Source organism: Oryctolagus cuniculus, chromosome 6, assembly GCF_051225735.1.
Source record: "Oryctolagus cuniculus isolate XC-2025 breed Fujian yellow rabbit chromosome 6, ASM5122573v1, whole genome shotgun sequence".
In the NCBI taxonomy this organism is placed as follows: domain Eukaryota; kingdom Metazoa; phylum Chordata; class Mammalia; order Lagomorpha; family Leporidae; genus Oryctolagus; species Oryctolagus cuniculus.
In genome coordinates this window covers 45,217,764-45,289,852 of record NC_142872.1, presented here as the reverse complement: position 1 = coordinate 45,289,852, position 72,089 = coordinate 45,217,764, and the positions used below count along the sequence as shown (strand labels likewise).

General features: G+C 42.3%; 1 protein-coding gene across 5 annotated transcripts; it reads left to right on the top strand.

Moving 5' to 3' along the window:
• Nucleotides 1-19,003: 19,003 nt before the first annotated feature.
• Nucleotides 19,004-62,891, top strand: TIMD4 (T cell immunoglobulin and mucin domain containing 4). 5 transcript variants are annotated; one of them, XR_007918514.3, is made up of 10 exons: nucleotides 19,004-19,089; nucleotides 25,939-26,280; nucleotides 28,838-29,167; nucleotides 30,797-30,880; nucleotides 31,698-31,781; nucleotides 49,725-49,786; nucleotides 57,053-57,090; nucleotides 59,594-59,687; nucleotides 61,031-61,070; nucleotides 62,639-62,891. XR_007918514.3 is itself a non-coding variant. In XM_008255313.5 (9 exons), exons 1-9 carry the CDS (start codon nucleotides 19,029-19,031, stop codon nucleotides 62,721-62,723), a joined length of 1,158 nt encoding a protein of 385 aa, XP_008253535.2. In that variant the 5' UTR covers nucleotides 19,004-19,028; the 3' UTR covers nucleotides 62,724-62,891. The 5 variants fall into 5 exon arrangements, 3 of the variants coding, with proteins under 3 accessions (XP_008253535.2, XP_089192282.1, XP_017196705.2); XR_016236443.1 differs by having other exon boundaries at nucleotides 25,558-26,280; XM_008255313.5 differs by lacking the exon at nucleotides 49,725-49,786.
• The last annotated feature ends 9,198 nt before the right edge of the window (nucleotides 62,892-72,089 follow it).

The window sequence follows — 72,089 nt, the reverse complement described above, 5'->3', positions numbered from 1 at the left end:
GTGTTTCCTGGTTTTAAACTTGCTTCATTTTCCCTCTTCCTGAATTTCCAAAGTATCCATTAAAAGTCACCCAAGTGCTCTAAAGACCTATTAAAGATCTATTGAATTTATTTTTAAAATACCTGAATGTATGAGAAAATCAGTTTCACAGTGCATCTCGTCTACTCCTTCAAACCTTAACCTCTGCCCTTCTGTTCTAGCCTGGCTTTGTTGTCACAGTGACCAGTCTCAAAAGTTGCCTCCCCTACCATCTCAAGTAACCCTATTCCTGATTTTCATAACCTTTTGTTTCTCCCTCTACTTGACTCTGGGATGGCCTTATAACTTGATTTTTTGACCAATATAATACTGTGGAAATATCCTGTATGATGTCTGAAATTAAGTAAAAAAAAAACCTTTGCAGATTATTCCATATCCTGTCAGAATGGTAATTTTTGAGAAAATCAAAAATTATGTAAAAAAAATCATCTACTCTGAGACTGTCATACTGTAAGGAAGCACAAGATGCCAACTGGAAAGGCCATGTGGGGAGGCACGTTTCCAAGATGGAAGAGTAGGGAGGGAGCTTACTGCTCTAGCCTAGGAGGAGATAGTTTAAAAAAATGGAGTGGGAGCAGTCTCAGAGAAGTGTTAGGGAGAAAATGGCAGGGGAAACTCTACACAAATTAGAGAAACACGGTGGAAACATATTGGGGGTGTGGAGGACCACGACTCCAGACCCCAGCAGCTGAGAGCCTATGCACCAGTGTTGGAGAGTGAGGTGAGACCAGACTGCAGAAGCCCAAGCTACTGGCAAAAAAGCTGCAGGGAGAACCTAGAGGGAACCTAACTTTGAGCCCTCTGGGGGATAGTGTATCTGCCAAACTATAGGAGAAAAAAAAAAAAAACACCAGAAAAGGGTGGGACATGTTTCTCTCTCCCTGATCACCTTACAGCAGTGTCCTGTAGCAAGCAGATAGGTTGGGTGCCATTTTGGGCATACTTAATAGTGGTGCCATCTCGTGTACACACTAGCCAAATGGAGTCTCCTGACTCTAATGGGGAGAACTCATGGGGGCTAGGTGCTTGTGACTGTATGAGGATTGTATGCCTTACTGGAAAAGAAAATCTGAGGCTGTGTGGGAGAACTCATGGTGTGGCTGGGACTTCAAGCAGTCACTGTGGGAAACTCCACACACTCAGGGCTTCCTGGTTACTTGGTGAGAGACATTGCTGGGGAATCTGAGGTTACACTGAGGACTGCACAGACCCTTTGTGTGACTCTTGGGGCAGAGTGGAGAAACATTTTATCCACTGGGGCTAGCGCTCAGGCACTGGACTCCTCTGAGGAGTGGAGATCACCTGAGAAGAATAAACCTCCCTTCTGGTAAAAAAAAAAAAAAGTTGAGATTTACCACACCAAACTTGAATGTGTCTCCTTAAATGTACCTTTCATCCTGGAAACTTAACAGAGCTCCCTGGCCACACCCACCACAAACATCTAGATATTCACGGAAAGACATTCCACTTTTGGATAGGGGAATAGTAAGAGATAAAAGCTGCCACAGTGGGAAAAACAAAGAAGAAACCAATGAGTATCTACACAAATGCTGAATAACAAACATACCAACACAAGAAACAAGAATAAGGAAGATAACAAGATGTCCCCAAAAGAACACAACACTTCAGTACTAAATTGTGAAGATGAATGATGATATTGAAGAAATTCCAGAAACCGGATTCAAAACATTGATTATAAGATTGCATAGAAGTAGTCAGAAGCAAATGCATGAACTACTGGAATCAATACATGACATGAAAGAAAATTTCTCCTATGACATTGAGATTTTAAAGAGAAATAAAAATGAAATGGAGAATTCAATAGAACAAATAAAAAATGTGTGGAAAGCTTTAACAACAGAATGGGTGAAGAAAGAAAACAAAGCGCAAGAAATTATATAGTCAAACTAAAAAATAAGAGGAAATTAGAAAAAAAACCACATCGGAAATCTACAAGATGCTATAAAACAACCCAAAATATGGGTTTTAGGAGTTCCTGAAGGCATAGAAAGAGGGAAAGTATTAGAAGGCCTTTTTAGAGAAACAATAAAGAAAATTTCCCTAATTTAGAGAAAGAAAGGGACATCCAAGTACAGGAAGCACATGGAACTCCTAAAGGACATGACCAGAAAAGATTTTCACCACAACACATTGTAAGCAAACTCACCACAGTAAAACATAAAATATTCTAAAATGTGCATGAGAGAATTGCCAGATTACTTGCAAAGGATTTCCAGTTAGACTCGCAGGGGAGTGTAACTGGCTAGGAGAGAATGGCGGGTTACAGTCCATTAATATTTCATTTTCATGAAAAAGATTTTCTATCTTGTCCATTAAGGATTTCTGTGGTTCAAGAATTTGTTTTTGAGAACTTCTTAATGTTCTTAACAATTTCTAGTGCAAAACAATCAACATGATACACCACATTAACAGACTGCAGAAGAAAAACATATGATTATCTCAATAGATGCAGAGAAAGCATTTGATAAAATACAACACCATTTCATGATGAAAACTCTAAGAAAATTTATTATTAAAGGAACATTCCTCAATACAATCAAAGCAATTTATGAAAAACACACAGCCAGCATCCTATTGAATGGGGAAAAGTTGGAAGCATTTCCACTGAGATCTGGTACCAGACAGGGATGCCCACTCTCACCACTGCTATTCAATATAGTTCTGGAAGTTTTAGCCAGAGCTATTAGGCAAGAAAAAGAAATTTAAGGGATACAAATTGGGAAGGAAGAACTCAAACTATCCCTCTTTGCAGATGATATGATTCTTTATTTAGGGGACCCAAAGAACTCTACTAAGAGACTCTTGGAACTCATAGAAGAGTTTGGCAAAGTAGCAGGATATAAAATCAATGCACAGAAATCAACAGCCTTTGTATACACAGGCAATGCCACGGCTGAGGAAGAACTTCTAAGATCAATCCCATTCACAATAGCTACAAAAACAATCAAATACCTTGGAATAAATTTAACCAAGGATGTTAAGGATCTCTACGATGAAAATTACAAAATCTTAAAGAAAGAAATAGAAGAGGATACCAAAAAATGAAAAATCTTACATGTTCATGGATTGGAAGAATCAATATCATCAAAATGTCCATTCTCCCAAAAGCAATTTACAGATTCCATGCAATACCAATCAAAATACCAAAGACATTCTTCTCAGATCTGAAAAAAATGACGCTGAAATTAATATGAAGACTCAGGAGACCTCGAATAGCTAAAGCAATCTTGTACAACAAAAACAAAGCTGGAGGCATCACAATACCAGATTTCAGGACATACTACAGGGCAGTTGTTATTAGAACAGCATGGTACTGGTACAGAAACAGATGGATAGACCAATGGAACAGAATAGAAACAGCAGAAATCAATCCAAACATGTAAAGCTGACTTATATTTGATCAAGGATCTAAAACCAATTCCTGGAGCAAGGACAGTCTATTCAATAAATGGTGCTGGGAAAACTGGATTTCCACGTGCAGAAGCATGAAGCAAGACCCCTACCTTTCACCTTGCACAAAAATCCACTCAACATGGATTAAAGACTTAAATCTATGACCTGACACCATCAAATTATTAGAGAGCATTGGAGAAACCCTGCAAGATATAGGTACCGGCAAAGACTTCCTAGAAAAGACCCTGGAGGCACAGGCAGTCAAAGCCAAAATTAACTATTGGGATTGCATCAAATTGAGAAGTTTCTGTACTGCAGAAGAAACAATCAGGAAAGTGAAGAGGCAACCGACAGAATGGGAAAAAATATTTGCAAACTACGCAACAGATAATAAAGGGTTCATAACCAGAATCTACAAAGAAATCAAGAAACTCCACAACATCAAAATAAACAACCCACTTAAGAGATGGGCCAAGGAACTCAATAGACATTTTTCAAAAGAGGAAATCCAAATTGCCAATAGGCACATGAAAAAATGTTGAAGATCACTAGCAATCAGGGAAAGGCAAATCAAAACCACAATGAGGTTTCACCTCACCCCGGTTAGAATGGCTCACATTCAGAAATCTACCAACAACAGATGCTGGCGAGGATGCGGGGAAAAAGGGACACTAACCCACTGTTGGTGGGAATGCAAACTGGTCAAGCCACTATGGAAGTCAGTCTGGAGATTCCTCAGAAACCTGAATATAACCCTACCATTCAACCCAGCCATCCCACTCCTTGGAATTTACCCAAAGGAAATTAAATTGGCAAGCAAAAAAGCTGTCTGCACTTTAATGTTTATTGTGGCTCAATTCACAATAGCCAAGACCTGGAACCAACCCAAATACCCATCAACAGTAGATTGGATAAAGAAATTATGGGACATGTACTCTATGGAATACTATACAGCAGTCAAAAACAACGAAATCCAGTCATTTCCAACAAGATGCAGGAACCGGAAAACATTATGCTGAGTGAATTAAGCCAGTCCCAAAGGGACAAATATCATATGTTCTGCCTGATCGGTGACAACTAACTGAGCACCAAAGGGGAAACCTGTTGAAGTGAAATGAACACTATGAGAAACAGTGACTTGATCAGCTCTTGTCCTGACTGTTGATGTACAATGTAATACTTTATCCATTTTAGTATTTTTTTCTTTGTTTTGTTCTAGTACTATTGGTTGGACTCTGTAATTAACACACTATTATTCTTAGGTGTTTAAATTTTAACTGAAAAGTGATCTCTGTTAAATATAACAGTGGGAATAAAAGAGGGAGGAGATATACAATTTGGGACATGCTCAATCGGACTTGCCCCAAATGGTGGAGTTAGAATCGTGCCAGGGGATCCCAATACAATCCCATCAAGGTGGCATGTACCAATGCCATCTCACTAGTCCAAGTTATCAATTTCAGTTCACAATTGATCACACTGATAGGTCTAAGAGTCAAAGGGATCACACAAACAAGACTAGTGTCTGCTAATACTTACTGATAGAATCAAAAAGGGAGAGAACGATCCATCATGGGCAGCGGGATACATAGCAGACTCATAGAATGGCAGATGTCCTAAAGAGCACTCTGGCCTCAGAATCAGCCCTTAAGGCATTCGGATATGGGTGAAGAGCCCATGAGAGTATTTTAGGCATGGAAAGCTAAGACACCTGGAAAAAAAAAAGACCTAAATGAAAGATCTCTGCGAATGAAATCCCAATGGAAAGAATGGGGCCATCAAAGAAGGAGGTACCTTTCTCTGAAGGGAGGAGAGAACTTCCACTTTGACTATGACCCTGTCGGAATAAGATTGAGTTGGCGAACTCAAAAGGCTTCCATAGCCTTGGCAACTCATGACTAGAGCCTGGGGAGATTAGTGATGCCATGAACAAGAGTGTCAAATTGTTAAGTCAACAACAGGAGTCACTGTGTACTTACTTCTCATGTGGGTTCTGTCCTTAGTGTGTTGTCCAATGTGAAGTAATGCTATAACTAGTACTGAAACAGTATTTTACACTTTGTGTTTCTGTGTGGGTGCAAACTGATGAAATCTTTACTTAATACATACTAAATCGATCTTCTGTATATAAAGATAATTGAAAATGAATCTTGATGTGAATGGAATGGGAGAGAGAGTGGGAGATGGGAGGGGTGTGAGTGGGAGGGAAGTTATGGGGGGGGAGGAAAGCCATTGTAATCCATAAACTATACTTTGGAAATTTATATTTACTAAATAAAAAATAAAAAAGGAAAATAAATTAGAGAAGAAATCAACAAAATTAATGCAAAAAATACAATAGATCAGCAAAACAAAGAGCTGGTTTTTGAAAAAATAAACAAAATTGACATAGCATTGGCTCAACTAACCAAAAAAAGGAGAGAAGACCCAAATCAATAATATTAGAGATGAAAAAGGAAATGTGACAACAGACAACACAGAAATAAAAAGAATCATCAGAAGTTACTACAAAGAATTGTATGCCAACAAATTGGGAAGCCTAGAAGATATGGATAGAGTCCTGGAAACACACAACCTACCTAAATGGAACCATGAAGACATAGAAAACCTAAACAGATCCATTACCAAGATAGAAATTGAATCAGTAATAAAGACCCTCCAAACAAAGAAAATTGCAGAACCAGATGGCTTCACTGCTGAATTCCAACAGAAAATAAAAGAACTACTTCTTTATATTATTCAAAACAATTGAAAGGGAAGAAATCTTCCCAAATTCTTTCTATGAAGTCAGCATCACTTTAATTCCTAAAGATGAAAAAGTCTCAACAGTGTACAAGAACTACAGACCAATTTCCCTGATGAACATAGACAAAAAATCCTCAACAAAATTCTAGCCATTCTAATCCAACAAGACATCAGAAAGGTCATCCACCCAGACCAAGTGGAATTTATACCTGGTATGCAGGTTTGGTTCAACATTTGCAAATCAATCAATGTGATACATCACATTAACAAACTGAAGAACAAAAAAATTTATTATCTCAATAGATGGAGAGAAAGCATTTGATAAAATACAACACTTTCATGATGAAAACTCTAAGCAAATTGGGTATAGAAGGAATATTCCACAAAACACAATAAATGCAATTTATGACCAACCCACAGCCAGTGTCCTATTGAATGGGGAAAAGTTGGAAGCATTCCCACTGCGATACAGAACTAGACAAGGGTGCCCCAATCTCACCATTGCTATTCAATATAGTACTGAAAGGTTTGTTTTTTTTTTTTTTTTTTTTTTTTTTTTTTTTTTGTACTGAAAGTTTTTACCAGAGCCATTAGGCAAGGAAAAGAAATGCAAGGAATACCAGTTGGGAAGGAGGAAGTCAAACTATCCCTGTTTGCCAGTGATATGATTCTATGTACAGGGGATCAAAATACTCCACCAAGAAACTATTAGAACTCATGGAAGAGTTTGGTAAAGTAGCAGGATATAAAATCAGTACACAGAAATCAATAGCCTTTGTATACACCGAGAATGCCAAGGCTGAGAATGAGCATCTAAGTTCAATCCCTTTCACAATAGATACAAAAACAATGAAATACCTTGGAATAAATTTAATGAAGGATGTCAAAGATCTCTATGATGAGAATTACAAAACATTAAAGAAAGAAATAGAAGGTACAAAAAATGGAAAAATCTTTCATGTTCATGTATTAGAAGAATCAATATCATCAAAATGCCCATTCTTCCAAAAGCCATTACAAATTCAATGTGATACCAATCAAAATACAAACGACATTCTTCTCAGATCTAGAAAAAGTGATACTGAAATTCATATGGAAGCACAGAAGACCTCAAATAGCCAAAGCAATCTTATACAACAAAAAGCCAGAGGCATCACAATACCAGATTTCAAGACATACTGCAAAGCAGTTAAAATGAAAACAGCATGGTGCTGGTAAAAAATAGATGGATAGACCAATAGAACAGAATAGAAACACCAGAAATCAATCCAAACATCTACAACCAACTTATATTTGACCAAGGAGCTAAAGCCAATCCATGGAGCAAGGACAGTCTCTTCAACAAATGGTACTGGGTACGTTACACCTTATACTTCACACACAAATCCACTCAGCATGGATTAAAGATCTAAATCTTTGACCCAACACCATCAAATTATTAAAGAGCATTGGAGAAACCCTGCAAGATATTGGCACAGGAAAGAGTTCTTGGAAAAGACCCCAGAGGTGCAGGTAGTCAAAGCCAAAATTAACAAATGGGATTACTTCACATTAAGAAGTTTCTGTACAGCAAAAGAAACAGGAAAGTGAATAGGCAACTGACAGAATGGGAGAAATGATTTGCAAACTATGCAACTGATAAAGGATTAATAATCAGAATCTACAAAGAGATCAAGAAACTCCACAACAACAAAACAAACAACCCAGTTATAAAATGAGCAATGGACTTAAACAGACATTTTTCAAAAGAGGAAATCCAAATGGCCAACAGATACATGAAAGAATGTTCAGGATTACAAGCTGTCAGGGAAATGCTAATCAAAACCACAATGAGGTTTCATCTCACCCAAGTTAGAATGGCTATCATACAGAAATCAACAGATGCTGGCGAGGATGTGGGGAAAATGGTACCCTAATCCACTTTTGGTGGGAGTATAGTAAACTGGGTAAAACCACTATGGTAGACAGTATGGAGACACCTCAAAAATTTGAAGATAGACTTACCATATGAACCAGTCAACCCATTCTTGGGAATATTCCCAAAGAAATGACATCAACAAATAAAAAGTTATCTGCACCTTATTGAAGCTTAATGCACAATAGCTAAGACATGGAATCAACAGCTAAGACATGGAGTCAACCTAAATGACCAACAACTGAGGAGTAGAAAAAGAAATTACAGGATATATACTCTATGGAATACTGCACAACAGTAAATAAAAATGAAGTCCTGTCATTTGCAACAAAATGGATGATTCTGGAAGACATCATTCTTAGTGAAATAAACCAGTCCCAAATGAACAAATACTATATGTTCTCCCAGATCTGTGAGAACTAATAGAGCACCTAAAATGAAATCTGTAGTAGTGAAATTGACACTTCAAGAAGTGATGACTTGAGCTGCGCTTGTTTTGACTGTTGAGGAAGTTTCATTTTGTTTTTGTTTTTTTCATATTATTTGTTGAACTCTTCACTTAACATAGAGTTAATCATATGTGTATAAAGTCAATTGAGGATAGATCTCAGTGAAAAATAAGAGTGGGAATAAGAGAGGGAAGAAGAAGTTTATAACTGTAAATCTTTATAGTTCTACATAACATTCCTCTGGACTTATTTCTAAGGGTAGAGTTTAAAAACTTGTCATGGGACTCCAAATCCCATTAAGATGGGTGGTAACAATGTCATCTTAAATATTAAAGTGATCATATTAAGTGTTAAAGTGAACATAAAGATAGGATTAAGTGTTAAAGTGGTCATATAAATAGGATCAAGTGTCTGGTAATAATAATAGATAGAATTATAAAGGGGAGAATGTTCCAACATGGGAAACAGTCCACACAGCAGATTCATAGAATGAGAATTGTTTTAAGTAACACTTTGACCTCAGAAATAGCCCTTATGGTCCTGTTCTGGCTGAAAAGCCTGTGAGAGTATTTCAGGCATGGAAAGCCAAGACAGTGTGGCAAAAAATGTTCTACATGAAGGATCTCTGTGAGTAAGACCCCAGCACAAAGAAGTGGCCACCAAAGAAGGATGTACTTTTCTATAAAGGGAGGAGAGAGCTTCCACTTTACTTATGGCCTTGTTTAAGTACTGACAGAGTTTGTGAACTCAAAAAGCTTCCATAGCCTGGGAAGCACATGTCAAGAGCTTCAGGTGTTCAGTGACATCATACATGAGAGTGTTAAGTGTTAAATTAAAAATAGGAGTCACTGTACACTAACTCTCCTTGCAGGACATCTGTCCTCAGTGGGTGGTATTATGAGAGTTAACTGTAAAACTAGTTCTCAGTTTTTTTTATGTGTGCATGTCTGCAAATTATTGAAATCTTTACTTAATATAGAGTTGGTCTTCTGTGCACAAAGTTAACTGAAAATGAATCTTAATGGAGAATGGGACTGGGAATGTGAGAGGGAGGAGGAGTAGGAGGACTGGGAGTGTGGATGGGAGGGCAGGTATGGCTGGAAGAATAACTATATTCCTAAAATTGTTCTTAGGAAATTTTTATTCCTTAAAAATAAATAAATAAGCAAATAGAAAAGCAGAAAAAAAGAACAGCCATATTTAGAGAAAGAGAAAGAGAGAGAGATCCTAGTCTAGCTGTAGCTCTTCTAGTAGTTCTTGCAATTTACTAGATTCATGTGTAAAAAGTTATCTTGGGTTATCATTCATGTGGGTGAAAAGGTTTTCCTTGAAAAACAGTCTACTCTTGTGAATGCTCCAGTTCTAGCTGCTGCAACTGAATGAAAACTGCCCTGATGAACACAGTCAACAGCAGGAATCATGAAAAATATTCAGGCAGTAAGTTTGGGATGGCTTCGGGTATAGTGGAAGACACCTGTAATAGCTGCTTTCCAGTCTGCTCTGCAGTTGTCTTTCTAGAATTTTATTTCCTGACTTCAATATCCTATTTTCTGGATTTTCTCACTTTATGTTTTCTGATTAACTCTCTTGTTTGGCTATACATTTCCTTTTCATAGCTTCCCCATAGTGAAGGTATGAAATGTACAGTTTGAATCCATCCGTGTCTGGAAGGTCTTTATTATACTCTTACATTTGAGATTACTTAGGAATAAGATACTGGATGGAAAATAATTTTCTCCTCTGAATTTTGGAAGCATTCTTGCATTGTTTTCTAGTTCTACTGTTTCAAAAAGTGATGGCATTCTGATTCTAAATCCTTTTCATACAACATGTTTTGGCTTTGTTTTCTCTCTGGAGTCCTTTGATATCTTTTGCTCATGTCTGATTTTCTCATATTACATAGTGATGTACTAATTTTCTTGGGATCTTCTCATTCATGGAGATTAGCACTTGGTGGGTACTCCAAATCTAGAGACTTAGGTCTTTTAGTTATGGGAATTTTAAATTATTATTTCCTTAAAATTCATCACCTCTATTTTCCTTTTCAATGTTCTGTAACAGTCCTAGTTACTTGGCATTGCACATGACTATACTTTCTAGCAAATACCATTACTTTTGTTTCTCAAATCTTGGGTAGGTATAATATTTTTATTTGCAAGAGTTCTCTTAGATTTATTTGCTTATTTGAAAAGCTTAGTGACATAGAGAGAGGGAGACACATACACACATGTGCATGCACACACACACAAACACCCATAGGGTTGGGGGAGGAGAAAAAGAGAAATAAAGATCTTCTGATTCACTCCCCCAATTGGCAGCAATAGCTAGGTCTGGACCAGGTTGAAGCCAGGAGCCAAGAATTCCATCCAGGTCTCCCACATGTGTTGCAGGAACCCAAATACTTGGACCATATTATTTTGCTTTTCCAGATGATTAGCAAGAAGATGAATCAGAATTGGAGTAGTCAGGTCTCAGACAGGGACTTTGTTATGGGATGCCAGTGTCACACACAGTGGTATAATCTGTTGCACCACAACACCTGTCCTCAAAAGGTCTTTTTTTTTTAATCTTATGAGTTTTTTCTTTTATAACTTCTCTGTTCTTTGTTATGGGTGTAAAATCCTTCTTTCTGTTAAGATACTAGTTTTAATTTTTTAAAAAAGTTTTCTCTGTTCTTATCTCTTTTTCATGTTTAAGACATCCGTCAAATGTCTGGTGATCCTTAGCTGTCTATTCATATGAGGCTTCTATATCAGGACTATGAAAAAACACTGAGGGTTGTGGGAGGACTCATGGCATGGCTGGGACTATGAGCAGTCACAATGGGAAACTCCACATGCTCAGGGTTTCTTATTACCTGGTGAGAAACATTGCTGGGGAAACAGAACTTACACTGAGGACTGCACAGATCTTTTGTGTGGTCCTTGGGAAAGAGCAGACAAATTTTATATCCACAGGGGCTAGCACTCAGGCACTGGTCTCCTTGAGGAGAGGAGCTCATCTGAGCAGAATAAATTTCCCTTTTGATTAAAAAAAAGAGAGAAGATTTACTGTGCCAAAACTGGGTGTGTCAGCTTAGACACACCCATCACTACAAGCCTCTAAATATTCACTGAAAGCAGACATTCAGCTTATCTACAGAGTCATAGTACAAAGATAAAAGTCACCAGAGCAAAAAAAAAAAAAAAAAAAAAAAGATGAAACCAAAGGCCAAACAACAAATGCACCAATTCAAGAAACAAGAGTAAGGAAGACAACACAATACCCCTAAAAGAATATAACACTTCAGTACTAGATTGTGAAGATGATGAGATGGAAGGAATGTAAGAAATTGGATTAAAAATTTTATCATAAGATTACATGGAAGTAGTCAGAAGCAAATGCATGAATTACTGAAATCCATACAGGACATGAAAGAAAATTTCTCCCATGAAATTGAGATCTTAAAGAGAAATCAAAATGAAATGGAGAATTCAATAGAACAAATAAAAAATGCAGTGGAAAGCCTTAACAACAGAATTGGTGAAGCAGAAGAAAGAATATCAGACTTAGAAGACAAAGCACAGGAAATTATGTAGTCAAACCAAAAAATAAGAGGAAATTAGAAAAACCAAAAAACACTATTGGGAATCTACAGGATACTATAAAAAATATGGAGTTCTAGGAGTTGCTGAAGGCGTAGAAAGAGACAAAGGATTAAAAGGCCTTTTGAGTGAAATAATAACAGAAAATTTCCCTTATTTAGAGAAAGAAAGGGACATCCAAGTACAGGAAGCACATAGAACTCCTAAAGGACATGACCAGAAAAGATTTTCACCACAACACATTGTAAGCAAACTCACCACAGTAAAACATAAAGAAAATATTCTAAAATGTGCATGAGAGAAATGCCAGATTACTTTCAGAGGATCTCCAGTTAGACTCACAGTGGACTTTTCATCAGAAACCCTATAGGCTAGGAGAAAATGGCGGCTTATAGTCCAAGTCTTAGGAGAAAAAAAATTTTTAATCCCAGAATATTATACCCTGCAAAGCTCTCATTTATGAATGAAGATGGGATAAAGATCTTCCATAACAAACAGAAATGAAAAGAATTTGTCACCACCCATCCAGTTTAAGGATTTGCTGGATGCAGGCACATAGAAACATGGTATCACTATGAAAGGAGGTAAAGGAAGATATCAAGGGGATACCAATCGGGAAGGAGGAAGTCAAACTATCCCTCTTTGCCGATGACATGATTCTCTATATAAGGGATCCGAAAGGCTCCACCAAGAGACTATTAGAACTCCTAGAAGAGTTTGGTAGGGTGTCGCTCCCCATCTTTGTGGAGGAACGACACAGGACCCTGCGCTGTTCTTTCGTCTGCTCGGCCCTCCCCGGGTTTGCTGCTGATTCTTCCCGGGTTGGCTACTATCCCTTCCACCTCCGTGGAAGGGCGGTTCCCCCTGGCCGCTTTCCCCACTTCCGCAGGGGAGCGGCACACCGCCGGCCGGCTCTCTCGGGGGCTGCACAGGTGTTCCCCTTAGGTGTTCCCCTTAGATGTTCCTGGTGCATGCCGTCTCTCTCCTCCTTTATAGTCCTCCTCCGCCAATCCTAACTCGGCTGCCCACACACCGAGTACGCTGCTCTCCAATCAGAAGCAAGTCCTACAGTTTATTGGTTGAACTGGAGGCAGCTGTGTAAAAGCTGTTTTCTTCTCTCCCAGCGCCATATTGTGGGAGAGCAGATGCATAGAATAAGTCTTAATTCCAGTAACTTAGTCTAGTCCGGGTTGCTCCCCACAGATCCCCCTTTCTTTTTATTTTTTGGCGTTGATACGCGCCTGTCTTCGGTGTCCCGCGGCACACACTCTGCTCTACTTGCTAGAGTTGCCACAGGTTCTTACAAGTCCTATCAATCAGGCAAACCGAATCCGGGTCCTCTCTTCGCCATGTTGTGAGGAGGTTTTTAGGCGCTGATGCGTGCCTGTGTTCGGTGACCTGCGGCTCATACTCTGGTCGAGCCGCCTGCTGGTGCTTGCCGCCTTAATCAGGCAGACCGAATCCAAGCTCTCTCATTGCCATGTTGTGGGGTGACTTATTGGTGTTGATTCGTGCCTATCTTCGGTGACCTGCAGCTCACACTCTGGTCTAGCTGCCTGCTGGTGCTTATCGCCCTAATCAGGAAGACCGAATCCAAGCCTTCTCATTGCCATGTTGTGGGGTGACTTATTGGTGTTGATAACGTGCCTGTTTTCGGTGACCTGCGGCGCATAAGCTGCTAGCCGCCCGCAGGTGCTCATCGCCTCACTAATCAGGCAGACCGAATCCAAGCCTTCTAATTGCAGTATTGTGGGGAGGCCTTTCTATTTCTCTATTTCTCTATCTCCGGGCATTCCTATTTCTCCCATTTTACTTCTATCTTCCAGCATTCCTATTTCTCTCATTTTACTTCTAAACTTCTATTTCTCTTATCCCCGCGGCTTCCCGGCGCCCGCCCCGAGGCTGCTTCTCGGCATCTCGCCCCACGGAAGCTTCACGGCTCTGCGCGGCTTCCCGGTGCCTCGCCCCCACCGGCGCCCGCCCCGAGGCTGCTTCTCGGCGCCTCGCCGCCCTGCAGTGGCTTCCCGGCTTTGAGCCGCTTCAGCCCGCGCCTCTCTCATCTGCGCGGCTCGGCTTTGCGCACACACTCCGCGGTCTCGCACTTAGCCCAGCGTTCCCTATCTACTTGTGCCCCGCATGCTCTCTCTGCGCGTGGCAGCCTCCACGAGTCACACAGCGTAGCTCACGTCTCCGCCACTAGCATTCAATCCAAGTTCCCCGGGCTAGCCTGGCGAATTCAACCCAGCTCACGTCTCCGCCCCACGATTTGGCTTCCCGTCCTTTGCTCCCCGGGCTAATCAGATGGATCCCAATCTGGCTTACGTTTCTGCTTCTGGTTTCAACTTTTCGCCCCCTATTCCCGGGCTAACTTGAGAATCCCAAAGTGGCTTTCGTCTCCGCCTCGGCCTGCCCCCCGCGGCTTCAATTTCCCTAACATTTTTCTCTACCCGGTATGTTTCCCCAAGCTTTCCTCCAACAATACTCCTCCCTCATTTCTCCTGGCCTCTCCCCACAGTCTGTATCCAAGTCTGTTTGTTCTAGCTTTCACTTTCGCTTTCGACCTTAGAGATTTCTCCCAGCTTCCCCCCGTAGTCCGTAGTCCGTATCTGAGTCTATGCATAGGCTTTCAATAGCTTCTTCCGGCACCTTTTTCGTCCGGCTTTTCCCTAGGCTGTTTGCTAGTTTCTCTCTCCGATATTTTCCCATTTCTTCCCGTTTCTTCCCTCCTAAGTTTCCTATCCGTCCTAGGTTTCCTAATCCGAGTCACGGCACCATTATGTCGCTCCCCCTCTTCGTGGAGGAACGACACCAAACCCCGCCTAGGCTTCATATCTGAGTCATGGCACCATTATGTCGCTCCCCCTCTTCGTGGAGGAATGACACAGGACCCTGCGCTGTTCTTTCGTCTGCTCGGCCCTCCCCGGGTTTGCTGCTGATTCTTCCCGGGTTGGCTACTATCCCTTCCACCTCCGTGGAAGGGCGGTTCCCCCTGGCCGCTTTCCCCACTTCCGCAGGGGAGCGGCACACCGCCGGCCGGCTCTCTCGGGGGCTGCACAGGTGTTCCCCTTAGGTGTTCCCCTTAGATGTTCCTGGTGCATGCCGTCTCTCTCCTCCTTTATAGTCCTCCTCCGCCAATCCTAACTCGGCTGCCCACACGCCGAGTACGCTGCTCTCCAATCAGGAGCAAGTCCTACAGTTTATTGGTTGAACTGGAGGCAGCTGTGTAAAAGCTGTTTTCTTCTCTCCCAGCGCCATATTGTGGGAGAGCAGATGCATAGAATAAGTCTTAATTCCAGTAACTTAGTCTAGTCCGAATTGCTCCCCACAGTAGGGTAGCAGGATATAAAATCAATACACAGAAATCAATAGCCTTTGTATACACAGAGAATGCCAAGGCTGAGAATGAGCCTCTAAGTTCAATCCCTTTCACAACAGATACAAAAACAATGAAATACCTTGGAATAAATTTAACCAAGGATGTCAAAGGTCTCTATGATGAGAATTACAAAACATTAAAGAAGAAATAGGAGAAAATACAAAAAATGGAAAAATCTTCCATGGTCATGGATTAGAAGAATCAATATCATCAAAATGTCCATTCTTCCAAAAGCAATTTACAAATTCAATGTGATACCAATCAAACTACCAAAGACATTCTTCTCAGAATTGAAAAAATGATGCTGAACTTTATATGGAGGCACATGAGAACTTGAATAGCTAAAGCAATCTTGTACAACAAAAACAAAGCCAGAGGTATCACAATACCAGATTTTAAGACATACTACAAGGCAGTTAAAATGAAAACAGCCTGGTACTGGTACAAAAACAGATGGATAGACCAAGGTACAGAATAGAAATGCCAGTAATCAATCCAAACATCTACAATCAACTTATATTTGCCCAAGGAGCTAAAGTCAATCCATGGAGCAAAGACAGTTTCTTCAAAAAATGGTGCTGGGAGAACTGGATTTCCTCATGCAGAAGTATGATGCAAGACCCCATTTAGACCTTACACACAAATCCACTCAGCTTGGATTAAAGATCTAAATCTTTGACCCAACCCCATCAAATTATTAGAGCACACTGGGAAAACCCTGGAAGACATTGGCACAGGAAAGAGTTCTTGACAATGACCCCGGAAATACAGGCAGTCAAAGCCAAAATTAACAAATGGGATTACTTCAAACTGAGAAGCTTCCATACGGCAATAGAAACAGGAAAGCAAAGAAGCAACTGACAGAATGGGAGAAATGATTTGCAAACTATGCAACTGATAAAGGATTAATAATCAGAATCTACAAAGAGATTAAGAAAATCCACAAGAACAAAACAAATAACCCAGTTACAAAATGGGAAATGGACTTAAACAGACATTTTTCAAAAGAGGAAATCCAAATGGCCAACAGATACATGAAAAAAAAATGTTCAGGATCACGACCCATTTGGGAAATGCAAATCAAAAGCACAATGAAGCTTCACCTCACCCTGGTTAGATTGGCTTTCATACAGAAATCAACAAACAACAAATGGTGGCGATGGTGTGGGTAAAAATTTATCCTAATCCACTCTTGGTGGGAATGTAAACTTGTGAAACCACTATCAAAGCCAGTATAGAGATATCTCAGAAATCTGAATATAGACCTACTACATGACCCAGCCATCTCACTCCTGGGAATTTACCCAAAGGAAATGAAATCATTAAATGAGAGAGTCCTCTTCACCTTCATGTTTATTGCAGTTCAATTCACAATTTCTAAGCCATGGTATCAACCTAAATACCTGTCAACGGAAGACTGCATACAGAAATTATAGGTTATGTATTCTAGGGAATACTACACAGCTGTAAAATACAAAAAATGAAATCTTGTCATTTGCAACAAAATGGATGAATCTGGAAAACACCACACTTAGTGAAATAAGCCAGTCCCAAAGGGACAAATACCCTATGTTCTCTCTGATCTGTGACAACTAACAGAGCACCTAAAAGGAAACCTATAAAACTGAAATTGACACCATGAGAATCAATGTTTTGTACAGCCTTTGTCTTCACTGCTGAGGAGCAGTTTATTATTTTATTTTTTATTATTTTCTTTTTCTACTTAATATCATTGGTCAAACTCTTTAGTTAACATAGAATTATTCATAGGTGTATAAATACCATTGAAATAGATCCTAATAAGTGTTGGGATAAGAGAAGCAAGAGCATAGGGTTTGGAATCAGGAAGTCCTAGGCACGAGTCCTAGTTTTTGATAAATATGTTTTTAAAGATTTACTTATTTATTTGAAATGCAGAGTTAGAGAGAGAGAGAGAGAGAGAGAGAGAGAGATCAAAAGAGACAGGGAGAGAAAGACAGAGAGATAGAGATCTTCTACCTGCTGATTCACTCCCTAAATGGCCACAATGGCCAGGGCTGGGCCAGGCTGAAGCCAGGGGCCTGTAAATTCTTCTATGTTTCCCACCTGGGTGCAGGGGCCCAAGTACTTGAGCCATCTTCTGCTGTTTTCCCAGGCTGTTAGCAGGCAGCTGGATTGAAAGTGGAGCAGTGGGGTCTCAAACCAGCACCCCTAATGGGATGCCAGTGTCACAGGTGGTGGCTTTATCAGCTATACCTCAACACCTGCCCCATGAGTCTTATTTCTACAACTTTTTAGAATAAATGAATGAATGAATGAATGAATAGTTTATTTATCCACCTTAAGCCTCAGTTTTCTTATTTGTTAAATAAGAAAACAACATCTATGCCTTAGGGTAGTGAGAATTAAATACTCTATCACTTAACAGTGCCTGGCATAAAATCAAGTATTCAGTAAATACTTATGATGATACAATCCTGTTTTTGAAAACATCTTGTTGGTGAGCAGTGGTTGACTCATTCTCTAATTTCTGTTGAGTTGGATGTATCACTGAATTGATGGGGCCCACAGGGGCCTTTATTATTATTATTATTTGACAGGTAGAGTTACAGACAGTGAGAGAGACAGAGAGAAAGGTCTTCCTTCCATTGGTTCACTCCCCAAATGGCCGCCACGGCTGGCGCTGCACTGATCCAAAGCCAGGAGCCAGGTGCTTCTTCCTGGTCTCCCGTGCAGGTGCAGGGGCTCAGGCTCAAGCACTTAGGCCAGACTCCACTGCCCTCCTGGGCCACATTAGAGCTGGACTGGAAGAAGAGCAACTGGGACTAGAACCTGGTGCCCATATGGGATGCCAGCGCTGCAGGCGGAGGGTTAACCAAGTGAGCCATGACGCCGGCCCTACAAGGGCCTTAATATCATCTATCTGTGGCCGGTCCTCTGGGCTCTGCCAGTTAACACTAATGGTCGTTGTTGGCTTAGGGGATGCTTGACTGCAGCTCTGTTTTCTTTTCGTCTTTCATGAGGACAAGGGGGCCAGGTATCAGGGAGAGGGCAAGCCAGAATAGGAGTGCAGTCAAGTTTCCATCTAGTGTTTTCGACCTACGTGAGAAATCCATGTGTAAAGAAACGATTGCCAGTGCAGACGTCAATTGCATTTTATCCCAATCTGCACAGCACTCAGGAGGAATGTGGCCCATATACAGACTGTGCACACACACATGTGCGTTAGCATGCGTGAGATGTTTATGCATGTACAGGAAACGGTCAGGTAAGCATGGACACAGGCTCATGCCAGTCACGCCATTACTTTGCCTGTTTTTCTGCTCGCACTAGTCGCCAGGAGCAAAGTGTTCAGCACATTTTATCCGGTGTCCCACATTGGTGGTGGCCATTCAGGACAGGAAAACAGGAAGATTACGAGGTTAAAACTGAAATGAAACTGTAACATCCTGCGTTGTCAGCAGTCACTGTAGTATAAGAAATGGATTTTCGACCAATAGACGGATTCCGAGGGTCCATCAACGGTAATGATGGCCAAAGGACTTCTCCTTCTCTGGTTGCTGATTGGGATTGAGCAGCTTTATCTGAGTAAGTGTTCTGGAGCCTTTCACAGAGGGGTCCCTGGAAGGCCTATTACACCGTATGGGTTTCTTTTTTTTTTTTTTTTTTTATTTTTTGACAGGCAGAGTGGACAGAGAGAGAGACAGAAAGAAAGGTCTTCCTTTTGCTGTTGGTTCACCCTCCAATGGCCGCCACGGCCGGTGTACTGCGGCCGGTGCACCACGCTGATCCGAAGCCAGGAGCCAGGTGCTTCTCCTGGTCTCCCATGTGGGTGCAGGGCCCAAGCAGTTGGGCCATCCTCCACTGGCTGGCCTGAAAGAGGGGCAACCAGGACAGAATCTGGTGCCCCGACCGGGACTAGAACCCTGGGTACTGGCGCCGCAGGTAGAGGATTAGTCTGTTGAGCCGCGGCGCCGGCCCTGTACAGGTTTCTCTGCACTGCTTTGGGCCTTGGTAAAGTAAAAGCCCATACTGTTCTGGCATCTCTCCCTCTCTGCCCCCAGTTTTACTCTGTGCTTGTTAAACAGGGGTTCATCTTCAGTCTAAACCTCCCTGATTTGGGGGTTTTAGTATGGAATGATTTGTTCTTAAAATGGAAATGGCAATTTAAGATGAGACACCAAAAGGGGTGGTCAGGACAATAGGGAAGAGATGTTTCCTCTGCTGAGGTCCCAGGTGTCAGAGTCAGGGGTATTTGTTTTGGGACAAGTCCTTGTTAGGATTCCCATTCTCCACTTTCTTTACAGGACTATTTTTTAGTTTTTGTTGTTTGTTTTACTAGGGTAGGGCTGCGAGGTGAGCTTTTTTTCTACATGTTGTTCCAGGGTTGGACCATGCAAGTGGGTTTCACAGGAGAGGACCTTTGCAGCCCACTGCTCTAGGGCAGTGTGCCCTGGCCCAGGGTGCGGCCACCTCCTACTCGGTAACTATTGACTGAGAGTGAGTCTAAATGGCCCTGGCTCTTCCAAACGTGACATGAGGGCCCTGCATGGGGTCAGTTTTAACATTCTATGATTAGAGGATTAGACAATATTTAATGACCCTTGCAGTTTTAAAAGTTCATGGTCGGCCGGCGCCGCGGCTCACTAGGCTAATCCTCCGCCTAGCGGCACCGGCACACCGGGTTCTAGTCCCGGTCGGGGCGCCGGATTCTGTCCCGGTTGCCCCTCTTCCAGGGCCAGCCCTCTGCTGTGGCCAGGGAGTGCAGTGGAGGATGGCCCAGGTGCTTGGGCCCTGCACCCCATGGGAGACCAGGAAAAGCACCTGGATCCTGGCTCCTGCCATCGGATCAGCGCGGTGCGCCGGCCGCAGCGCGCCGGCCGCGGCGGCCATTGGAGGGTGAACCATCGGCAAAAGGAAGACCTTTCTCTCTCTCTCTCTCCCACTCTCACTGTCCACTCTGCCTGTCAAAAAAAAAAAAAAAAAAAAAAAAAAAAGTTCATGGTCAGTGTCTCATGAATCTTTCAAATACCCTACATGAGAAAACATCTACATTTTAAGGAAAACAAATGGGTTCCCTTCCCCTCGCAAGCCTGTATCAGGCTGTTCCTTCTGCCTTTCCTTCCTCTGTAGCTAACTGTGCATTCTCAGGTCTCCACTAAATGCTGCCTCTCCTGGCTCCTTGTAGCCTCTGGACTGCTTTAGGTGTTTCTGCTGAGCTCTCCTCCTCCCTGATGTACCAAGATGAGAGTACTCATCACCTCCCCCTCACTCTCACATAGCTGCCTCTCTGCCCAGACACCCAGCATGGCCCCGTGAGGGCAGACACTGTTTCTTGCTGTCTCCCAGCACCCAGTTCCATGCTGGGTATGTAATAAATAACTCAGGAGATAGTCATCCTGGGGTGAGTGTTCTCTGTGTCATCTGCACTTTGGGTTTGGCACGAGCGCATTATATGTTGCATATAAGAAGACCACCATCTTCCTCTGCGTTAGTAACTGGCCTTTGTCTTGTCCCAGGACCTTGAGCTTTGGAGCGTTTTGTGGTGGTGGAAGTTGCCGGTGTCTGCCCACCTGTCCTGCTTTGCCAGGACACTGACTGAGTGGACTTCTCCAATCTGCTGGAAAGGGGGCAGCACCTGGTGAACCGATTTGTGCTTTTATTTTCATGTACTGTTGTCTAAAATGACCAAACTAGATGAGAGTGACTGCTTAGAATTACTGAGTCTCAGAACTGGATGTGCTCCATACAGGTGCCTAGTCAAACACCTCATCCTGCAGAGAGTGCAAGTGAGATCTTGCCTTGGGAAGGCTTTTGCTTAAGGTCATCATCTACAGGAGCAGCAGAGCTGGTGCCAGACCTAGGTCATACTGACTCCGGGTCCTTCCAGAGGAGGGAAACTGACCTGATCGCAATTATTCCCTATCTCCAGGATACTTTTGCAGCTGAATGAAATGGCTTCTCATCCTATTTCTAAATTCTGATGTGCTTGATTTCCCTTACTAATACACTACTAATTTCATGTGGCTTCCATACTTCATCTGATGTGAACCTTGGGGCCATTTCTGGGGTGAGTACTATCCTCTTTGTCTTATGCTAATGATAATTGTGGCTTTCCTCCAAGAACAAAAGAACAGTAACTGGAAGAATGAGATTTACAACGTGAGCTTAATGGGTGTTTTTCTGCCTCACGAAGATGCCTGCTTCCTTTTCCTAATATTAATTTTTAATCAGATGAGTAATACAGAAGCACTCTCAGTGAAAAAAAAATCAAATGTTATAAAATGCAAATCTCTGGAGCTTGGTGCTAACTACTCCGACTCTCAATTTCTTTCCTCTGGTTGGTGAGGTAGCTGACAGTGAGTGTGCGGTCCATCAGCAGGACACTTTTCTTTGCATTTACTCACATACACCCGACTCCAAGGAAACATGCAAGATGTTTTTATTTACTTAGGAAAAATGGGTTTATATTTTATGTGTTGTTCTAGAATTTTCCCTGTTCATTCATTAGTATGGTTTGTAGTTTTCAAGTCAATTCATATAGGTCTGATACTACTTATCTGTGTAGAATGCTGTGGAATAAACACATCACAGTTCAGCCATGTGTGTGGTATTATCTTTTCCACTCACATGCAAAGGCTGTAGTAAACATTTGCAAGAGGTGTCCTTGTGTGTGTGTGTGTGTGTTTCCAGGATAGACAACTGATATGAAACTGCTAGGACACATGCATGTTGAATATTAATAGAAAATGCCAAATTGCTCTAGAATATGGCTGGGCCAGGTCATATCCCCACTTCACTCCAGTTTACTTCAGAAGTTAAAAGTTCTTTCCTAGGTCTTTTTTTGGCAGTGACGGGTAGCCTTGTTTACTCACAAGCTGGCCAATACTAGTAGTATCAGAGTTCTATATTTTTGTCAGTCAAATGGGGGAATATATTACCTGCTTTCATTATCTATGAGTTACCTATTATATCCTCTGCCGGTCTTTTTCTATTGGATCTTGCTGAATAATACGATGGCTCCTTTAAAATACTCTGGAAAACAAACTGCTGAATCTTTAGTAGAAATCATTCTTGTGTGTATCTTTTAAATTTGCCCAATATTCATTGAAACAGGTTCATACTTTAGTAGTTATTAGTTTTAGATGCATATGTGCTATGTTAACAACACAGCTCAGGGTGATTGCAGCACGTTTCTGGTAACTTGCTGGGGTTCCTGTGGGGACAAAATGGACTTCTCACAGCATTTGTTATCAGTGAGACATTTCTACTGGGACAAAGTAGAGACTTAATTCGGGAAAGGCTGCAGGATGGGCCAAATGTGCAATGACTTTTGCCCTTAAGAACCATCTTGGGGGGCTGGTGCTGTGGCATAGCGGATAAAGCCGCGGCCTGCAGTGCCGGCATCCCATTTGTGTGCTGGTTCAAGTCCTGGCTGCTCCACTTCCAATCCAGCTCTCTGCTATGGCCTGGGAAAGCAGTAGATGATGGCCCAAGTCCTTGGGCCCCTGCACCCACGTGGGAGACCTGTAAGAAGCGCCTGGCTCCTGAGTTTGGATTGGCTCAGCTCCGGCTGTTGCGTCCAGCTGGGGAATGAACCAGCAGATCTCTCCGATTTTCAAATAAACAGATGCATCTTTTTTAAAAAAAAAAAGCCATCTGGGTAAAGCCCAAGAAGCGTGGCTTTGCTTGGCATCTAGCTGACTTTTAGGCCTCATGCCTGTCTTCTGCCAGGGAGGAAAGGTTGCATGTTTCTGACAGCAGAGTTAAGGAGGAGCATGGGCCAGCTGGTCATGTCCTACAACTCAGCCAAGTGGGTCACGCATGTTAGGGAATGGAGAGTCTCATGGGAAGGCACCTTGAAAACAATGAGCAGGAACCCAAGTACCCAGGCAGAAGTTCGATGTGGCCCTCACCCTCTGAGAACTACAGCTTGCCTGGATCTCCCTTCCATGGCATATGGAGTAGGGATTAGAGCATTTAATGATGCACAGTTGAACAAATGGGCTTGAGATTGCAATAACAAATATGTTTCACAGATTTTCAGAAGTGGAAGTACACTTAGAAGAGCTTGTCTAATGGTTTTCACGTGCTGGGTGAGTGTTCAGCTGTAGTAGAATAAGCAGGAACGTGATTAACGTGCATATCCATGGGTCTGGCCATCAGAGATTGTGACTTAGGATTGGACAAGAACATAGGTTATTCATAAGCTCCCCAGGCCATGCTGATGAGTGGTCAAGGTGGGAAACACTGCTGCCTCATCTAAGTGCTTACGCGTTCCAGCTCATACAGCTAGCATGGTAAACCTAAGCCTCTAGCATTTTTTATGTTTACAGATGCCATTCTAGGTAATTCCCATGACCCCTATAGCTCTGACAGTTCCAAACATACATTACAATAAGTGAAATAAGCCAGGAATAGAAAGCTAAATACTGTCACTTATGTGCAGAATCTAGGCAAGCCAATCTTAGAGAAGCAGAAAGTAGAAATGTGATTAGCCGAGGTTTGCAGGAGGAGGGTGATGGGAAAGGGAGGAATGTTGATCAGAGGGCATGCACTGTCGGGCAAGAATAACTTCTAGGGATCTATTTCTTCGAATGGTGACCAAAGTTAGTAATGTTTTATATAGTCTTAAACTTGCCAAATAGGAGCAAGTATTGTGCTGCAGTAAGTTAAACCTTCACCTGTGACAACAGCTTCCCAAATCACAGCACCGGTTCTACTGGCTACTCTGCTTCTGATCCAGTTCCCTGCTAATGAGCCTGGGAAAGGACTAAATGTTGGTCCACGTACTCAGGCCCCTGCCAGCCTCTTAGAAGACCTGGATGGAGTGCCGGGCACCTGGCTTCAGCCTGGCCCCTCCTTGGCTGTTGCATTTGGAGAGTAAATCAGCAGATGAGAAATTTCTTTCTGTCAGTCAGTCTGCCTTTCAAATAAAATGTCTTTTTAAAAATACTGCTAAAAGATCAGGTTTTTAATGTTCTCTCCATAAATGAAAAAATCAAGTTGGTAAGGTTATGGATATGTTAATTAACTTGATTGAATCTTTCTATAATATATATATAGATCATAACATCACATTGTCTGGCCAGATTTGTTGCATGGTAGGTAAAGCCACCACCTGCGACATCCTATATGGTGCTGGTTCGTGACCTGCATGCTCCACTTCAGATCCAGCTCCCTGCTAATATGCCTGGGAAAGCAGTGTAATATGGCTCAAGTGCTTGGGCCCCTGTGCTCACATGGCAGAACTGGAAGACACTCCTGGCTCCTGGCTTGTGCCTTGCCCAGCCCTGGCTTTTATGGCCATTTGTGGAGTGAACCAGTAGATGGAAAATCTTTCTGTCTCTCTCTCTCCCTCTATAACTCTGTCTTTCAAATAAGTAAGTAAATATTTTAAAAATTACATTGTATTCTATAAATTATGTAGTTACTATTTTCTCAGTGTAAAATAAATAGATAAATAATTCATTAACTCCACCTAAATTCATGTTATCTAACAGCAAACCGATGGTCCAGAGCATCTTGTTTGAAGCATTTAAGTCAGGAGCACGTGATCCCTGCTTATTGATATACAATGGGTAGAATGCTATTTTTGGACCTGGTTATACGATTCAGTAGAATTGGGTTTTAGGGTCAGGATTTTTTCATTTGAGAGTTTCTTGAATGGTCCTCAAAATGAGAGTATTTATTTATTTATTTATTTTTTAAACTTTTATTTAATGCATATAAATTTCCAAAGTACGACTTATGGATTACAATGGCTTCCCCCCCATACCGTCCCTCCCACCCACAACCCTCCCCTTTCCCACTCCCTCTCCCCTTCCATTCACATCAAGATTCATTTTCGATTATCTTAATATACAGAAGATCAGCTTAGTATACATCAAGTATGGATTTCAACAGTTTGCTCCCACACAGAAACATAAAGTGAAAAATAATAGATGATTTTTTTTAAATGATGATGAAATCAGAGCAGACCTATTGTCATGTTTAATCCCAGTGAGAGTCAAGTTGGGAATTGATAATTTCTTTTTCTTTTTTTTTTTTTTACAGAGGATCAGTTTAGTATGCATTAAGTAAGGATTTCAACAGTTTGCACCCCCATAGAAACACAAAGTGAAATATATTGTTTGAGTACTCATTATAGCATTAAATCTCAATGTACAGCACAAATGAGAGTATTTATATCAGCAAAAAGACATTGCTGTGGAATTGAATTTAGACACTCAAGTGGCCAACTGTCTCCACTCAGGACAGACCTTAGAGGAGTTAGGAGCTTGGCAGAGCCAAAGGACACACCCAGATATAAGCTCAAGAGTAGTATACACTCTACCCTCTGCCTCTTCCTGGAAGTATCTGATTGCACACCAACTGCACATCATGTCTGAGAGATTTTAGGACCGTGTGAACTGCTTTTCTCCTTGTCCTTCACAGCATCAGCTGCCTCAGAGATGGTCTGGACAGCAGTTTTGGGTAGGTCGGTGACTCTGCCCTGTCTACACTTGTCTTGGTCTCAGAGCAGGAATAGCATGTGCTGGGGCAGAGGCCCATGCCCTAATTCCAAATGCAACCAGGAGATTCTCCATACCGATGGAACAAAGGTCATCTCAGGTAAATCAGCCAAATACAGGCTTCAGGGGAATATCCAGAGAGGCGACGTCTCCTTGACCATCTTCAATACCCATGAAGGTGACAGTGGTGTGTACTGCTGCCGCATAGAGGTGCCCGGCTGGTTCAATGACGTGAAGAAGAACATTCGCCTGGAGCTGAGGAGAGGTGAGCATATGAAGGGCTTTGTGTGCTGGAGGAGAAATGCAGATGTTAACAGGTGAAGGATTTGGTGGGTGGTGGGGATGAGTTTGTACGTATGTAAGCAGTGACTGGAAGATTCCATTTGAAGTGAGGAGCTACAATACAGGGCTGACAGCTAATCTCCAGTACTGCTGAAGCCAAGGCAGGTTCAGTTTGAGTAGAGCATCTCATACTTATCTAGGGGAGGTCACCTGGCAGATTTGAGCACAATATTTTCATATCTCCCAATTTTTATTTGAACTATCTGGTGTCTTTCATGTTGAAACACTTTCAAAATAACATGTAAAGAAAATAAAATATGTCCCCGGGTCAGCTTTAGTTTGTAAGCCAATAGTTTGCTACTTGTCACCAAGGGAAAGGGCAAAGGATTTGGAGACAGACACGGTAGTTTTCAGGTGTTCTTTGCTTCTGTTACTGTCAGTTTATTTTGACAATATTTAGAGTGTGGTGGGACTTCTGAAGATTTGAGCTGCATGGAGTGAATGGCAATAAGTCTAGGAAGAGTTGTATTGACAATACACCTTTACTGCTTGTCTGCAATGGAGCTTCTGTAGGTGAGGTCTGTATCACACCTGCATTCAGCCTCACCTGGGGGCTCTGTTCCTAACTGGATCCCTAACTCTATTCCTAACTGGATCAGCACCTTTGAAGGCAGGGTATGAATATATCTTTCCTTGAGTGTCTCAGGACACTCTGTACTCTAAAATTTGAGTATTTTTATGGGTACTACCAATTAGAGGATTTTCATACACTAGTATATTTTTCTCTTGAAGCAACTTTCTGAGAGAGTATTATTCCAGTTTTTCAGAGGAGGAGCGTAAAGTTTTTTGGGGCTAAATTACTCCAACTGAAGTCTCCCCTTTTCAAGCCTGGTATATCCATGAATTATTTTATAAAACACTTGTTGACATAAAGTAGTCTATGAGGTCATTTCCAATGGAATGAATGGTATCTTCCAGTCCATTAGAGTTCAGGAAATTTGGCATTTTACAGAGAGGGTAAGATCTGTAGAATAAACTGTGGTTAATGAGCCCAAATTCAGGAGCTTAGAAGTGAGAGATGAGGTCATGAACCAATGTTTAATACCTGAAAGAATCTATATTCTCACCCCACAATGCATCCTCTGAGCCCACTTTTGATGAATTCATTCATTTACTCATTCATTGTATATCAGTGCCATGTTTGGGGAGCACTTACTATGTTCCAGACACTGTGATAGGGATTGAATTTGTAGTAGAGAACAGAATAACTACCAGATTTTCCCTTATGGTGCTTACATTCTAATGGGAGAAGCAGCCACTGAACAATAATAATCACATGTGCAGTTAGGCAGTGCATAAATGCTGAGAATGTAAAGTAGGATAGCACATAACAGAGAAGCTTTACAGTTATTGCAGAATCTGGGTGCCTCCTTGAACAAATGACCTTTTGGTTGAGACCTGATGGTTAATGAGGAGTCAGTCAGCCTTGGGATGAGTGAGTAGGAGAGAGCAAGTACAAGTTTCTGTGACTGGAAGATCCATGATGTGTTCAAAGAACCGAAGGAAGGCTGGTTGATTGGAACAATGTGAAAAGAGGGAAGTGGATACAGGAGATTGGAAAGAAAGGCAATGCCAACACAGATAGAGTCTCACAGACCAAGTACAGGACTGGGTTCTTTATCTCAATGGCAAGGAGGACCCTGTGCAAGTTTTAAGCAGGAAGTAGAAATAAATCAATTTTTCATTTTAAATGATTATTTTAGTCCAAGTGTGAAGTATGGATTGGAAGGAACAGGAATGGAAGATAGAAACCAAATTTTATTATATTTTAATTTTAAATGGTTACTGATTTTCATTTACTTGAAAGGGAGGGAAGGAGGGAGGGAGGGAGAGAGAGAGAGAAAGAAAGAGAGAGAGAGAAATCTTCATCTATTGCAACAGCTAGGCCTGGGCCAGGCTGAAACCAGAAGCCCAGAACTCCAGCTGGGTCTCGCATGTGGGTGGCAGAGCCCAAGCACTTGACCCATCATCTGCTGCCTCCTAGGGTATGTGTTAGCATGAAGCTGGATCAGAAACTGAGGAGCTTAGACTTGAACCCACATTCTGATAGGCGATATGGGTATCCTAAGTGGCAGCTTAACTCACTGTGCCACGATGCCCATGCCGAAGAACCCAATTTCAGTGGGCATTACAATGGTCCAGGTCTATGGACTAAGTGAGAGCAACAGAAATGCAGAGAAATGGTCAGATTGCAGATCAAAATTTGTAAAAAATGATAGTAAAAATGGGCTTTTTTTGGTGCACAAATTTTTGAAATTCATTAACCTAATAATGAAAATGCATATTTCCATATTCATGGAAATTGCATATTATGAAAAAGCTATACATGTTATCAAACTATTTTTGACATCAAAATAAGTGTATCTTTTAACTCCATTTTTTCCACAAGGTTTTTGAGGTACCCTGGTATTTGTGTTGTTTTCCTTCTCCTTGCTTTGTTCTTGATGTCACGCTTATCTTCTTACCTTCTGTTGCTACAGCCCCTACAACCACTCGCCGAACAACAACCACTCGCCAAACAACCACCACTCGCCAAACAACCACCACTCACCAAACAACAACCACTTGCCAAACAACAACCACTCATCCAACTACCACCCCTCGTATGACAACAACCACCACTGTACTTCCAACAACAGCCATGAGTATACCTGACTTCGCAACTGATACAATGCTGCAGACAACAACCACCTCTGTCCTTCCAGCAACAGCAACCACGCCCCCTCCTACAGCACTGAGCTCCTTTCCAGAAGAATACACAGAATTTCTCATCACTGAACCTTCTACGGAAGAGCTTATCCTCACGGCAGGTACATGGAGAATCCTGCTGGTCAAATGTGTCTTGGTTTCCTCAGAGCAAGGTTCTCTCCTTGAAGCAATCAGCCTAGTGAGTTGTTCTCCTGCGTGTGTGTGTTTGTGTGTGTGTTTTGGTTTGCTAGGCCCATTGTAACAAACACCACAGACTGAATGACTTAAAAAACATAAATCTATTATCTCACATTTCTGGGCACTAGAAGTCCAAGGTCAATATGTCAATCGTATTTGTTTCTTTTTTTTTTTAAGTTTTGTGATTTTTAAAAAGGATTTATTTATTTATTTGAAAGAGTGACAGAGAGAGAAGAAAAGATGCAGAGAGAGAGAGAGAGAGAGAGAGAGAGAGAGACAGACATCTTCCATACATTGGTTCACTCCCCACCTGGCTGCAATGGCCAGGGCTAGACCAGACCGAAGCTCGGAGCCAGGAGCTTCATCTGGGTCTCTGTCATGGGTGACAGGGGACCGAATACTTGGGCCATCATCTGCTGCTTTCAGAAGCATATTAACAGGGAGCTGGGGGATGCCAGTACAGCAGGCGGTGGCCTAATCCATTATGCCACAGTGCCAGTCCCAGGATTGGTTTCTTTTTATTCTTTCTCAGCTTGTGGATGGCAGTCCCCTCCTTTTGTCTTTATATGGCCTTTCTCTGTCTTTCCTTGTCCTGAACTCCTACAAGGATACCACTCAGACTAGACTGTATCCAAATCACCACCTTTTGTCTTATTACCTATTTGAAGGCCATCTCTCAAAATCCGGTCATAATCTGAGTGTTACCATTACAACATGAATTTCAAGGGGACACCATTCAGTGCATAATAGTGTGTGTGTGTGTGTGTGGGTGGATGGGTGTGGATGTGGTTTCACTAAATTGTTCCTTTTCTTTGCTTTATGTTTTTCTTCCTCTTTTTTGTATTTGTTTTTCAATAATCAGCATTTTGGGGTTTCCAGTTGACCTCCCAGTATTCTTGCAGGAGTTGCTTCTTGAAAAACTGGGAAAGGTCATTCTGGGTCAGACTCTAACCTTTAGGGTTAAGTCTCTGCCTAGGCATTAGAGATTTAACATTGAGGAGGGGCCTCCCAATTCCTTATCATATTCCTCGACATTTTGCATTGGTTCTGTCCTTGTTTCTTTCTTCATTTCTTGACTGTGCACTTTGTACATGTCATGGAATGATTAGCTCCATTGGTTGGTGGACTTGTCAAAGCTCCCACCATATTCCAACCTCTGGTTCTGAGGTAAGAACCCTGGAAAGCAGTCATAAGGTGGCTCAAAGGCTTTCACAGAGGTTTTACCTGTCTCAATAAGGTCTGGATCTTTCTAACAGCTTTATAATTTGGCCAATTCTCTCACACTCTGAGTAGTCCCAAATCCATGAACCCAGAACCAAACCATTTCTGAGTGTATCTTTTGTTCCTTTGTGCTTTAAAATGATCATCTTAAAAAATAACATTTTTATTTTTTTCTTTCATTCTAAAATTTCTCACAATCCTTGAGGAAAACCTAAAACCCACTGAGAAGCACAAAGATGACCTAAAGTACCGCCTAATCCCCCCATCCACCAGCAACACTGTTAGTACTATTATTTTTCAGCTTCCTTTTGTCAAACATTTTTTTCCTTCAGAATCTGAAACTTTTCTTGTCTCCAGTGAGTCTTGGCAAGGCACTGAGGCAACCTCTGCAGACACTGACTTACTCACTTCAGAAGGTATGTGGATACTCGCTCCCTCTCCCTTGGACTGAGGGTGGGGAAACACATTGAATGGACACGTAGTTGAACCAAATGAGGAGACATGACCTTGATCCTTTGCACCATGAAGACTCCCTGGAGTAAAGTGGTATCAGGGCAGTATTTGTGGCTTGTTCATTCCTGTGGCTTAAAGCGAGGGAGAGAGAAGAGAGAAGAGAGAAGAGAAAGAAATAGAAAGGGGTGTGTTTGGTGTGTGTGTGTGTGTGTGTGTGTGGCTTCTTTAAAGTTCTGTTTGTTTGTTTGTTTATTTATTTATTTATTTATTTATATTTTTTTGAAAAACAGAGCAACAGAGTGAAAGATATATAGAAACAGAGGGGGAAGGAAAGAGAGAGAAGAGAGATTTTGAGATCTTTCATATACTAGTTCACTCCCTTAATGCTTGTAATGCTCACCCAAGCCAAAGCCAGGAGCCTGGAACTCTATAAGTTCTCCCACATGGGTGGCAGGGGCCCAAGTACTTAAACCATCCCAGGTGCACATGAGCTGGATTGAAAGCAGAGCAAAGACTGGAACCCAGGTACTCTGATATAGGATGTATGCATCCCAAGTGATATCTTAACCAGTGAGCCACAACGTTTGCTCTGAGAGACCTTGACATGTGCGGTTCTCTGACAATATGTGTGTATATCTCAAGCATGTTTGCCTTTACATACTGGACTAGATAGCATTTAGCCATCTCATTCCAGTTCTAAGCATGGGAATCTTTTTTGTTGAAACTCAAAGTTGAAATTTAACAGTTTTTTTTTTCCTTCTATTTTTTGCTTTTTCAAAGAGTCTGAATCTCGGGTTCTCCCATCAACGTCCCAGGCATCGACAAGGAAAGTGAACGATTCAGTGATTTTCCCTATGACTGGAGGTAAGGAACCTGTGTTTCATGAATGATTTGTCTTTGGCTGTGGGAGCAATCTGTTGCCCACCTGCATGTCTAGGGATTCAGCTATTTTTGTTCCACTCTGGTCGTGTTGCACATCCTTCTTTGAACTGGGGTAAAAGTGAAAAATACTCAAGCATTGCTGCTGGCTTCTCTTCTCCACTTTTCAGCTCTTTCCTGGAACCTTCTGCTTAGGTCTCTCTTCTTCCTCAGCAACTTCTGGCTTAAAGCCAGGAATGGTGGTAGGGAAATTATCTGTTCATTTTTCAGGCTATTATTTACTTATTTAAAATTATGTAAGCATTATACTAAAGCATTTTTTAGGGCACAGATAGACATATATTCAGATAGAAACAGACAGGAAGAAAATCTTCTTTGGTGCCTCTCCTTTATTTTGACCACTTCTCCTGAGATAATCACTATTATGAATTGAAGATGGTCATTCCAGATCTTTGTGTCATCCCCTTACGTGTGCATACAGATGCAGAAATACATAGTTCTGCGCATTTAAAAATGCTATTAAATTATATGCATTCTTCTATGTTTGGCTTTATTCATTTAACATTATCTGCTAGACCATTTTCTCTTTTAGTCCAGGGAGATCTGCATGATTATGTTAAATTGCTGTGCAATCTTCCCTGCTCTGTTGATTCTTAGTCTCTATTGCCCATTGAGGGGCATTCTGGTTCTTCCAGTTCCTCCTTATTATAAATTGTGCTGTAGTAGACATTTTGGCACATGCATGCCTCCTCAAGCACTTATGCCAGTGTCTCATTACTTAGGGTGGGGACCAAGAAGAAACCCAAGCCTGAAAGAAATGTGCCCTTTTAAATTGTATAGCCATTGCAAAATTGTCTTCTAGAAAGGCTGTGCCAATCTATTTTCTCATCCACTGATTATCTGCTTTTTCATATCCACCCTACACTTGAAATGACCATTTGTCTAACGTTTTCCCATCTCCTGAGGAAAAGAGTGTCATCTTGTTCTTTTCATGCCCTGATTTACAAAGAGTTTGAGTGTCTCCCTATATGGTTATTAGCCAGAAAAGAGCCATCCTTTAACTCTGTGAAGGAGGCAACGTGTCATCACTCACAAAGGCTCAGAAGATAGACTTAGAGAAGACGGACAAGAATGAGTGGATGGGGGATAGGTTTTGAAACAAGACGATAAATCAGGATGAAATGCAAGGGTGATCTGATGCTGAAAAGCTCTGTCATGCACCAACTCACACCTCGGAAAGCTAGAAAATCTGCACCAGGACTTAATAACTTAAGGGAAACTGGGTGTCAAAGCTCTAAACCCTCTGCGTCTATCAGATGCACTAAGGATGGGAGGCTGTTTTCTGGCAGAAGAGAAGGTGGTGACTAGCAAGGTAACAGAGGATGGGCAGAGTGTTTGTAAAATGTTAACCTTCATTCAATTTAAATCTTGGAGTTTTTACATTGAAATGCAAGGGAGCAAAAGGTCATCAGATGTCTTGAATATCTCTGATAATTTCCATTTCACTCATTCTTGACTAAAGGAGAGAGAATATTTGTGCAGTATCCGTAGCTTGCATTACTGAAGAGAAACTTGTTTTAAGGTCAGTCAGCCTCCATGTAGCACTCGGTCTTTATCCAAGAAAGAAGGTTTCCTAAGTGCATGTTATGTGCTGTGTCAGTGTCAGATGTTTTCACAGACCATTTCAGTTAATCCCTCCTTAGCCAATGCTCTCATCCCTATTACACTTACCTTTCCTAAGACTGCACAGCTCTGAGCTGCCAGTCCAGCAGTCTAGCTCTGATCGCATGTTCTTAGATATTACTTTCTTTTACCTGTCATTCTAACCTGAAATGAAGGGTCGTGCTCTTTTCATTTACCAGCCTATCTTCTATGTTTGTTTTTTTTTTTCAATTAAACTTGCAATGTCATAACTGAATTTACCACTCACTGAGGAATCAACTACATGTTAGGCATTGTATTAAAGGTCTTCACATCCAACTTTTTATTAAATCTTACAGAAAAATGACCGTCTAGGTGGGCATAGAAATTATCCCCACTTTACAGGTAAAGAAATGGAGCAGCAGACAATCTATAGGGCAAACTACTGCCTTCTTAGGTCTTCCCTTTTTTAACACTGTGCATGTTATTTCTTGAGTTTTCACAAATTCCTATGACTTAGGTACCATTTTTCTCCTTCATTTTAGAATCCTTCATTTATTTGCTGAGTCAAAGGGAGTAGTACGATGTGGATTTAACCCTTATTTCTGTTCTGATAGCACATAGCACTTTAAGTCCCGCCATGCTGCTTCCTGCTAACCCCCACTCTGGAGTGTCTTTAAGAATAAGATGAGTTGTTTCTTCACCTAAAAGTGCTTCCAGCCCACTTCAGAGCCCTGTGTGTTTCCGTGGATTTTGCTTTCTCTGTATAATGGGTCTCAATTCTCTCGTCATTTCTTCATGTGATTTTTGGATGAGGATACCTCCATGGTTGATAACTGTTCTAAATCAACATTAGTTAGGGCAGCAGTTCCTCCCCTCACTGGGTGGCTGCCTAGAAACGGAACTCAGAGAAGTGGAGCAACTTTCCCAAGATCTCGCTGCCTGGAGAACTGAGTCATACCACAGTTTCAGGTACTCGTAAACTGTGGCCATGGACTCCTCCATGGGGGTTGGCTATGGATAAACCATCATGGGGACAGGAACCCCCTAAAGTTGTCTGTTTGTGTGCATACAGTCTAGGGCTTTCATTATAACCTCTTGCAAATCCTGCAAAACCCCAAAGGGTAGAAACCATATTCAATCACAAAGAAACCAAAAAACAAGAAATATAGTCACGAGGACACTGTGTAAGGTCTTCTCTTTCTCTGTGGAGACTGCCAGAGGAATACAGAATCTCACTCCTTCAGAAGGATTGCCTGTATTTCCTGACTGGTAGCAGGAATGTGTGGAATAGTCCCAAATTGCTCCTTAAATCCTCAGTTTCTGTTGTATAAGGAGTCTACAGCCAGGGCAAATGATGCCATATGAGCATGCCATTCTTAAATAGAACAAAGTGGCTTGGGATTCAGGCCCCTGTGGATTATGTCTTAGGCTGTGTGTTACTGCCTCAATAACATGCCAAGTCCTTTCCTTCTAGTCCTTTCTTCTCGTGTCCTTCTTGGTAGTATGTGGGTGGGGAGGCGGGGCCATTACAGAGTTCAGATGAGCAGCCGGAAGGCTTGGCATTCTGTTGCCAATTCGTGGTGATGATGTTCCTTCCTTTGGAATCTCAGATGACTTCCTCATTCTATCCTTTCCTGGTGTCAGTTTGCTCAGAATGCAAACCAGGGACAGTAGTGGTACCCATTGATAAAGGCTGTGAAGAGACGAAGTACATGAGAAAATGCCTCCCGCATAATTACTGGCTCCTAAACGAGAGCCATCCGGAGGTCTTCCTGTTTCCTCATTTACATCCCCACTACTTTTCTCACTCACATACCTGCCTTTTTTGGCCAGTCTGACAGTGTAACAAGAAGCCACTTCCCCAGGTCACAGCTGACTTGCTTGTCCTAATGACAGTATAGTCACTTTCATTTTTTTTTAACTTTTATTTAATAAACATAAATTTCAAAGTACAACTTTTGGATTATAGTGGCTTCCCCTCCCCCATAACCTCCCTCCCACCCACAACCATCCCATCTCTGACTCCCTCTCCCATCACATTCACATCATAGATTGATGTGAATGGAAGGGGAGAGGGAGTGGGAAAGGGGAGGATTGCGGGTGGGAGGGACATTATGGGGGGGGAAGCCATTGTAATCCATAAGCTGTACTTTGGAAATTTATATTCATTAAATAAAAGTTAAAAAAGATACATTTTCAATTATCTTCATATACAGAAGATCAGTTTAGGATATACTAAGTAAAGATTTCAACAGTTTGCACCCACACAGAAACACAAAGTATAAAGTACTGTTTGATTACTACTTATACCATTAATTCACATAGTACAATACATGTAAGACAGAGATCCTACATGGGGAGTAAGTGCACAATGATTCCTGTTATTAATTTAACAATGGACACTCTTATTTATGACGTCAGTAATCATCCAACGCTCTTGTCATGAGCTGCTGAGGCTTATGGAAGCCTCTTGAGTTCGCCAACTCCAATTTTATTTAGACAAGGCCATAGACAAAGTGGAAGTTCTCTCCTCCCTTCAGAGAAAGGTACCTCCTTCTTTGATGGCCCGTTCTTTCCACTAGGATCTCACTCGCAGATGTGGGGAGCAACTCGGACTAGACTAAGTTACTCGAATTAAGACTTATTCTATGCATCTGCTCTCCCACAATATGGCGCTGGGAGAGGAGTAAACAGCTTCTATGCAGCTGCCTCTCGCCAACTTGAGTGATGACCTGCAGGAGCTGATCCTGCTCCTGATTGGAGGAGAGCAGTGTACTCGGCGTGTGGGTAGCAGAGTTGGGATTGGTGGAAGAGGACTATAAAGGAGGAGAGAGACAACATGCACCAGGAACATCTACCTGAGGAACATCTGAGCAGCCCCCGAGAGAGCTGGCCGGCGGTGTGCCGCTCCCCCGCGGAAGTGGGGAAAGTGGCAGGGAGGCCTGCCCCTCCACGAGGTGGAGGGACGGCAGCCAACCCGGGAAGAACCAGCAGCAAACCTGGGAAGGGCCGAGCAGACAAAAGAACAGCACAGGGTCTAGTGTCGTTCCTCCGTGAAGAGGGGGAGTGACAGCAGAGATCTTTCATTTAGGGTTTTTTTTTTTTTTTTTTTTTTGCCAGAGTGTCTTGGCTTTCCATGCCTAAAATACTCTCATTGGCTCTTCAGCCAGATCCGAATGCCTTAAGGGCTAATTCTGAGGCCAGAGTGCTCTTTAGGGCTTCTGCCAGTCTATGATTCTGATGTGTATCCTGCTTTCCATGTTGGATCATTCTCTCCTTCTTAATCCTATCCTTAATTCTATCTATCTATCTTAATTCTATTAGCAGACACTATTCTTGTTTATGTGATCCCTTTGACTCTTAGTCCATTCATTATGATCAATTGTGACCTGATATTGATCACTTGGACTAGTGAGATGGCACTAGTACATGCCACCTTGATGGGATTGAATTGGAATCCCCTGGCACGTTTCTAACTCTACCATTTGGGGTAAGTCCGATTGAGCATGTCCCAAATTGTACATCTCCTCCCTCTTTTATTCCCACTCTTATATTTAACAGAGATCACTTTTCAGTTAAATTTAAACACCTAAGAATAATTGTGTGTTAATTACAGAGTTCAACCAATAATATTAAGTAGAACAAAAAAATACTGAAAGTGATAAAGTATAAGTTGTTCATCAACAGTCAGGACAAAGGCTGATCAAGACACTGTTTCTCATAGTGTGCATTTCACTTCCAAAGGTTTCCTTTTAGGTGCTCAGTTAGTTGTTGCAGATCAGGGAGAGCATATGATATTTGTCCCTCTGGCACTGGCTTATTTTACTCAGCATGATGTTTTCCAGATTCCTCCATCTTGTTGCAAATGACTGGATTTCATAATTTTCTACTGCTGTGTAGTGTTCCATAAAGTACATATCCTATAATTTCTTTATCCAGTCTCTGGTGATGGGCATTCAGGTTGATTCTAAGTCCTAGCTATTGTGAATTGAGCTGCAATAAACATTAGGGTGCAGACCGCTTTTTTGCTTGCCAATTTAATTTCCTTTGGGTAAATTCTAAGGAGTGGGATGGCTGGGTTGTAAGGTAGGGCTATATTCAGGTTTCTGAGGAATCTCCAAACTGACTTCCATAGTGGCTTAACCAGTTTGCATTCCCACCAACAGTGGGTTAGTGTCCCCTTTTCCCCACATCCTTGCCAGCATCTGTTGTTGGTAGATTTCTGAATGTGAACCATTCTAACCGGGGTGAGGTGAAACCTCATTGTGGTTTTGATTTGCATTTTCCTGATTGCTAGTGATCTTGAATATTTTTTCATGTGTCTGTTGGCCATTTGGGCTTCCTCTTTTGAAAAATGTCTATTGAGGTCCTTGGCCCATCTCTTTAGCAGGTTTTTTGATTTGTTGTTTTGGAGTTTCTTGATCTCTTGTAGATTCTGGTTATTAATCCTTTATCTGTAGCATAGTTTGCAAATATTTTTTCCCATTCTGTTGGTTGCCTCTTCACTTTCCTGACTGTTTCTTTTGCAGTACAGAAACTTCTCAATTTGATGCAATCCCAATAGTTGATTTTGGCTTGGACTGCCTGTGCCTCCAGGGTCTTTTCCAAGAAGTCTTTGCCTGTTGTTATATCTTGCAGGGTTTCTGCGATGTTTTCTAATAATTTGATGGTGTTGGGTCATAGATTTAGATCTTTAATCCATGTTGAGTGGATTTTTGTGTAAGGTGAAAGGTAGGGGTCTTGCTTCATGCTTCTGCACGTGGAAATCCAGTTTTCCCAGCACCATTTATTGAATAGACTGTCCTTGCTCCAGGAATTGGTTTTAGATCCTTGATCAAATATAAGTTGGCTGTAGATGTTTCGATTGATTTCTGGTGTTTCTATTCTGTTCCATTGGTCTATCCATCTGTTTCTGTACCAGTACCATGCTTTTTTCATTATAACTGCCCTGTAGTATGTCCTGAAATCTGGTATTGTGATGCCTCCAGCTTTGTTTTTGTTGTACAAGATTGCTTTAGCCATTTGATGTCTCTTGTTCCTCCATATGACTGAATTTCAGCATTATTTTTTATAGATCTGAGAAGACTGTCTTTGGTATTTTGATTGGTATCACATTGAATCTGTAAATTGCTTTTGGGAGAATGGACATTTGATGATATTGATTCTCCAATCCATGAGCATGGAAGATTTTTCCATTTTTTGGTATCCTCTTCTATTTCTTTCTTTAAGATTTTGTAATTCTCGTCGTAGAGATCTTTGGCATCCTTGGTTATGTATATTCCATGGATTGGATTCTTTTTGTAGCTATTGTGAATGGGATGAACTTAGAAGTTCTTCCTCAGCCATGACATTGCCTGTGTATACAAAGGCTGTTGATTTCTGTGCATTGATTTTATATCCTGCTACTTTGCCAAACTCTTCTATGAGTTCCAAGAGTCTCTTAGTAGAGTTCTTTGGGTCCCCTAAATAAAGAATCATATTATCTTCAAAGAGGGATAGTTTGAGTTCTTCCTTTCCAATTTGTATCTCTTTAATTTCTTTTTCTTGCCTAATGGCTCTGGCCAAAATTTAGAGAACTATATTGAATAGCAGTGGTGAGAGTGGGCATCCCTGTTTGGTACCAGATCTCAGTGGAAATGCTTCCAACATTTCCCCATTCAATAGGATGCTGGCTGTGTGTTTTTCATAAATTGCTTTGATTGTATTGAGGAATGTTCCTTTAATAATCAATTTTCTTAGAGTTTTCATCATGAAATGGTGTTGTATTTTGTTGAATGCTTTCTCGGCATCTATTGAGATAATCATATGGTTTTTCTTCTGCAGTTTGTTAATGTGGTATATCACATTGATTGATTTGTGAATGTTGAACGATCCCTGTATACCAGGGCTAAATCCCATGTGGTATGGGTGGATTATCTTTCTGATGCATTGTTGCATTCTATTGGCCAGAATTTTTCTTTTTTTGACAGGCAGAGTGGACAGTGAGAGAGGGAGACAGAGAGAAAGGTCTTCCTTTGCTGTTGGTTCACCCTCCAATGGCCGCCGCGGCTGGCGCACTGAGGCTGGTGCACTGCACTGATCCGAAAGCAGGAGCCAGGGGCTTATCCTGGTCTCCCATGGGGTGCAGGGCCCAAGCACTTGGGCCATCCTCCACTGCACTCCCTGGCCACAGCAGAGAGCTAGCTATTGGCCAGAATTTTATTCAGGATTTTTTGCGTCTATGTTCATCAGGGAAATTGGTCTGTAATTTTCTTTCTCTGCTGCATCTTTTTCAGGTTTAGGAATTAAGGTGATGTTGGCTTTATAGAAAGAATTTGGGAGAATTCCCTCTTTTTGGATTGTTCTGAATAGTTTGAGAAGAATTGGAGTTAGTTCTTCTTTAAATGTCTGGTAGAATTCAGCAGTGAAATCATCTGGTCCTGGGATTTTCTTTGTTGGGAGGGCCTTTATTTCTGATTCAATTTCTGTCTCAGTTATGGATCTGTTTAGGTTTTCTGTGTCTTCATTGTTCATTTTATTTTATTTTTTTTAACTTTAATTTAATGAATATAAATTTCCAAAGTACAGCTTATGGATTACAGTGGCTCCCCCCACCATAACTTCCCTCCCACCCGCAACCCTCCCCTTTCCCTCTCCCTCCCCCCTTCCATTCACATCAAGATTCATTTTTTAATTCTCTTTATATACAGAAGATCAGTTTAGCATATATTAAGTAAAGATTTCAATTTTAGGTAGATTGCATGTGTCTAGGAATCTATCCATTTCTGATAGATTTCCCTATTTGGTGGCATACAAATCTTTGTAGTAATTTCTGATGACTCTTTTTATTTCTGTGGTGTCTGTTGTTACATTCCCCTTTTCATCTCTGATTTTATTGATTTGGGTCTTTTCTCTTCTTTTTTTTTTAGTTAGTTGGGCCAATGGGTGTCAATTTTGTTTATTTTTTCAAAAAACCAGCTCTTCATTTGGCTGATTTTTTGTAATTTTTTTTGATTCAATTCTGTTGATTTTTTCTCTATTTTAATTATTTATCTTCTCCTACTTGTTTTGGGTCTGCTTTGCTGCAGTTTTTCTAAGTCCTTGAGATGCATTGATAGCTCATTTATTTGGTGCCTTTCCAATTTCTTGATGTAGGCACCTATTGCAATGAACTTTCCTCTCAACACTGCTTTTGCTATTTCCTATAGTTTTGATATGTTGTGTTGTTATCTTCATTTACTACCAGCAAGTTTTTGATTTCTTTTTTGATTTCATCTATGACCGAGTGTTCATTCAGGAGCATGTTGTTCAGCCTCCATGTGTTTGCATATGCTGTTAGGATTCCTCAGTTGCTATTTCCAGCTTCATTCCATGGTGGTCTGAAAAGGTGCATGATATGATTTAGATTCTTTTGAATTTGCTGAGAAGCATAGTCACTTTCTAGTCTTCTGTTTTTCTCTGAAACTGCTAATCAAACTAGGGATACAGCCAACAAGTGACAAAATTATAAAGCTGGGGACATTACAAAACCTTTTAAAATCTCATAGTAGTAGTTCTCTATGAACATTAAAATAAATCTGAGCTTCTGAAAGCTTTCTCCTGGCTCTCTTAGACAGCCCTGTAGACCCCTCAATTACTGGTTTTATTTCTGTGGGTTGACACTTTTAATCCCCCATTCCTTCTCCATTGCTTTGTTCTTTTCATGTGCCTCTGTCTACTCAGGTTGCACTCTATAATTCATGCTTGAAAATAAACTTATGCCTGAGTAATAGTTGTGGTGTAGTTTACCATCCAAGGGCTTCCAGATTTGTGGTAGGCATTTGATAAGGCAACTCCATGTACATATTATTTGAGTTCAAAGTCCTACAATGATTTTAAACTGTTTGATTTGTAGATCTCATCATAAAAAGCCATACCTTGGGTAACAAATCCTCACCTATACTCTCTAGCTGCCTAGAAATAGGTCTCAGAGATGTGGAGTGACTTGTCCAAGCTTACAGAGCTAGACAGAGAGAGAACTGGATCTCATACTAGGTTTTAGAGATCTTAAATTTATGTCTATGAACTCCTAGGTGAGACAGGGGACAGGAAAATATGCTGTGTGAAATATTGAGATACAAAAAATGTAGAAACTTAGGCTTGGGGAAGGCCAGAGAGTTGAGAGAGGCTCAGGAAGAAAGCTGAGGCCAGAAGCCGTTTTTCCCGATTCTGTGCATACTTGGCCTTTGTTCCAAGCCTGGCAGTCAATATCTCTCAGCAGTTTCTTGAGGGCTTCTTAAGTATTAGGGTACCTTTTCCTCCATCCCCGAAGAGAATCATGGTACCTATCACCAGCATGGAGTCAAATTCAAATTCAGTGCTCCCAAAGCCACACAAGCACTTTTATGGCAATCTAGTAAAACTAGAAACAACGAACATTGAACTTGCAATATAACATTTTTCTTTGTTTGTGATTTTTAGGGTGGTATGCTCTTGGTCTTGGCAACAGAATGATAGTAGAATGGTAGGAATGCTTTTAGGAATTATTTTCCCCTATTGTTTATCTTTCTATTACACAAAACCAGCCCAACTTTCATGGTCCAAAGCAAACTGGCCTTTCCATGGAGTCAAAGATATCTCAGAGAGAAATGTGGAGATGGAATTTTGAAGCCGTATCTTGTACTTTTGGTGTTTGATTTAGATACATGAAAACAGGTAGCATGTTTCATTATTACTCTGGATGTGGCAGGGGACACATCAGAAGCAGTCATTACCTCTTTTTAAAGGGGGTCATGTTATACCATTAGGAGTATAGGGAGTGTGTGTTCTCTGCTTTGGGATTGAGGTATAAAAAGATACACTAGGGGCTCAAATAAGGGAGAGACAGATGCCACCTTGGCAAGGAGGTTCACAGTCGTGAACAATTTCACTCAGTGACCTTTGCATGATTCTTCGAGGATAAGAAAATTTCACTGAGGAGGGAAGGGTGGACAGGAAGGGATATCAGTATGAGCAAAGACAAGACAACTTGAGAACAGCATCAGATCTTTGGAGTTTGTCTAATAGTCTAGTTTAATCTCATGGACACAGGGAGCTAGGATTGGCCTAGGGTATTGAGGGATTTGACTGATAAAGAACTGAAATTTCATTCAGTATGAGGAATCATTTCTGTTTTCTGCATAGGGAATGGTAATTTTAGTTGTGTTTAGGAGAAGATTGTCTGGCAAGAGTGTGGAAGCTGTCTGAGTGGGGGCCTGACCTGGAGACAGGCAGGGGACCCAAGAGGTTCTGGAAAACTTGAGGTGAGACACGAGCATCTCAAGTAGGAGGGCGGTAGCAGCAACGGTGAAAGGGGCAGAGCCAAAGCCCTTTAGGAGTTGGAATTCAGAAGACTGGGCAACCAATGTAAGAATGAACGCTGTCTGATGTCCCCCACTTGGCAGACTGGGCCAGTGTCCTCAGGAAACCGGGGAGAAAGCCAAGACAAAGAGTGAATCATGTTTGGAAGATTGTGAGTTTGAGATCCTCTGGGAACTGTTTTACTGGTAGTTGGAAGTGTGGGTCTGAGTGGGTTCATGGATGCCTTGGTATCTTTGATCATTGGCACTCATCTCTTAGGAAATACTTACCAAGATGACTCACATTCTAAGTACCAAAGAACTTCCTAGCATCTCAATCCTTTCATGTGTATTATGTTATAAAGGCAAAAATGTTATTTTTTAGGGCTACATATATAATTTTAGAAATACAGTAAATGATTCTTTTTGAGTGCTTATTATATGCTTTCAATGCATTGTCTCATTGTGAGGCAATGACCACATCTGGAAGGAAGATTCTATTATGATATCCATCATAAAGGAGGAGGAAGTGGGGTCTGGAAAGGCTAAAAATTACCAGAATTTGGACCCCATATCTCTTTTGACTGGTAAACCTGAGCTCTTAAATGTGTTATGATACCCCCTCATCAGCAAAGGGTGGGGATATTGAAGCTCCTGTGATATCACCTAAAGACATTGTGAGATGACAAGAGAGACAGAGATAAAAGAGAGGACCTCCCCTTCCTGTGCCCATCAACGGAGCAGCTGCTCTGAAGGGCGGTGTGGTGGAGAAGAGAAGCAGCTAAGGAGGTAGAGAGGGAGATGCCACAAGCAGAATGTGGCCAAAGGGGGCACAGGTTGGAGGAAGCTGGGCTCACAAGGGTTGGGGAGGATATACTTACTTGTTTGGAAATTGCAAACACTGGCCAAGGAGGAGGAGGAGGCCTTTAGGAGGGTGGCTGTGAACGGTATCATGAAATGAACAGTGTGAGTGCATCTAAGGATGAGCCATTGTTAGGGAATGGATCTTAGATATTCTTTGAAGGAGTTTAAGGCTGAATATTTAGTAGAGGGGATCCAGGGAAGAATGGCATAATGAAAGGAGAATGAAGCATCTTGGCATAAGAGAGAGGGACAAGTAAAAAACAAAAATGGGAGAGGGTGTAGTTTATAAGTGGAGGTAAGAGGGAAGGGATCACAAGAGAAAACATGAACATTTGAGAGCAGTCAGGGAGATAGGAGAATGGGGGACCAAGATCTTGAACTTAAGACATCATCCAGTGCGTGAATCTGAGAACTAGACTTGGGATGGGATCACTGAGCGCTTAGTAAAACTCTGACTGTTCTGCTACACCCCAAATTGCAAAATTAGGATCTTTGAGAGAGTCTGTGTCTGTGTTTCACAGACTTTCTCAGTTTAGGAATTTCTGGTGCAGTCCACTCTCCGTATTTCAGAAAGAACAAAAATGAGGCACAAAGGCATTAAAAATTGCTCTGTAGTAGAGTGAGTCCAGGCCCTGCCTAGGGCTCTCTTTTCCCTATGCCCCACTATTTTATTAAAGATAACATTGAGTTCTGTCCGAACTTGATGCTTTTCTGGGTCCTTAGTTGATCAAGGGCATAAAGAAGTTGTAGGAGCAATTGCCATTCTCAGTTCAGTTCAGTAGAAGGAATGGAAGAAGGCAGGGGAACGAAGCAGAACTCATTTTTACTCACAAATGCTGTCGTTAAGAAGAAAGAAATTGGATGCAGTTGATTTCAAAGTCAACATCTTTCGTGAGGCATTAGCAGATTTGTTTTATCTCTCATGCCCAGTGCTCTTCACAGGCTCAGAGCAGTTGGTGGCGGACAGTCTGCAGGATGAAACAGAAGGACAAAAAGTGGATTTTCGGGATTTTTCTCACAATGACATTTTATTCTGTCCGCAGTACAAATGCTTTTTTCTTTATTTGTAAAATTGGAATTGAATCTGTGTAATTCTAGCATCTTACAACTCACCTTCAGAAAGATCAATCAAATAGGATCAAAGTCAGTTGCCAAGCTTTAAAATAGCCATGTCCATGATAAGAAAAACAAGGGGTGAAAGAGACGTGTGCCAGTGGAAGAAAACACAGAGCCGGGCCTTAAACAGGTCCTCAGTGGTGAACAAACTGAGCTCCAGGGGACTGCCCTCTGTGGGGAGGTCTGATTTCTATCTTTTTTAAAGGTTTATTTATTTACTTGAAAGGCAGAGTTACAGAGAGAGAGGGAGAAAGACAGAGAGGGACAGAGAGATTGATCTTCCATTCGTTGGGTCACTCCCCAAATGGCCAGAGGGACAGAAGCTGGGTGGGCCTCAAGCTAGGGGTCAGGAGCTTTTTCCAAGTCTCCCTCATGGGTGCAGGGCCCAAGCATTTGGGTCTTCTACAGCTTTCCTAGGTGGATTAGCAGAGAACTGGATCAGAAGTGGAGCAGCTTGGACTCGAACTGGTGTCCATATGAGATGCCGGCACCGCAGGTAGCAGCTTTATCCATTATGCCACAATGCTGGCCCTGAGGGATCTGATTTCACAGTGGGTAGGAGAAATAGGGGAACCTTAGAGTTTTCAATTCTCCCTGCTGGGACTATGTCAATGAATGAAGCTACAGATATCCTTTGGCATGAGCCCACCTCTTGCACCTGGGGATTGTTGAACCCTGTGATGCTCAGAAACATGTCAGAGGGGAAGAGGAGTGGAATTTGGAATCAGATGTCATTGCTCTGCTTTTTCCTACCAGTCATTATTAGCCATGCAACTTTGGGTAAGATATGGAGCCTCTTAAAACTTCCATTTCCTCCTCTTCCAAAAATTCTGCCTAGGGTTACTTAGCATCTGGAATCATTTTGAAGTTCAAATGAGGTAATATATGCAAAAGTGCTTCATGTACCTCTAGGTGCTCAGATTACCCTCATAATAACCATCATCAATGATTATGATTACTGGGATTGTTTGTCTAGAAACTGTATCTACCTAGGGTGATGAAAGAGCATTCTTAAAGACCTCTTCCAATGGATTTAGTCTTCCAGCACTGATATTTGCAGAGCGGGTTAGTGTGAGCTGCTGCCACCTTTCTCAATGTCCATGGAGCCAGAGGATGAGAGCTTGGTTTCTGTACGTGGACTGGATCTGGAATTTGCTCTGTTCCTTCCTAGCTCTGTGACCTTAACTGGTTGTCTGACCTCTCCAGAACATAAGTTTCCTACTGTGAATTGAAAACAATAATGGTGTCTACTGCAAAGCATTTTCTTTGAGGATCAACCAAGATTTGATACAGAAAATGCTTTGCCCTGCATGGGCATATTCAAGCGCTCCATGTATGGTACCTGTTTATTACTAGTATTGTTAGCAATAATCTGAGGGTTCTTGGTAAATTGTGAACCTTCCCACTTCTGGTAATCAGAAATTCTTGATCAGCTGGTGTGTGCAGAGCGGAGTTCTGGATATTACCCTTAGAGAGGAGCCCAGAGGGGAGGGATTAGGAATGAGTCCCATCTCTGCTTCGCTGAGATACTCGGGTGCTGGCTCATGATAGCAAGGGCCTCGGGTGGGTACTGTGTGATGAGATTATGTTGCTCGGGTGCCTTAGAAGCAGTGGAAGGTCAAGGAAATATTCTGCCCAGGAGGCCACTTGAATAATGTGTTCTAGAACCTGTGGTTTTCTTCTGTCTACCTCATCTTCCTAAGTGTGATGGCATCTGACCATTCCTTCCTCTTTCACTGAGTGCTAATGCAATTTGTGCTCTGTTCCCTTTCAAAACTAAAAAGTGGATCGCACCCAATTTTGCCTTTGGGGGTAAGGAGCACCTGACTCACGTATGTAACATGTTGTTGGTAGATTCATTTGGGGGTGTGGAATTATTTTCTGCCAAAGGCCACTTGGTTATTTATAAGGTCATTCGCAGGCCATACAAAATTAACTGCTTAAAAATGGCCTGCTTTGATTTTTTGCATGTTGAGTTGTGCTTGCGGTTCCTTGGCAGGGTCAGGCCAAATGACATCACAGGGCAAAAGTTCCCTAATTCTGGTAAGTATAGAGTGCTCTTTTTTTGCTCATTCCACATATTAAAAACATGTTGCAATATCTAGAATTTAAAGGAAGGGCATGAATTCAAGAATGTATGCTTCCATTTAAAAAGAAAAAAAAAAGAGTTGTGAAGGGACAGTTGGTACAGATGCTCACAAACTAGCATCGCCTATCAAAGGGCCGATTGAAATCCTGGCCACTCCACTGCCAATACAGCTTCTTCTAATGTGTCTAGGAAGGCAGCACATGTTGACCCAAGTACTTGGGTCCCTGCCACCCATGTGGGAGAATCGGATGGAATTCCTAGTTCCTGGTTTCAGCCTGGCCCATGGCTGGCTATTGCTGGGATTTGGGGAGTGAAGCAAAGAAGAGAAGACACTTTTTTTTTTTTTTTTTTGACAGGCAGAGTGAACAGTGAGAGAGAGACAGAGAGAAAGGTCTTCCTTTGCTGTTGGTTCACCCTCCAATGGCCGTTGCGGCTGGCGCACCGCGCTGATCCGAAGGCAGGAGCCAGGTGCTTCTCCTGGTCTCCCATGGGGTGCAGGGCCCAAGCACTTGGGCCATCCTCCACTGCACTCCCAGGCCACAGCAGAGAGCTGGCCTGGAAGAGGGGCAACCAGGACAGAATCCGGCGCCCTGACCAGGACTAGAACCCCGTGTGCTGGCGCCGCAAGGTGGAGAATTAGCCTAGTGAGCCACGGTGCCGGCTGAGAAGACACTTCTCTTTTCCACCCCCTTTCTCTCTCTCTTTCCCTCTTTGATGCTCTGCCTTTATAAATAAATAAATGATTAAATAAATAAATAAATTAGTAGTATTTTAAAAAAGAGTTCTGAAATTCCCTGTGTTAGTGCTACTAAATGAAGTCAAAAACATGAACTTGGGACAGATGTCAGCAAATGTATGTTCTAGTCACTTCCTTTGTTAATCATTTCTGTGAAACCTGAGCAAATGAACTTCCCTCTCTAGATTTCCGTTTCTCTGTTGACTAAAAAACAAACCAAACAAGTGGAAAAAGGAGTTGGAGGAGGTGATTTCACATTCCTCCCAACTCTAGAATACCCAGAGTATGAGTTTCGGAGCTTTCTGCTGTCTTTTGGATTTTTAAAGACCATACTACCAGTAATCCCTAGAGGGCAGCATTGGCCAGAGGCTACCAAGGAAGGAAAGGAAAATTCTGAAGATTTGCAGTTGTCACTATCGGGATTCCAGGATTGCCTTAAGATTGTGTTATTGAATTGACTTACTTTAAAACTAATTTTGTTTCAAAAGCAGAGACAGGTGAGTTCCAGTGTCTATGAATTCAAGGATGAGTCAACATACGTAATAAGCCTTTTAAAATACACCCATTGAGAAGACGAAGTGCTTGTATTTCAGGTGGATCTCTGGCCAAAAGCCCTCCAGTTAGTTTTTGCTCCCAGATAGGATTGTAATAGGCTCTTTTTCTTTTCTCTTAGAGTGGTTATGATCAGGATATTTTGTCTTTCAGAATTGGGTTCAGATTCCCTTTTACTGTCTGTATTACTTTGGGCAAGAGATTTAACCTCTTTCAGCCAGTTTGCATTTCTGTAAAATAGGTTTGTAACATTGAAGGTAGTACAGCACACGGCGCTCAGCACTGTGTCAGGCACATAGTGAGGGCTCAAGAAACTGATTCAGAGATGGAATCTCTAGCGATTTTCAATCAAATTTCTACTAATATGATGGGATCAAGGATAATATTTAAAGTGGATTCTAAAATATTTTTGTAAAGATTTATTAGAAAGTAAGAGTTACACAGGGACAGGAAGACACACACATACATATACACACATAGAGGGGGAAAGAGAGAGAGAGTGAGTGAGAAAGAGACATCTATCTATCTTCCATCTGCTGGTTTACTTCCCAAATGGCTGCAATATGGGACTGGGCCAGGCCAAAGCCAGGAGCCAGGAGCTTCTGGATCTCCCACATGGGTGCAGGGTCCCAATCACTTTGGCCATCGTCTACTGCTTTCCCAGGCACATTGCAGGGAGCTGGATTGTAAGAAGAGCAACTGGGTCACGGATCGGTGCTCATATAGGATGCTGGGGTCACAGGTGGAAGCTTTACCTGCTATGTCGCAATGCTAGTCCAAAAAGATCTTTTATGCAAGACCCGAACGCCATTTCAGAACTGTGCAGAGCATGTAGTTGAGTGAGTGAGATCAGGTTCTAATCTATAACCTTAGGTTATGATGGGAAGTCTGTCATCACCCTTAGGTCTGATGGCTCTTTAGATTAAAACTGTGAGTGGCACATGTTTTTCCTAGTGGTTACGCATACCAGGCTCCCTTCCAACTAAGGCTGACCCTGGGAAGCAGTGGTGAGGGCTCCAGTAATTAGATTCCTGCCATGCACGTGGGAGACCTGGACTGAGTTCCCACTTCCTGACTTTGCCTGGCCCAATCCTGGCTCTTTGGGGTAATTGGAGAGTGAAGCAGCAGATCAGAGCTTGCTCTCGCTGTTTCCCTGCCTCTCAAATAAATAAATTAAAATAAGCAAAATAGCATTATAGTCAGATTGAGTACTTTTTATTTTCTGACTTCGTGGGGTAGATGAGTACCAGTAGAGTAGCCACACCGGGGCTTAGCACACCTTTTCTGTCCAGAGTGTTAGCCTTGCAGGCCACAACTCCTTAACTCCACCCTTGGGGCACAAAAGCAGCCCCAGACGATCTGTAAACAAGTGGGTCCCACTGTACTTCTATCAGACTTTATTTCGGGATGCGGAAGTTTGAATTTCATGTTGTTTTCATGTATTATAATAATTCATCTAGGTTAGTTCCAACCTTTAGAAGTGTAGAAAACATTCTTAGCTTTCAGTCTGTGAAAAAACAGATGGTGGCCTGGATTTGGCCCTCGGGCTATAGTCTGCAAGCCCTTGATCAAGACCATCCTGACACCGCGCAGGTTCCCTGGCAGGGGCAGATGTGAAACTGTTTCCACAGGCTCTTCTGGAACATGCATGGAAGACTGTTTCCTATCCTCCAAGATTTTAAGTCCTCAGAAGGTAAAACTCATGTTTCTTATTTTTTAAAGCTTTCATTTTAATGTTTAAACTTTATTTTTTAGGTTATATATGAATATTGCTTTTATAAAAGGAAAGTAAAAATGTTACAGAGTGAAAGTCTATGTCTCCCCTCTCCTACCAAGGATAAATACTAATTATTGTAATAGTTTGGGTATGTCCCCTCAAATATATTTTTTATATGATAGCAACACATATCATTATTTTTGCAAACATTTTCTACTTTTTTTTCACAAAATCATTGTCACTATGATTTTTCAAACCACTTTAAGATTCATTCAACAGTTCTGTTTGAGAAATCATTACAGTATAACATTAAATTGAATAATATGAAGTCCCTGCTATTTAAGTCAGTGCTCAAAAAACTCTGTTTTTAAAATATCCTCAGACTCAAAAGTTGCCAAAATAATGCAGAGACGGCTCTCATATATTCCTCTAGTGTCCCTCAGTGATAAAGTCTTACATAACTAAGGTATGTTGTCAAAATTAGGAAATGCACAATACAATGAACTATACTACAAACTCTGCTTAGATTTCAGCAGTTTTGTGGGTATATGTTCTTTTTTTAAATTAACCTACAAAACCAACATAGGTATGTATGTATGTGTGTGTGTATGTATGTATGTATGTATGTATCTATCTATCTATCTATCTATCGATTCTTTCCATGTCAGCGCTTTTAGATCTGAGGGGTGCCCTTTTCCAACAGAACCCCTCTAACCCTTTTTTTGGCTGTGGTTACTGGGTTTCTAACATTTGTTTTCAAAGGTTCATTTAGAAAGTCATTGTGGTATTGCTTCAGAGAAATGACACACACCCTAAGAAATGGCTCTTGACTCAGACATATTGCAGAGTTTCCAATGATTAATACGTGAGACAAAGAATATTTTTGCAATACAGATTTCACATTTGAGAAAATTCAGTAATTACACAAAAATTCTAAAAGAATTAGTTGCTCATAATACTTCTACTCAACTTCAGATGTACTTCATATTTCTTTCTAATTTTCTTTGAAGTGTTCATGTGTTTCTGTATATATTTTTAAGTATTCACATGGGCACCTGGGTCATTGCCACCATGAGGGAAGCCCAGATGAGTGAGTTCCTGGCTTCTGGCTTTAACTTGGCCCAGCCCCAGCTTTTGCAGACATTTGGGGAGTGAACCAGTAAGGTAGCAGGGCTTTCTCTGTTTCTCTCTGTGTTTTTCTTTTTCTTTCCCTCTCTCTCCCTCTATTCCTGCCTCTCTCTCTCTCTCTCTCTCTCTCTGAGACTTTCTGCCTTTCAGATAAATAATAATTTCAAAGGAAAAGAAATTGAAAACTTAAGGAAGATTATTATGTAATGATACATTTTTTTCTGGAATTTCTCAGAGTTTTACAAATTCTTAGTAAAAATGAATCCTGAATTATAAAACCTAAAATGGTAGTAGGAAATCAGTTGATGAAATACCAGTTTTCAAACGCAGAAATTATGGCTCAGAGAAGGGAAGGGTCTTGCCCAAGGTGACACAGCAAAAAAGGCTGGGATCAATACTTGTGATGGTGGAGGGAGTCAAGATGCCAGGACAGGGCTGGGAGCAGCCCCTGGTAGTACTCCAAGATCTGGGGTTGAGTTACAGGAAATCCATTTTACCAGCTTACTCATGCCTACCAAAAACTCAAGAGACCAAATACAAGCCAGAAAGCCAACTTTATTAGTTCATAGTAAGAATGCTAGCTATCAGGGGAAATACATTTCAGTGTTTTTATTTTATGTAGATACATTGTCATCCTATAGAAAGATCTAATACTAATCAGAAGTTTTGGTTTCTACCTGAACCTGGAGAAAGTAAGGTTAATGTTAAGGGTCTCCTGCTGTTATCATCCTTTAATTAATTTATTTTAAGATAGATAATATACATCCATGGCAAAGGGACAAAGCATACAAAAATTCTTAATGAAAAGTCAGGTTTTCTTTTACCCCATGCCCATGTCCAGGCACAGGACCATGCCTCTTCTGGAGGATCTTAGTAGCCACTTTCTCTGTATTAGTTTCTTGTTGCTGATGTAAGGAATCACCACACACTTACTGGTTTAATGTAACAGAAATGTGCTATCTGTCATTTTTGGAAGGTAGGCATTCTACCACTGAGCTCTTAGGAGGTCTGCATTCCTACTGCCTGCTGCAGGACAGAAGTGGTTTTCTTTCCCTTTCCACCCTCTAGAGGTCTTTGTAGTCTTGCACGTGGCCCCTCTCTCCATCTTCAAAGCCATAGCACAGCATCTTTAGTCTCCCTCTCTGACTTCCTCTTGCTTCATCACTTTGACCTTGTTTCCTTCTTGTGATTACATTGGGCACTGGATAATTCAGGATAATCTTCCTATCTCCAGATCTGTAGCTTATTCCCATTATAAAAGTTTCTTGGCCACATGAGGTCACATGTTCACATTTTCTGAAGATTAGGATGTGGACAACTTTGAGTGTCCTTATTCTGCCATCTCTGGCCTGCAGACGTTTGATAGACAAATAACTCATTCTTCATTCTTAGATTACAGTGATAAAGATTCTGATAAAATGATGTTATCTTATCAGTAAAACATTTATTTCTGATTTGCATGTATGTAGATATATATACTCATATGTTATGCACATTTTGAAATACATGCCTTCATAAATTGTGGAAACTATGAGATTTAAATGAATGTAAATAGATGTTCTCAATTCCCCACACCCAGTAGATGGCCTGGTACATTCGTGATGAGCCTTGAGTCTTCTCTAGAGATCGTTCTTGTGAATCATTTGTTTCCACATTCAGTGTGAATCACTGTCCTGAATATTCCTTTTGCAGTCAGTAAAATATGCCGTTTACATAGCTCCCGGTGCTTGATCTCCAGAATACCGAAGTCATTAGAAGCTAAGTGTTGCTTTCACACAATGTCAAACTCCATCTCCACCACTAAAAACTGTCCAGCCTCCATCACCTTGTTCACCCTTCTGGGCCTCATTTTTTCATTGGCAATAGGGATAATGTCTGCTTTATAGGATTGCTTGGGGAAGTTGGAATGCTCAGTGGATTCCACCAACTATGCATAGCAAATTTTTTAAAAAGCCACATCTGTCCTGAGCACACACAGCCTTTTTCTTGTCCTTATTCTGTAAACGACACAGTAACTACTTACATAGCATTTCCAGTATAATCTAGAGATGTTGGAAAGCAAATGGGAGGAAGTACGTAGGTTGCATGCAAATACCTTGCCACTGTATTCAAGGGACTTGGGCATCCTCAGGTTTTTGTGTCTGTGTATGTAGTATGTATGGTGTGTATATGTGTATAGGAGGGATGTCCCAGGACCAATCCACTGAAAATACCAAAGAAAGGATTTTACCACAGACAGGTAACTGAAAACATCAGAAATATATTATCTTGCAGTTCTGGAGCCTAGAAATATCTGAAACCAAGGTGTTGGCAGGGTCCTGTTCTCTCTGAAGGCTCTAGAGAAGAATCTCCTTGGCTAATGACATCTGTAAAGAGCATATTTCTAAATAAGGTCACAGTCTGAGATTCCAGGGGATATGAATATTTTTTGGGGAGGAGGAAGGGGTAGAGGGGTTACAGTTCAACTCACTACAGTTCCCGTCTTACAGGGATTGCTTCATTAGCGAGGTCTGGGTTTGTCTCAATGCACCTGTTTTAGAACTCAGGGGCCTCTGAATCTGGAGAACCAGGGGAATGCAAGCAACACGGAAACCAGTGGTCTCATCCAACACCCCTCCCGTCACTGCTGGCACGGCTACTTTTTGCAAGGAAGAAAAACCATTGACTTGCTATTCTGTACACAACCCTGTAGTCCTTAAGAGTGCTTCCCACTTGGGCTTTTGGCATTTTCTGAAGAAGAAGGGAAAAAAAAAACCTGCTGTTTGATGTCACGCAGTAGTGTTTGTGTTTGCAAAATGTCTCTCCCATTAGACAATTCCAATTTAAAATACAGATTAGCTCTGACAAAACTGACCCAAGCTGGCTTTTCCCTTTGATGGTTTCAATTTCAGGCTTATCCATCACCCACGATTGCAATACAACAGGATTTTGACAGAACAGGGTGAGGGTTTTGAATTCTTACCTGCAATTTCCAGCTCTAGGGGATAATAGCAGAAAGAAAAACAACGATAACTTTGTTGTAGGATATGAAAACATACTGAATTTCCGCTTTGGGTTTTCATGCTCCCAGCCATTCAATAATCGCTTTCCCGGATGAACAAATACGTTCCATGGCACCAAATTATGAGCCTTAAAAAAAAATCACAGATCTCCTTTTGCCTTAAGTGCAAGGCAGCTTAGGGGTAAAACTTCCCGAGTACAATTTCAGTAACTATTAGCTTAGATACTTATTATATTCAGGCCTTCTGTGTGCGGTTTTTCTATTCTATTTCTATTTTAGGATCTTATTGTCTGTATGATTTTATTTCCTTCCTGGATATCTATTCCTTTCTCTGACTTTTAACACTGCTCTTACTTTCTGATCTCTTGACAATTTTTTTTCCCTCTTCCACCTCCTCTGCCCACCTTTTAATGCTGATATTTCCCAAGATTCCTGTTCTCTCTGCACACATGCAGCCCTAGGGTTTCTCACACACCCTGAGGATTTTAACTGCTGCCTCCCAGATCAGTGTCTCTAACTTCCAGGGTCTGGTTCAGCTTCCAGTCTATTCATCAGTTGCTTGTTAGGTGAACAGTGTTTGCATATGTCCCACAAATGTGAGATCATCAGCTTTTCCCTCGAGATTCTCACCTCTCCTTCCCCTGTTCCCAATCTCAGGCCAGAGCCCAGGAATTGGCAGGCGCTCGAAGACTCTCACCAGCTTCTCACCCTTGCATCCCATGTTCACTACCCTGTTGATCTCCCTTCTAAGTTTCTGAAATCTGTGTCTCTGCCTTCATTTCTGCTAGCTCTGAATTTCCAACCAGCAGTCAGATAGTAAGTCTCACTTGGACTGGCCTCTCAGCCTCCTAACACGACTATAGTATGTTTACATGTTTCTGTGACTCCCCACTTCCTGCAGAAAAGAAAGCCCCTCCTGACTGGTCCCCGCCCCGCCCCCCTTCTCTCCTCCTACTGCTCCCTCCCCTTAGTTCCCACTTTCAGAGCCGCTTGTTATTTGCCCCGGCCCCATGCTGCTCCGTGCTGCTCTGTCAGACTGCAATGCCATCTCCATGATTCTTTGCCTCGCTAACTCTTACACAACCTTAGCTGAGCTCAGGTGTTATTCATTCAACTAGAATGTCAAGTACGTACTAGACAGTGTTGGAATCCCAGTGTGGAGCAGGCAGGAGGGGACTGCGGCCTCATGGAGATTTATTCTACTGAACTGTTCAGTGAAGTACAACGTTGGTTAAACGTCCGTCTGTCTGCTGACTCTCCTCAGCACCTTACGAATATGGTCCCGCTCTGCTGGGCCTGGTAGACTGAAACAATGGGGCTCTCTTTAATGCACTGTAAGTTTCTCACGGATGGGGACAATGCCGTTTCATCTCAACATTCTTAGTACTGGAGCAGTGCTTAGTACTTTGTAGATTCTCTGTACAGTTCTCTTGTTGAACTCAGTTACCAGTTGTGGGTAAAATACTCCATGTCTCAGTTCAAATTTCAGGTTTTCACAGAAGTCCTCTGGAACGTTCTAAAGCAGGTCTGACATTCGCATGATATACTCCCATTCCATCCCATGCTATTTCTTCGCAGAATCCTGCAGTTGTAATGATTTTTAAACTATGAACATTATAGTCTTGTGTCTGTTATCCATAGAGCTATTTTCTGCGAAATATTTAATCAGGCAATTTCATTGTGTGATTATCATAAAGTCTATTACACAAACCTAGATGATATAGCCTTTTACACACCTAGACATTATGATATCTATGCAAGGGTGCTTCAAAATCTTGTGGAAAAATGAAATTAAAAGGGAATGCACGTTTTTCACAAACTTCTTGAAGCCTCCTCATATAGGATATCTCCTATTGCCCTGGAGTTAGGACAAAGCAGCAGGAGATGTAATCAACCACATGTCAATTGACCTCTCCACTCCTGGCTTCAGCCTAGCCCAGCTGTGGCAGCTTTGGGGACTTAGGCAATGAATCAGTGGATGGGACTTCTGTCTCTTTCTCTGCATGTGATATGACTAATATTTTAGAATTTAAAATATATAGTATAGTAAATATATGAACCAGTAACACAGTCATCATTTTCAAATATTATGTACTGCACATGATTGTATGGGCTATAATTTTATATGATTGGTGATGTGGTAGGTTTGTTTACACCAGCATCACCATCAACAATGAGTAATGTTTTGTTATGACATTGCTATGTATGACAAAACATCACTGAGCCATAGGAATTTTCCACTTCCATTATAATCCTGTAACAGCACCATTGACTATGCAACTTATTGTTGATTAAAATACCATGATGCACTGCATAGCTATTTATTTAAATTTGATTTTCTGCACTAAGTTGTAAATTCTACATATCCCAAACTACAGCTAGCCTACAATAAGTGTTAACTGAAAGACTGACAAATTTTCTTGCTGGATAAAAACACTGAATGCATTGCTGGGGCCAACAGAAAAGTTACTAAGCCAATTGCCTTCAGACCCAGTGTCTCACTCTACACCTCTAGAAAGTGATGGTGTTCTACTGAAACTGCTGGATAGCAATTTAAAACCAAAGCAAGGGCTTGGTATCTTAGCACAGTGAGGTAAGCTACCACCTGCAATGCTAGCATCCCATATGGGTGCCCAGTTTGAGTTCCAGTGGTTCCACTTCCAATCCAGCTGCTTGCTAATGTGCCTGGAAAAGAGGTAAATGAGGGCCCAAGTACCTGGGGCTCTGACAGCCATGTGAGAGATGCAGAAGGAGTTCCTGGCTTCTTACCCAGCCCCAGCTGTTGCAGCCATCTGGGAAGTGAATGAATGGGTGAAAGACTTCTATCCTTCTTTTTCTGTCATCTGTCTGTCTATGTGTCTCTCTGTAACTGTGCCTTTCAAATAAATAAATAGAAAAAAAAAACCCTCTACAAATCAAGACAAATGTACATAAATAATTATAAATACAGACAAATGCACATAATAATTATATGTATATTAAAAAGGAAAGATAGTATGAAAAACTTAAACACATCAGCCAAAAATCCAGATGGGTTTTGAAATACCTATTTCAGGATGTGGAATTGTTTTTCTATCAGAAATGTAACAATTTCATCTCTTCTTCCTTCACAGTATCTGAGATTCTTGGGCATGATGGAGGATTGGGACAGGTAAAAAAAACTAAAACTTTAGTGTTTGAAGTGTGTGGCTTAGATTTTAAAAATCCACAGTGGAGATTTGTAGAGACAGACTAAGGAGGCTAGAATATTGCTAAGTAGCAAAAATGCATTGTAACTCTAATAAAATAGCTAAGGAATTTGTAGTCTGGTACTATTGGCAGAAATAACATTGGGGGCACCTCTGTATTCACAAATACTTTGAAAAGCAGAAAGAAAAAGCTAAAAAAAATGCAAAAACCCTACTGTGTGGTGCAGGATGAGTGGCATGCTAAAGAATGAACACTTGCCAACAGTGCTCCTCTTGTTTTCTGAGGGTGCCCTTCAATTAGTTTTATTATTATAAAAATGATTCAAGTCTCTTTAAGTAAAAGTGTCAGGCAGTACAGATGTCTAGGAAGAATGAGGTTTCCTCATCCCTTCTTTCTTCTTCCCCACCTCCCTTAGAGGTGGCTCGTTGCCTGCCCTTGCTGCCATCCCTCCTGCCCAGGACCCTGGGTATTGGAGAATGGTCCAGGAAGGGAGGAGCAGAGCCTGGCCAGTGAGTGGGAGATGGGATGGAACTCAGTGCCTGCCTTAGAGCATCACTTCTCAAAACTTTGAGCCCCAGAACCTCTTCACACTCTACAAGTTAACGATGAGAATTTAACAGAATATATTTATTTGCTCCTTCACAATAAGAATGACAAGTCTATTACATGTTAACCTAAATAATATCTGTTAGACCCTCGGAGTGGGGATGTTAACATGTCGAGAGGCACACCCCAAAGACTCAGAGTCCAGACCAGCTGATGCAAAAGCAAGAGGATTTATTTGGCGTCTGTGCAGACAGGCCTCCTGAACTCGGGAGTCCAGAGAGCGCCCCCAGCACAAAGCTACACGGTTTATATACCCGCAGCGACCAATCAAAAGCACTATAGAGTCCATGCACACAGCAGTCCAATCCGTGAGCTGATCATGTGAAGGGCATGCATCTTCTATCCAATCAGCTATGCGATCACACGGGAGGCATGCACCTCGTCGCCATTTTGTTGTTTACTTCTTTAGTAGTTCCTTTCCCTGCCAGCGCCATCTTGTTCACCCTGGGGGGGGGGGGACGACGTCTCGGTCCCTCTGTTCCCCTGGTGGGAGAGTGGCGTCCCACTTCCCACACTGTTATTTGAGTATTAGGAGGCATACAAATTGGGTTAGGTCTTAGCACAGCCAGGCACAAGTGTCGCAGCTAGCTAAGCATAGGGTCCCTTATTTTTATAGCTGCACCTAATTTTAGCTTTGGGGGAAAAAGTTTAGGGCTGTAATTTTAAACTTTAATTTTTTATTTGGGGCAAAGGTAACTTCTTGTTTTTAATAGTGTTAGCTTAAGTCACTCCATCTTGGTTTGATTTTTAAGGTTCTTCAGTATCTTGTCATAACAACTAATTGTGTTTCTAATAAAAATATTAGCGAGAAAAATGGTATTGCGTGACATTCTCACAAATCTCATTCATGTCTAGTCTCATAGGAGACAGAGGGATTCTCATATCTGTTCAACACATTCCATATAATAAAGAACAATGGATGATGTAATCACATACCACATAACCTTTGGGAAACTCAACTGCACGTCTTGTTACAAAGTAACAGGGAAAATGGCAAATGTCTCATGAAAATTACTTTGACCTCACAGGCTTCCTGACCATACTTGGAGAAATACTGCAGTAGAAAATGTGAAAATGAGCTTCATTTTCTCTTTAATCCTGTTTTCTCTAGGAACCTAAGTCAATCATGAAAAGAGCTAGGACTATGGAGACTATAGGACTATGGAGAGCTCGAAGGATCTAGGCAGTGGCCAGGAAAGATTGACATTGGAAAACATAGCTCACAACACAGTTGTTTTCAGACTTCCAAGACATGCCACTCTATGTGCCTGCTGTCTAAGACTTAGGGAAATTTTGAAGTATGAGTAGAATGTTCTAGCTTTTCAGAGATTTAAAGTAAGGCTGCCTTTGGTTTGATATTGAGACAGGTTGGGCCGGCACCGTGGCTCACTAGGCTAATCCTCCGCCTTGTGGCGCTGGCACACCGGGTTCTAGTCCTGGTCGGGGCGCTGGATTCTGTCCCGGTTGCCCCTCTTCCAGGCCAGCTCTCTGCTGTGGCCAGGGAGTGCAGTGGAGGATGGCCCAAGTGCTTGGGCCCTGCACCCCATGGGAGACCAGGAGAAGCACCTGGCTCCTGCCTTTGGATCAGCACGGTGTGCCGGCTGCAGCGTGCCAACCACTGCAGCCATTGGAGGGTGAACCAACGGCAATGGAAGACCTTTCTCTCTGTGTCTCTCTCTCACTGTCCACTCTGCCTGTCAAAATAAATAAATAAATAAATAAATAAATGAATGAGACAGGTTGGGCAAGGCGTGGAGGAATTTTGGGAAGTTGCAGGTGACTGGAAGGTGTTATTGGGATGGAATGAGGGCATTGGGCAGTGAGTGGATCCATCAATCGATTTGCCTGGGTCTCTCTAGGTGAAAATGATCGACCACACCTACCTGATGATGATCATTGCTCCTTGCTTGGGATTTATGCTGTTGGCATTGCTTGCAGTGTTCCTCCTGCGAGGTAAGGAGGGCAGAACAAGGGGAGATGGAACCTGGTGGAACTGTGGTGGCTCCAGGAGAACTTGGGAGTCTATTGTTTCTGCTTCCTACTCCATTGTCAGTTTGATCACTGTCATCCGGCAGTCGGAGAGGTAACAAGTAAACTGCTTCTCCATAAGGTGCTATAGCTGTATGATCACGTTTCTGATAGAATGCACATTTAGGAAAATAAAAAGGATAAGGGCTCCTTATTATTGGTTACTTATTGTGAGCCAGTCCTGATGCTGTACTTTTACTGTGCCTCAAATTCATTCCATTCTCATTGCTGCGTTGAGTGGAAGGTACTGTTATTATCATGGTCTCAGGGTTGAAACAATCCACACTTGCTTTGGCTATATTTGTCCCATCAAGAAAACCATGAATGATCCGGATTTCCAGTATTCCTTCAAAGCAAGCTTCCTTAATCTAGGAGTCACAGATGGACTTTAGGAGAGATGTGAATTCCTGGAAATCATGTTCAAGTATTTCTATATATTTGCATTTTGGGGGGAATTGGGTGCATTAAATGATCGAGCTGGCCCATGACCTTGCAACCTGACACAGACAGAAAGTTTAAACATTGGTAAAGGAGCCATGAAACAGAGTTTAGCTGATTCACAGATACTCAATTAATGTTTTTTGCTAGTAGCTCTTCAGCTGTGGCATCAGTACCACTATTGCTATCATTTCAAATATATAAATAGACCTAAAAAACTGTACTTATCCTCTTATTTTCAAAGCAATGTATGGTATTTCAGTTTGGTAATTAGTAGTTCCCTTTCAAACAACTCTGAAGAAAAAAGAAATAGGGTTTATGGTTTTCATACAAGGTATAATAAGCATATGACACACACTGCCATTGTAAAATGGAGAGAAGTTATTCTGCAATCATTAGCAAAAGCTAATGCTTAGTAGCTATAGCAGTTAGTTTGAACAGCAGTAGTGAAATTTGGATTAGTTCAATAGCTGACCAAGATTAGGTTTCATGTAAAGTCAAGGTTACAGTTTTAGAAAATTCTGGGTCTGTTTCATAGAAAAGTTTGAAAACCCAAGTGAGTACATGAATCCTGGGTAGGGGAATGACTGAAACGGGAACAGCTTAACCCCACTGCTCACAGTGTTGGAACAACTTTGAAATAGATGCACTGTGACTGTGGGCCTAAGCAAGCACTTGACCTCGGAAAAGGAATGGCTTTGCCTACTAAAGCCAGTCCCTAACTTCTCACGTTAGGCCCACATTTACTCCTGGAAAGGGAATAGTGGACTTACCCCAGCATTTCATTCTAGCACAGCAACTCTGTTCACACTTTGGCCTTGTCTTTTCAGGGAAAGTCACGAAAACCAATTGTTTGCAGGAACACACAAGGTAATTCATCTTGCATGACTGATTGTTGTAATGATTGTACAAGCTGTTACAAATGATTAGACTCTACTCAGTGGTTTAATGACTTCTGCTTCTGTGATTAAACACAGGGTTGGAGAGATGTGGTATCGTAGGTGAAAAAGATGTGAGGGTTGAGCTCACTTTGAACTCTGTCTAGGTTAAGACTCTGTTCAAAATACAAAATGCAAGGGCAGAGGGGCATCCTAAGTATAGTACGCAGAAGAAAGAAGATGCTAAATCACTCATTCTACTTCAAATTTGTTCAACTCTGGGTAAATCACTTTAAAAGGCCATTGCTAAACTGAAGTCCATTGATAGGAGAGCTGGCAGTGTGAAAAATGGAAAGAACATGTAGAATATTATGCCTGGGACTTGGTTCCTCCACCCAATTAGAACACAAGAACAGTTTTTGTTGTTTGTTTTGTCTTTTAATATTGTAACAATTTTTAATTTGGTGGATTTGAAAGTCAGAGAAAGAGATTTACAGATAGATAGGTAAAGAATGCCTGCAGATGCCCATTCCGGGCCAGGCTGAAACCAGGAGCCAGGAGCTCCACCTAGGTCTCCTGCAGAGGTAGTGCTTACTCAAGTACTTGAGCCATCACCTGCTGCCTTCCAGGGTGCACATTAGCAGACAATTGGAATCGAGAACAGAAACAGAGCTCCACTCCCAGCACACTGATGTAAGCTACGAGCATTTCAATGCCATAGTATAACAGCTAGGCCAAATGCCTGATTTCTTTTATTGCTTGTTTTATTTTACATTCCACAAACGTTTTTATTATGCACCCACTGTGTGCCAGGCATTGTACAGGCAGTGAACAAAATAGAACAAAAATCAGACAAACATATCCTTTGTTGCTAATAACTGGAGTGTGCCCAGTAGGTAAGGTTACCTAGGTCCTGGCACCAAGTTCTGGCTGTACCCTCACCGCACATGGGTACATCACAAAGACACACCAATGGACCCAACAGGCCCCCTAAACTTACAGCCTGATGCCCAGTGATGGTTCCAGCTTTTTGACCTTGATGAGATGTGTCCCCCAGGCAGGTTGGGGAGGCCCGCCCGCCTAACTGTCTTGCACCAGCCCTGCCGTAGGATGCTTTTGTGTTTTACAAGAGTAGCCTGAAAAGTCTCTGGAAATAGATTTTTTAGAGTTCTGCCTGGTTCTATAGCTTTTTGGGAAAGAAATGAGAAGGTTTGTTGTAAATGTTGTGGAAGGCTTTGCCTACACTCAATAATCCAATCAATCCATATTAATAAGTAGGGAAAATGGGGCCCAGGGAGGTGACCTGCGGAGGCCATGCTTAGAGATCCTTTTGGCAAACAGGTGCATCTGGGCATTGCCTTGGCATTTTGCTAGCAAACTTTCTGCCTGTCTACCCTGTAGCCTCCGTTTTCGCCTGTCTCAAACGAGAGGCCTGGACCCAGTAGACTGTCAGCCCTTTGAACTCTTACACCCTCTGGTCAGTTGCACTGCAGTTTAGCAGCGAGTGTTTATTTCTGGTCTTGGCATTTCCCTTTATCAGCCTCCCTTTTCTCTTTCCAGGATAGGCCATGTTGGAGAAACTAACAATGTCCTCCGTGACATGCAAAACGCAAGGGAAGATGAAGATGTCCTCTTTACGCTCTAGGACACGGCCTTTTCTTAGGCTTGCAGATGGGGCTTGCGCTTGAAGCATCAACATCAGTCTCAGGATGTTTTCATTTTTGTTTTTAAAAAAAGGCTTCACCCATCCCATTTCTGTCACCCATCCAACCTTTGCTTTGGTGTCACACGTGAAATGCACTTTGGAGACGCACGTTCACCGCCCCGTGCTTTCCTCGTCTCCGTAGCAACACTGCCGGGTGATCTTTCACACTATGTCTGAACACTTGCGGTGGTGGCGCGTGCATTACTGCGCCCGTGGGAGTCCATTTAATCTCAGCGCGTTTCTGAGATTAGGAAATTCATAAACAAAGTCTGCCTCGGGGCGGCATCCGCCTGTTGGTTCTAACTGAACTCACGGTGCTAGCCTGGAAAGTGCCAGAGCGCTCCACCCTTTGGTAACTCCTCAGCTGCTGGAGGAAGACCTTCACGCTTCACCACGTTTTCTTGCTTCTGGGACAGTTTGTCATCCTGTCACTTCCTCAGTTGTCTGTGCCTTGTATGTGTTTGCATCTTTTCTTTTTCATCCAGAGTTCTGAATTTAGTGCCTCAGTCCTGGTGTGGTATGAGCAGCCCAGGGTCCGTGCCTCATTCATAATGCAGGGAATGACATGAACTCAAACCATAATGTCCACTCACTTCTACAGTTCCCAAGTTTGCCTTTCTTCTCACATTGAAGTGTCTTTAAAAGTGGTCATAGTGTCATATGCTTTTTTAAAGATTTTTTTTATTTGAAAAGCAGAGGAGAGAGAGAGAGAGAGAGAGAGAGAGAATCTCCCATCTGCTGGTTCACTCCCCAAATGCCAACAGCCAGGTCTGGGCCAAGTAACGCCATGCAGATCTCTCCCATGGGTCGCAGGAGCTCACCATCTTCTGCTGCCTTTCCAGGTACATTAGCAGGGAGCTGAATCTGAAGTAGAGGAGTGGGGACTTGAATAGCATTCTGAAATGGGTTGCCAACTTCACAAGTAGTAGCTTAACCCACTGTACTACAGTGCCTGCCCTCACGTCCTATTTTTGAATATACCCAAGTTTTCCTGGGAGCAAAATGTGGTGAATGACAGGGGCATTCAAGAAAGGGCAGTGCATGAATGTGATAGGAAAGCAATCCAAATAAGTTTCTCTGAATGTAGGTCATAGAAATGTGCTCTTCCATATGAACCGTTTATTTAGAAGCTTTAATACCTATTCATATTGGGAGTCCTGGGAGAGAGGTGAAAGCAAATGCTGAATGAATGAAAAAAAAAAAAAAGTGTGCTTGATGAGTGAGGCTTCTGGCTGGGTGGAAATGTGGCAAGTAAACCAAACCCGAAAGGTATTTCTTGGAAGTATTTCCCCACATGTTTAGGGCAATGGTTGCTTTAATGGAATGAACACATGGTCCTCTAAGGTAATCATCTTTCAGATTTCTACCCTCATGATGTTATCTTTAAGAGAAAGAGATGATGGGGCCTCTGCTGTAGTGTAGTGGGTTAAAGCCACCACCTTCAGTGCTGGCATCCCATATGGGCGCCAGTTCGAGTCCCAGCTGCTTCTCTTCCAATCCAGCTCTTTGCTATGGCCTGAGAAGTCAGTAGAAGATGGCCCAAGTCCTTGGGTCCCTGCACCCACATGGGAGACCCAGAGAAGCTCCTGTTTCCTGGCTTCAGATCGGTGTAGTTCAGCCATTGTGGCCATCTGGGGAGTAAACCAGCAGATGGAAGACCTCTCTTTCTTTCTGCCTCTCTGTAAATCTGCCTTTCAAATAAATAAATAAATAAATAAATAAATAAAGGGAAAGAGATGTAGAGAGACAGAGATTTAAAAAATCACTCATTTCTAGGTGCAGCCTAGAGACTCCTTGCCCTGTTAACATGAAGTGAACCCAGCAGTTAGTAGACTACCCTTCTGACCTGGGCCCTTGGAAACAACTGGCACCCTGCAGCCTGTCTTCTGCCACATTCTGTTGGTGTTGACCAGAGTGACAGGTGTGGCCCTAGTCAGAGAAGCAATAAGTAATGGATAGGTAGCCACTTCTTTGCTTGCTTGCTTGTTTGTTTTTGGCTTGACTTTGTCTTGATGTCGGGTTAAGATACTAATACTGACTTTGACTAGTGTGCCAAACTCAAACATTTGCTTAGAAACTGGGTGGTTTGGAGAATTGGGGGGAAATGGGCCTAGAGACAGACTCAGGATTTCCATTTCCCTTCTGGAAAATGGAATGGGACTCGATGACTTTGTATGTGGAGTCAGTTTATAATGATACATATCACTGATCTCAACTCATCACACACCCTATCTGTCTTCCCAAACAACAACCACGATCAGTGTTACTGCCAGCTGGGGCCTTGCTAGAAAATGAAGATGGCAAAAAACTCCCAAACAGAACATCTCAACCCGGTGTCTATTTATTCTGTTTTGCAGAGGGGGGGCATCTTTAATCATTTCCCAAAGATATTTCTGGATCTCTTTGGTGAGATTAAGAGATATTTATGTGAATAACCATAGTATTTTAGAACTGGTACTAGCCTCCAAGAGCCTTTAGACCAGTAGTTCTCAAGTTTAGCTGAACATTGGAATCAAATTGGGGGGATTTTTTAAAAAAAGATTTATTTATTTCAAAGGAAGAATGACAGAAATCGTGTACCACTGGTTCCCTCTCCAAAGGGCTGCAACACCTGGAGCTGGGCGAAGCCAAAACTAGGAGCCAGGAGCTCCAGCTTGTGCATGGTAGGGGCCCAAGTACTTGGGCCATCTTCTACGCCCTTCTCAGGTGCATTAGCAGGAGGCTGGATCAGAAACAGAGCATCTGGGACTGGGACTGGACCTGCAAGGATTCCAGCCTTGCAGGTAGTTGTAACCCACCATGCCACAATTCAGACCCGAGTCTACCCTTGAAGAAAATCTTTTATACTCAGTGAAACAAAGACATAAGCCTCAGCCATTCTAGCCTATTGCCCAAAAGAGATAAAATTGGAATTTATCCCTTGCCCCTGAATCTCAATTTGGTCTCATGCCCTAATTTTTTTACAGACTTATTTATTTGAAAGGCAGAGTTACAGAGAGGTAGAGGCAGAGAGAGAGAGAGAGAGAGAGAGAGAGAGATCAATCTTCCATCTACTGGTTCACTTCCCAAATATCCTCAAAGGCTGCAGCTGTGCCAGTCTGAAGCCAGGAGCCAGGAGCCAGGAGCTTCCTCTGGGTGTCCCACGTTGGCAGGGGTCCAAGGGTTTGGGCCATCTTCTGCTGCTTTCCCGAGCCATATCAAAGAGCTGGATCAGAAGTGGAGCATCTGCGACTCAAAGCGGTGTCCATATGGGATATGGGAACTGCAGGTGGCGCCTTTACCTGCTATGCCACAGTGCTGGCCCCCTCATGCCCTATTGTTTTTACCTTCCCCCATTCCCCTCCCACATTCTTCCCCAGTCAGAAGCCAGTGAGCCAAACCTGTATGGAGGAATTCACCTCCACTTGTTGCCCCATACTCCCACCCCCACGCCAGCCCACCTAAGACATAGAAAAGCCCAGCCCCCAGGGTCAGGGCCCTCTGCCATGTGTTCAGTCTGTGCACACTGGCAGTTGGTCACCTACCTCTGCAGATTTATTTTCTCTGAATAAATTCGGTCTGGCTGCAAATTATTCCCATGCCTCCTCTCTATTCTGAGCCTCTGTTCCTCTCATTTGGTGCCCCATGCGAGGAGGCACCAATCTGCCCTCTTCCTTACACTCAGTCCTGGGTGTGGCTTGGGCATCTGTATCTTTAAAAAACATGCCCCAAAGTGACTGAATGTGTAGCTAGGGCTGTGAACCACTGCTCTACCTCAGTAGTTCTCAAACTATGCACTACGCACCAGCAGCCTCAGCATTGGCTAGAATTTGACAGAAATGCAGATTCGTTGCCCTGGGGGTGGAGCTGCTACTCTGTGTTTTAAGGGGGTCTCAGTTGATTCTGGTGTGCACGACAGTTTGAGAGCCACTTGCGGCCCCGTAATGATTCCCAACAGGCGGATTGAGATTTCAAGGAAAGAGCCTCCCTGTCGCAGGGCTGTTTCTGTGGTGGTGGGCCTGGCCAGGAGTTCCCAGCACTAGCAGGCAAAGGCCTTGCTGCTTCACTCTTGTTAGCTGATGTCACTGCTGTAGTCGCTTTTTGACCATAATCACCAACCTCATTCCTTTCTCTAGCTCATTTCTTCTCCATGCTGCGCCAGAGGTATCTTTTCTCTGTGCACGTCTGAGATTCCTGTCTCCTGACTTCCAGTGCTCAGCTCACCTGTGGAGCTTCCACTCACCTGTGGCCCTGATTCCTGCATGGAGGCAGCACACTCAGGCTATGCCCTAGTGGAGGTGCTGTGGGGGACAGGTCACTGACCCTGCTGACCGAGGCATGGAGAGGCGGTCTGGCCTGTGAAAACTGGAGTGTGTGTCCTGTTAAATATTACAATTGAAAATTAGTTCAAACAATATCCTGGACAAGGAAGACAAAGCAGCCAGTTTGATGCTTAGGGTAGGTAGTAGGCTTTACAAAATAACAAATTAGTAAACATAATTCTTATACAGAAACTTGTTGGTCAGTGTAGGTTTTTTTTAAACTTATCTTTCATCTACTGGTTCACTCCACCTAAAAACTGGTGATGACTATGGCTGCTCCAGGCTAAAGCCAAAGTTGGTAACTCATTCCAGTTCTTTCATATTGATGGCAGTGATCCAAGGACTTGAACCATCATCTGTTGTCTCCCAGGTTGTGTATGAGAGGAAGCTGGAATGGACAGCAGAGCTGGGACTAAAACCCAGGCACTTGCCGGCGCCGCGGCTCACTAGGCTAATCCTCCGCCTTGCGGCGCCGGCACACCAGGTTCTAGTCCTGGTCGGGGCACTGGATTCTGTCCCGGTTGCCCCTCTTCCAGGCCAGCTCTCTGCTGTGGCCCAGGAGTGCAGTGGAGGATGGCCCAAGTACTTGGGCCCTGCACCCCATGGGAGACCTGGCTCATTGGAGGGTGAACCAATGGCAAAGGAAGACCTTTTTCTCTCTCTCTCATTGTCCACTCTGCCTGTCAAAAAAACAAACAAACAAAAAACAAAACAAAACAAAACAAAAAAAACAAAAAAAAACAGGCACTCTGGTATGGGACACATGGAGTCTTAAGTGGCAGCTTAATTGCTGTGCCAAACCAGAGGAGGTTGTTGATATAGCTGTTTCTTTCATTCCCTTTTTGTGTAATAAGGATGCATTGGTAGTCAAAGACAGAGAACTTTCTAGTATCTATTGTGTGCTTAGGGAGAGGGACCCAGGAGGGAGAATTGGTTCCCTTAAGGAGCTTAGTACTTAAATGAGACAAAGTGCACATGAGAAATGCAATAGAATAGAATCCCACTGTTTGTTCATTTCCGTAAGCGAGGACTTGGATGATGCAGTCTGTGGCTCTTAGAGCTGATGTGTATTTGGTGGCTCCACAACCAAATTTAGAGGGTTTAAAGCAACCTGATTCTTCAATCTTGATACTTGCCTTTGTGGTCTAAAAAAATAGATAATATTTGATGCTTAGTGAGCACTTACTATGTTCTGGGCATGCTACTAAGTGTTTCAAGACAGCTACTTCACTGACCTCGACACAGCTCCAGGAGGCGGGTCTGTTATCCCTGTTTTGGAGCTGTGGGCATAGGAGCACAGACAGGCGGAGGAACTCTGCCCATGGTCATTTGTCTAATGACTGATAGTAAAGCCAGGTCCTGACCCTGGCCCAGAGGACTCCACACTCTTACCTCTTCCCTGTAGTTCACAGCAAGGACTCTAATTTATGACTTCACATGCACAGCACTGCAGCCTTGACCCAGATGAATTTGAGTTTACTCAGATCCACAGCAACCTGAGTGGATTGATGGTCCTCCAGCGCCAACTCTTTTATGGCTCAATCTTCCTTTGTCCTGATATTATTTACTCAGAATCTGATTTGCATTTGCAGAGAAAGCTGCAAGTGGAGAACCTGGCAGGAACCTTAATGAAGCCAGGTGGGACACATTTAAATAGGAATGTGTTGAACTAACTCATGAAGAGCTGCAGCCAGCTGTCCTCAGGCTTAATGAAAGGTTAACAGGAATCCGGCAATGGGTAGCTGGGGAGGCGCTTTGTCTCTCTAAAGAAAACAGAAAGTTGTGAAGTGGGCTCCCTGCGTGGTGGAGGCAAGAGCAGAAGGAGGAAGCCACTCGAAACCAAAAGACTGTGTCTGGAAATAGAATTTCATTTAGATTTGTAAACATGCTACAGTCTAAAAAAAAAAAAAGGAAAGCACTAATTTCTCAGCTCTCTGATCATCAAAGGACAGCAGAGGGAAGTGCTGGGGAATGAGATGAATGCTGATGCTGTCCTGCCAGCCAGGGACAGGGAAGTGGCTGCCCACCATGCTGCAGGTAGGTTCACCATGGCCATGAGTTGGAATGTGCTATTCTGCAGGTATACGCTAACCTTGTTGCAAATGGATAGTGGCGGGGTGGGGGGCATTAGGGAAGATCCTTACACATCTTGCAACTCCCATTTTTCAGCTGAAACAACTGACGTCCCTATAAGGGGAATGAGTTGTCCCAGGCCACTGAGTTAGGTAGCCCTAGAGTAAGGATCCAAACTGTGTTTCTAGACTTGTCTCTGTGGCCATTCATAAACTTCTTGATTCTTGATTTTTTCAAGTTCACCTGGATCTGCGTGATGATAGCTGTTCTGGAATCTGTTATGTTCTTGTTGGTGTGGCCCAGGCACTCAGCCTTTCCTTTCCTTGAGCCACCTTTGCAAACACAGCACGGGCTCCCTCCTGTATTGCTGCCCCCAGAAGGAGGAATCAGAACGCAGGAATGCACAGCCTGGCTGCTCTGTTCCGCTCTTTCCACCACAGCCCTGGTGACCAACATTTCCTTAGTTTGAAAACTCAGTCTCCCGTGCTGGGAGCCCCCTTCGTGCTGGGAAAAATAGGATAGTAATTCACCTTCCATCCGCAGCTAAACTACAGATCAAAGACAACCACTCTCTGGGTTCTGTTTTGGACTGCTCTTTATTCTATGTGACTGCCATTGGATCCAAGTGAAATTGCTTTTCTTAGATTCAACATTAGAACAGGATACTACCAGATCTGGATTCTACACCCTTGCTGGTCAAGATGTAGGGCTCAGATGTGAGGTATTATCTTCTAGGAGCTTCTGAGCATGCAGGCCCCACTTTAGACGTGCTGAGTCAGAGTCAGCATTGTAAGCTTTAAGATCTCAGGTGACTCATATGCATCCAATTTGAGAAGTACTGATCTATGTAGTGATTTTTTCCAAATGTGGCTATACTTTGGAATCACGTTGGGGAAGTTACAAAATACTACTGTATGGCTCCTCTCTGAGGCCCAGATTTGCTTGGCGTGGGGGAGACCTGAACCACAGGAGTTTGTAGAGAATCTCAGTTGATTCTGGTATGCAGCAGTATTTGCAAACCACTGTTTTAAGGGGGAGGGGTAGCTTTGCACCAGAAAGTAATGTTGCTAATTAATCAGGATAACGCTTGACTTAAAGTTACAAATTTATGTGAATATAGTACTCCCACATGGTTTTGCTCAAAGAAATGATCAATAAAATTGCTCAAGAAGATCTGAGGAGACAAGATAATGACCAATTACTATGGAAGAGGCCCATTAAAGTAACTAAAATCCAAGATATAATGTTTGGCATATCGAAAATGATAATGAGAAAACAGGAAAAATAGAGGAGGAGTACCTAAGGGTGAGGATAGTGCCATCAATCGTGGAAAGACTTCAGAAAGAGAGCAGTGAGATGGCACCAAGATGAAGCAAACACAAGGTCATGATGAAATAGAAAGCATTACTGCAGAACAGGGAACTGATGAAAAGGCAACTATTGACCCTGTTGTGCCTGAATGTAATGGGAAACCCTCCTCTGTGGGTAAACTTCTTCCTTGTCCCAGTAAGATCGTATTCAGCTTCAGGTAAGAGAATAAAGAGTGCCTTGTTAGGAAAGACGTTCAATTACTTCATGTAATGGAAGTCTGGACAAAGGGCTGTCTCTGCATTGGCTCAGCAGCTTCCTGAGGATGAAGTATTAGGCCTCTGTGGCTTTCCTGGCCTTCTTCACGTGGCTGCAAGATGGATGCCACAGCTCTGATGTGTTCTTACACAAGCATTGCAAAACCGTGGGTGGGTGGACGGCAAATGGGACTTGACCTGTAACATGACTCTTAGCAGAAAGGGAAGTGCTTCACAGAAGTAGAAGCCTTCCCCTTGGGTTTCACTGCCCAGAACTAAGTCACATGCCCAGCCCTTGGCAAAGGAGAATGAGATTACCAGGACTAATTTATATAAATCATTACTCATCCCCCAGCTGTGTACATGGCCTCTCAAAACAGGATCAGTTAGCAAGGGGAAAACTGTGAACAGCTGTTGGGTAGGCAACCTTGGTCCCTACCCTATTCACTCACCCAACAAAAGCTTACTGATTGTCTCCCTTGTCAGAGGATCCTGCAAGATGTTGAGGCATAGCAATGCACAAAAGAATTCCTGCTCCCAGGTGTTGTACATCTACGTTGTGATCCATATATAGAGAGAGCATTTCTGATGTAACCAAGAAATAATAGTGAAGGGAAAAAAGTTGAGAAGTTCTGTGTACATACCTCCTTCTTGAAGCTGTTGAACTGTTTCTTTGATACAGGTGTCACGAGTTAATGGAGGAATAGGGCTGAAACTTTCAGACCTTGGAGGTGAAGCCAATGTAGAACAAGAATATGGATTTATTTTCTTTTTATTTGAGAAAGACAGAGATGGAGATCTGCTGGTTGATTTCCCCAGTGTTCACAGCAGTCAGGACTCCTGGTTGAAGGCAGGAGTCAGGAACTCAATCCAGATCTCCAACATGGTGATAGGAAACCAAATATACTTGAGCCATCACCATCTGCCTCTCAGGTTCAGCACTTACAGGAAGCTGAATTATGATCAGAGGAGTCAGGACCTGAACTGGGCTCTCCAATATGGGATGTGGGTGGCCCAAATGATGTCTTAACAGCTGTGCCAAATGCCAGCCCTATGAGCAAGAAGTCTTCATTGCAGTGGAGCTTTCTAAGTTTGGCAGAGGGAAACTGGTATATCAAAGTATAAAGTTGGAGTAATGGAGATAATAGCACTTTATATTTGTATGCTGCTTCATACTTTTCTAAGTTTTTTTCAAACACACAGGGAACTGTGTCAGAGGCAAGGTCTGTCCCCATTTTATGGGGGAGAAAAATGAAATCACAGGTAAAGCAGCTGTCTAGAGTCCCATAAAAGTTAATGAGCCTGTCTAGAATCAGGTATCCTGCTCAACCCCATGGATCAATGGTATCTTCATGGGTTGCTTAGCA

Bases quoted from the DNA above. Each gene is read 5' to 3' on its own strand.
- TIMD4 (XM_008255313.5), top strand. From the start codon at position 19,029: ATGATGGCCAAAGGACTTCTCCTTCTCTGGTTGCTGATTGGGATTGAG. The intron at 26,281-28,837 runs GTGAGCATATGA...CTGTTGCTACAG, and splicing joins TCGCCTGGAGCTGAGGAGAG to CCCCTACAACCACTCGCCGA. The intron at 30,881-31,697 runs GTATGTGGATAC...GCTTTTTCAAAG, and splicing joins TGACTTACTCACTTCAGAAG to AGTCTGAATCTCGGGTTCTC.